At 37.3% G+C, this 72,089-nt stretch overlaps 1 protein-coding gene across 1 annotated transcript; it reads right to left on the bottom strand.

The window, feature by feature from the left end:
• Positions 1 to 22,575: 22,575 nt before the first annotated feature.
• LURAP1L (leucine rich adaptor protein 1 like) lies at positions 22,576 to 67,543 on the bottom strand. Its single transcript, XM_060155073.1, has 2 exons — positions 66,528 to 67,543; positions 22,576 to 23,332 (listed from the first exon to the last, which is right to left on the bottom strand). Exons 1-2 carry the CDS (start codon positions 66,831 to 66,833, stop codon positions 22,958 to 22,960), a joined length of 681 nt encoding a protein of 226 aa, XP_060011056.1. The 5' UTR covers positions 66,834 to 67,543; the 3' UTR covers positions 22,576 to 22,957.
• Positions 67,544 to 72,089: the final 4,546 nt, after the last annotated feature.

Here is a 72,089-nt window from a genome sequence, read left to right as displayed (position 1 = left end):
TAGGTATTTTATTCTTTTTGTTGCAGTGGTGAATGGGACTGTTTCCTTAATTTCTATCTCTGATCTTTCATTGTTAGTGTATAAGAATGCAAGAGTTTTCCATGCATTAATTTTGTATCCTGCAACATTACCAAATTCATTGATTAGCTCTAGTAATTTTCTGGTGGTGTCTTTAGGATTATCTATGTATAGTATCATGTCATCTGCAAACAGTGACAGTTTTACTTCTTTTCCAATTTGTGTTCATTTTATTTCTATTTCTTCTCTGATTGCTGTAGCTAGGACTTCCAAAACTATGTTGAATAATAGTGGTGAGAGTGGACATCCTTGTCTTGTTCCTGATCTTAGAGGAAATTCTTTCAGTTTTTCACCATTGAGAATGATGTTTGCTGTGGGTTTGTTGTATATGGCCTTTATTATGTTGAGGTAGGTTCCCTCTGGGCCCACTTTCTGGAGAGTTTTTATCATAAGTAGGTGTTGAATTTTGTCAAAAGCTTTTTCTGCATCTATTGAGATGATTATATGGTTTTTATTCTTCAATTTGTTAATATGGTGTGTCACAGTGATTGATTTGCGTATATTGAAGAATCCTTGCATACCTGGGATAAATCCCACTTGATCATGGTGTATGATCCTTTTAATGTGTTGCTGGTTTCTGTTTACTCATATTTTGTGGAGGATTTTTGCATCTATATTCATCAGTGATATAGGTCTGTAATTTTCTTTTTTTTTTTTTTTTTTTTTTTTGCGGTACGTGGGCCTCTCACTGTTGTGGCCTCTCTCGTTGCGGAGCACAGGCTCCAGACGCGCAGGCTCAGCGGCCATGGCTCACGGGCCCAGCCGCTCCGCAGCATGTGGGATCCTCCTGGACCGGGGCACGAACCTGCGTCCCCTGCATCGGCAGGCGGACTCTCAACCACTGCGCCACCAGGGAAGCCCTGTAATTTTCTTTTTTTGTAGTATCTCTGTCTGGTTTTGGTATCAGGGTGATGGTGGCCTTGTAGAATGAGTTTGGGAGTGTTTCTTCCTCTGCAATTTTTTGGAAGAGTTTGAGAAGGATGGTGTTAGCTCTTCTCTAAATGTTTGATAGAATTTGCCTGTGAAGCCACCTGGTCCTGGACTTCTGTTTGCTGGAAGATTTTTAATCACAGTTTCAATTTCATTACTTGTGATTAGTCTGTTCATATTTTCTATTTCGTCCTGTTTCAGTCTTAGAAGGTTATACCTTTCTAAGAATTTGTCCATTTCTTCCAGGTTGTCCATTTTATTGGCAGAGAGTTGCTTGTAGTAGTCTCTATGATGCTTTGTATTTCTGCAGCGTCCATTGTAAGTTCTCCTTTTTCATTTCTGATTTTATTGATTTGAGTTCTTTCCCTACTTTTCTTGATGAGTCTGGCTAAGGGTTTATCAATTTTGTTTATCTTCTCAAAGAACCAGCTTTTAGTTTTATTGATCTTTGCTATTGTTTCTATTTCATTTATTTCTGCTCTGATTTTTATGATTTCTTTCCTTCCATTAACTTTGGGTTTTGTCTGTTCTTCTTTCTCTAGTTCTTTTGGGTGTAAGGTAAGATTGTTTATTTGAGATTTTTTTTATTTCTTGAGGTAGGATTGTATTGCTATAAACTTCTCTCTTAGAACTGCTTTTGCTGCGTCTCATAGGTTTTGGATCATCATGTTTTTGTTGTCATTTGTCTCTAGGTAGTTTTTGATTTCTTCAGTGATCTCTTGGTGATTTAGTAACGTATTGTTTAGCCTCCATGTGTTTGTGTTTTTTACAGTGTTTTTTCCTTGTAATTTATTTCTAATCTCATAGAGTTGTGGTTGGAAAAGATGCTTGATATGATTTCAGTTTTCTTAAATTTACTGAGGCTTGATTTGTGACCCAAGATGTGATCTATCCTGGAGAATGTTCCATGTGCACTTGAGAAGAAAGTATAATCTGCTGTTTTCAGATGGAATGTCCTATAAATATCAATTAAATTTATCTGGTCTGTTGTGTCATTTAAAGCTTGTGTTTCCTTATTAATTTTCTGTCTGGATGAACTGTCCATTGGTATAAGTGAGGTGTTAAAGTCCCCCACTATTATTGTGTTACTGTCGATTTCCTCTTTTATAGCTGTTAGCATTTACCTTATGTATTGCGGTGCTCCTATGTTGGGTGCATAAATATTTACAATTTTTATATCTTCTTGGATTCATCCCTTGATCATTATGTAGTGTCCTTCCTTGTCTCTTGTAACATTATTTATTTAAAAGTCTATTTTATCTAATATGAGTATTGCTACTCCAATTTTCGTTTTATTTCCATTTGCATGAAATATCTTTTTCCATCCCCTCACTTTCAATCTGTATATGTCCCTAGGTTTGAAGTGGGTCTCTTATAGACAGTATATATATGGGTCTTGTTTTTGTATCCATTCAGCGAGCCTGTGTCTTTTGGCTGGAGCATTTAGTCCATTCACCTTTAAGGTAATTATCATTATGTATATTCCTATTACCATTTTCTTAATTGTTTTGGATTTTTTTTGTAGGTCCTTTGCTTCTCTTGTGTTTCCCACTTAGAGTGGTTCCTTTAGCATTTGTTGTAGAGCTGGTTTGCTGGTGCTGAATTCTCTTAGCTTTTACTTGTCTGTAAAGCTTTTTATTTCTCCGTCAAATCTGAATGACATCCTTGCCGAGTAGAGTAATCTTGGTTGTACGTTCTTCCCTTTCAACATTTTAAATATATCGTGCCACTCCCTTCTGGCTTGTAGAGTTTCTGCTAAGAAATCAACTGTTAACCTTATGGGAGTTCCCTTGTGTGTTATTTATCATTTTTCCCTTGTTGCTTTTAATAATTTTTCTTTGTCCTTAATTTTTGTCAGTTTGATTACTATGGGTCTTGGCATGTTTCTCCTCGGGTTTATCCTGCCTGGGACTCCCTGTGCTTCCTGGACTTGGGTGGCTATTTCCTTTCCCATGTTAGGAAAGTTTTCGACTATAATCTCTTCAAGTATTTTCTCGGGTCCTTTCTCTCTCTCTTCTCCTCCTGGGACCTCTATAATGTGAATGTTGTTGCATTTAATGCTGTCCCAGAGGTCTCTTAGGCTGTCTCCATTTCTTTCCATTCTTTTTTCTTTATTCTGTTCCATGGCAGTGAATTCCACCATTCTGTCTTCAAGGTCACTTATCCGTTCTTCTGCTTCAGTTATTCTGCTATTGATTCCTTCTAGTGTAGTTTTTATTTCAGTTATTGTATTGTTCATCTCTGTTTGTTTGTTCTTTAATTCTTATAGGTGTTTGCTCTTTAACGCTTCTAAGTCTTTGTTAAACATTTCTTGCATCTTCTCGATCTTTGCCTCTATTTTTTTCCCCGAGGTCCTGGATCATTTTCACTATCATTATTCTGAATTCTTTTTCTGGAAGGTTGCCTATCTCCACTTCGTTTAGTTGTTTTTCTGGGGTTTTATCTTGTTCCTTCATCTGGTACATAGTCCTCTGCCTTTTCATTTTGTCTATCTTTCTGTGAATGTGGATTTTGTTCCATAGGCTGCAGGATTGTAGTTCTTCTTGCTTCTGCTCTTCCCCTCTGGTGGATGAGGTTCTCTAAGAGGCTTGTGCAAGCTTCCTGGTGGGAAAGACTCCTTTTAATATTCTTATAATCATACTACTTATATATCATACTACTTATAATCATACTACTTGACTTCAGCCTTAAGTAATCGTGTGTGTGTGCATATGTGAGTGTGCATGTGCGTGTATGTCTATGTGTGTGTAGTATGCCTAGTAAAGCTCCAAGCAAATCCAACTCTCCCATGGATAACAGCAATCAATGAATACATTTTTTTTTTTTTTTTTGCGGTACGCGGGCCTCACTGTTGTGGCCTCTCCCGTTGCGGAGCACAGGCTCCGGACACGCAGGCTCAGCGGCCATGGCTCATGGGCCTAGCCACTCTGTGGCATGTGGGATCCTCCCAGAGCGGGGCATGAACCCTTGTCCCCTGCATCGGCAGGTGGACTCTCAACCACTGCGCCACCAGGGAAGCCCATACATTTTTTTTTTTAAATGATGGGAAGCCCTGGACAGAAAATAAAAATAGGTAGATTTTAGAGGTAATTTGACCTTTAGAAGAAGGGAATGTCAACAAAGAGGTATTTTTGCCATTTTAATGACTTTTAGCCTGAATACTGGCTGAAATTGATTATTTGTGAGGTGACTAATACTCTAATAAGAACCGTGAAGGCTTTGAGTACTGAAAAACCAGAATACAGAGTTCAGTGCAACCAAAGTCACTAGAATTTGAGGGAGGATCCTATAAAGGAGAGAGTTGGAGAGGAGGATTCCCAAGTACCATGTAAAACTATGCCCATGTTTTTGTCTGGCACAGGACAAAATCCAGCTAATGATAAAAGGCTGACATAAGATATGAGCAACTCAGAAAACAAAATTTACTTTTTGAATCCAAATAAATTGTGGTTACTAAAATTAACAAATGGATTATTCAGAAGACTATAACAGAATCTAGAATCTCTACAATTTAATGTTGACAAAGCCTAACATAAGATTCAAAATTATCTGACATACAAAGAATTAGAAAATGTGACCCATTCTCAAGAGAAGTAAACCAAAATGGTGGAGACCAATCAACAGATAACCCAGATGTGGCACCTGTCAAACAAGAATTTTAAATCAGCAATTCCGTTGGTATTCAAAGATATAAAGGATCATATGTTCATAGTGAATGTGATGGTGCAAAATATTAGCAGAGAAATACAAAATATAAAAAAAAAAAGAGGAAGTTCTGGAACTGTGATTCTAGAGAGTTAAAAAAGAGCAGAGAAACCTTTCTTCTACTACATTTACTTTATTTTTTACTTATTATGAAAAATTTGAAAACTATATAAAAGGTAAAGAGTATTTAATGAGCATCCATGTACCCATCACCTAATTTCAAAATTAGATCACATTATCTAATTTTTAATCTATTTCTGCCTTCTACATTTTTTCTCCCAGTTTTATTGAGATATAATTGACATCAGCACTATATAACTTTAAGATATACAGCATAATGATTTGATGTACATGTATCACGAAGTAGTTAGCCTCCTACACTTTTAACTATTGTAAATGTAGTCACCATGCCATTTCATTCGTAAGTACTTCTGATGAAGAATTTTTAAAATATATTTGTTTACATCTAAAAGAATTATCATTAATTTTTCATATCCTCTCACATGCAAATTTCCTTAATTTTCTCAAATAAAACTTTTTTCCCGTTGGTTTGTGTCAACTTAGCTTTAACAAGGTCCATATATTGTATTTGGCTCTTATTTTTCTTAAATCTTTTTTTTTTTCTTTGACAGTTCTCCCTCTTTCTTTCTTTTGTTTTAGAGAAGCCTGGCCTTTTGTTTTATAGACTGTCCATATCCTGGTTTTGGGTGACTTCACTTTCATGTGCCTTAACGTGCTCTTCATAGATTTCCTTTAATCTGGCTATTAAATCTAGAGATTCTTATCAGAATACAGTGGTTCCTGCTTTTTTAGGTACTGAAATTTAGATGATGTTATTTACTGCCTATTGCATGCCATCATTAGTCTTGTCATGTCTGATTTCCCAAATTTCACCCATTACATTTAAACTGGAAATTCATCAGCCTTCCTTTACACATGTTCTCCTTTTTTGACATCTTTAAGTTTTTGTTCAAAGACTACATTTATGAAGTCTTTTCCATACATCACTCATCTATTTTCAGAGTAAGGCGGCTTTTTCTTCTCTTATCCCATAACACTTCAAACATAACTTCCAAGCAAATGCTGTAGGCCATCTTGAACTACTCAGCTAACCTTAAGTCCAATCTCAAATGTAGGTGCTCCTGGAGAAGCACTCAAATCCTTCTAAAAAATCCTTCTAAAAAAGGATTGAAGAGTAACCTTCATTGTTATGGAAAAGAGTTTTGATATCACAGAGGAGGAATTGTGTTACTGACAGAATGATAATTTCCTTGGTTCTTGCCCTCTCAAGGGAAAGAATTCAGTTGAGAGGCAGAGAGTTTTAAGTAGCAAGAGTTTTATTAAGCAGAAGTATAACTACACTCTGGAGAAAGGATGAGAGCAGGCTGTCTGGAAACCAGAAGCAGCCCTGCAATGGGGTAGGGTTGGGTTTTTTAGAGTGGCGGTCCCTCCCTGTGTCTTGCATCATTTGACTGACAAGTTGATGGACAGCTTAGGTTATGTAACGTTTCTCCTAGTGCACAGGTGCTAACACATAAACAGCCAAGTGAAACCTGTAGGGATGAGTGTGGGGAAAGCAAAAGCCACAATGCTGATTTATTGCAAGTATGGCATAATGAACCCCAGGTTACCTTGAGTCACCTTGTAGGTCTTGGTGTGCCTGCATCAACCTGTGCTGGCAGTTTTGTCTTGCTTGGTCCTCATATGGCTGGAAATCTAGGGGTGGTCCTTGACCACAAGAGGGAGGATCTCTGGGTGTGTTCTGATCACGTGTCCAAGTGGGGGATAACCCATCCAGGATGGGGCAGGACCTGCTCATGTCTGACTAGCTACGTAACAGCTGCACCACATAGAACCCAGTAGTACTTCCTAAAATAGATTTCCTCTTTCTTTACCAATTAATGATCTACCCTTTATGACAGCTTCTTCCTTTCTTAGTTTTTCTCTACTTCTCTGTTGCATCGCAAGTTGACTGTTGTTCTCTAGTGTCTCCCTTCCATCATTGTCACCAGTCCTCCAGTCTTCTCACCAATTCTTAAATTTTTTTTCCCAGATACTTGTATCTTAACCTCAAAGCTAGTCAGTGCCTCCTTGGGCTCACCAGTGTTGCCGCTCCAGCCATGACTCTCCTTAGAAAAACAATAGCCATGTAATCAGGCCTTGCTTACAAATGATAATCCTTAGAAGGTGGAGAGAAAGACAGATACCTGTGTTTTTTATTATTGTGATTTCTGTCACATTCTTACAGCACTCATCATGCTTTATCATTGTTATGTGACTGTGAACTGTTCAAAATCAAATTATGCCTTTTCCTTGTTAGCTTAACCTCCAACATAGCACCCACCTCAGTTAGAGCACATCGTAAATGTGTTTGTTGAGTGAATGACCGCTTGAAAGATTAGATTCGTTTTCACAAAAACTGTTTCTCATCTTCCCACATTCCCTTGCTGTTCTTCCAAAGGTGTGAGTGTTGACCCAGTATAGTTTAGTTATATATCGTATGTTTTGTCAGAAATCTTAAAATAGGATAATATTTTAATTCATAAAACCACACAGAAATCATCTTCCTATCGTTTCTTTTATTTGTATATAAGCATATTTTTCTCTTCACAAGTTCAAGAAATTCAAGAAATTCTACTAGACTCTTGGGGTTAAAAGGAGGTTTTCAGTTCTTTTGTGAGAATTTGATTTAGACTAAAATGGCAGTTAACTTGGTAAGTTAAGAGAAGAAAAAAAGAAAGCAAGCATAAACAGCTGGACGTACACATTCTCTCCTGAGTGCAGTTTCAGTGAGAGCCACTTAACTTAGAGTTTAATTCTGAAACCAAGCAGAGCCACACGTGAATAATGTACAAATCGAAATGCTAATTGTGCCAATCTAAGGAGTAAAAAAGCATTATTATTACAAATTACAAAGTCATATTATACAAAATCAAATTATAAACTTGTTTTTAAACTAACCAAACAACTTCAAAAGGCTTTCTGGAAAATGATTTGTAAGTGGGATATTTTTATGGTATAAATCATATAATATGTACTTATTGAGTATCTACAGTGTGTTTGGCACTAAGGTAAAAAGATTCAATCATTCTTAGTGCAGATAGAAAAATAATTCTTAGTGCTGATAGCTTTTGACTAGTGTTTTTAAAAGTCTTTTCACGGCTAGAGATAAGATATTCTTTTGTGACAATCTCAGAGCATGAAAGAAAGCATAAATCTTATGTTTCAATAATAACTGGTTATCTTATCTAGTTTTTCTGGAACTATGGAATTTTCAATTAGTCTTGCTTTATAGAATAATTTCATTTGAAATAATTTCAAATGAATCATAAATAAAGATCACAAGCACCAGACAATAATAAATAATTGATAAGAGCTTCCCGATAGAGCTACTTTCTGTAGTTATATTCTTTTTATTCTATTTGCTGCAATTAGTTTTCTCAGTCTATTTTTTTTCTAAATTTCAGAGTTGTAGCCTTTTACATGTACATTTAAAATTTTTTTAATATCTGATTTTTATCCAATATGTTTGAAATTTAAAATGTTTTATTCTCTAGCTGTCTTATGGTTATTTTAAAAACTGACACTCTAATGCACATGGGATTAATTTGGTTTATACTATAAGTTGTAGCTCTAAAAGAGATTTTTGTCTTCAAATTCCTAACATGTTATCTCAGTGTTACTGACTAAATAAACTGTTTTCCCATTATTTTCAGATGCTTCTTTTTGTAAATATTAAATCTTTATGTGTAATTTTATCTATTTTCTTCCAGAATATATATATATATTTTTGGTACCAGCAATACACTGTTTTAATTATTATAGATCCAAAGAGGTTTATTATCTGATAGGGAATTTCTTCCTGGCTGAATATATTCTCTCATATTTTTGCCCATTCTTCCCTACTTGATTTAATTCTTATCCTGTTTGTTGTTTTCTTCTACAGCAGTCTATATCACCTGCTTATTTAGTTCCATAAACACAAATTAATTGGAAAAAATTTACACATTTATAATATCTTTCCATTCTTTCAACTTTTATATTGTCTTTCTGAAAGGTTCATAGTTTTTTCAGTAAGTCAAATAATTTCTCATTAGAATTACTGTTAATTACTTTATATATTTTTATTGTGAAGGATATCTCCTTGCACATCTCTCAAATGACTCTGGCATATAACAAAATGATATATTTAAAAATTACTGATCTAGTCATTCATTTTATTAACTTATTTATTAATTAAACATTTTATTTGATAGTTTTGGCTTTTCTAATCACAATATTATATAACTTCCCATTGTTTCTTTCTTTTATACCTTTTATTTCTGTTTTCATAGTTCTTTCTTCCAGTTTTTTTTGGATATAATTGACATAAATCACTGTATAAGTTTAACATGTACAGCATAATGACATACCAACATCATGAAATGGTTATCACAGTAACTTTAGTGAACATCCATCATCTCATATAGATACAAAATAAAAGAAATAGAAAAAATTTTTTTCTTGTGATGAGAACTCTTAGGATTTACTCTTTTAACAGCTTTCATATATAACATAAACCACATTTAATTATATTTGTCATATGGTACATTACACCCCAGTACTTGACTTATAACTGAAAGTTTGTACCTTTTGACTGCCTTCATCTGATTCCCCCTCCCCCAGCCCCTGACCCCTGGTAACCACAAATCTGATCTCTTTATCTGTTAGTTTATTTGTTTTTGAAATATAATTGACCTACAATACTGTGTTAGTTCCTGTTACAAAACAATGTGATTTTATATTTCTGTACATTTCAAAATGATCACTATGAAAAGTCTAGTTACTATATGTCACCATACAAAGATATGACATAGTTATTGACTATATTCTCCACACTGTACATTTCATACCCATGACTCATTTATTTTGCAACTTGGAAGTTTGTATTTCTTAATCTCCTTGACCTATTTCTTCCCTCCCCCTACCCCCTTCCCCTTTGGAACCACCTATTTGTTCTCTGTATCTATAACTGTTTCTGGTTTGTTACGTTTGTTCATTTGTTTTGTTTTTTAGATTCCATGTATAAGTAAAATCATACAGTATTTGTCTTTCTCTCACTTATTCACTTACCATAATGCCCTCTAGGTCTGTCCATGTTGTCATAAGTGGTAAGATTTCATTCTTTTTATGGCTAATATTCCATCGTATAAATATATGACATCTTCTTTATCCATTCATCTATTGATGGGCACTTGGGCTGCTTCCGTATCTTGGCTATTGTAAATAATGATGCAGTGAACATAGGGTGCGTATATCTTTTCTAGTTAGTGTTTTTGTTTTCTTCAATTAAATACCCAGGAGTAGAATTGCTAGACCATATGGTAGTTCTATTTTTAATTGTTTGAAGAATCTCCATATTATTTTCCATAGTGGCTGCACCAATTTACATTTCTAACAGTAGTTCAAGAGGCTGCTCTTTTCTCCACATCCTCACCAACACTTGTTATTTGCTGTCTTTTTGATAATAGTCATTCTGACAGATGTGAGGTGATATCTCATTGTGGTTTTGATTTGCATTTCCCTGATGATTAGTGATGTTGAATATCTTTTCATGTGCCTGTTGTCCATCTGTATGTCTTCTTTGGGAACATTTCTCTTCAGATCCTCTTCCATTTTTGCTTTTTTTTTTTTTTTTTTTGTGGTACGCGGACCTCTCACTGTTGTGGCCTCTCCCGTTGTGGAGCACAGGCTCCGGACGCGCAGGCCCAGTGGCCATTGCTCACGGGCCTAGCTGCTCCGCGGCATGTGGGATCCTCCCGGAGCAGGGCACGAACCCATGTCCCCTGCATTGGCAGGCGGACTCTCAACCACTGTGCCACCAGGGAAGCCCCCTCTTCCACTTTTTAATAGCGTTTTTTTGATGTTGAGTTGTATGCATTCTTTGTGTATTTTGGATACTAACCCCTTAGCAGATATATAGTTTGCAAATATCTTCTCCCATCAGTAGGTGGCCATTTGATTTTGCTGATAGTTTTCTTTGCTGTGGAAAAGCTTTTTAGTTTGATATAGTCCAATATTTTTGCTTTTGTTTCCCTTGCCTGGTGAGATATAGGCAAAAAAGTATTACTAAGACAGATGTTAAAGAACTCACTCCCTATGTTTTCTTCTAGAAGTTTTATGGTTTCAGGTCTTAAATTTAAGTCTTTAATCCATTTTGATTTTGAATCTGTTCTGAATTTAAATTTAGTGTTTATAAAACTTACCATTGTTTCTTTCTTTGATACCTTTTATTTCTCTTCTCACGTTTTTTTTTACCATTTATTGAAGAAAATTTAAATAACGGTAATATGTTGATGGTATGAATAATTTTTCTACTGATTATAATGACTGAAATTTTATTTATTTGGTAGGGCTTACAAATAAAAATTCAACTAATTCTAGAAATATCTGTTGAACATATACTGAGAATGAATATTATGAAATATGTAACATAGGCAATGAGGAGCTAAAAATTTATGGTTCTACCATCAAATTACATATACATATATACGCTCATATACACATATACTCACATCATACTATAGCAAATTCTTAAGTTCCAAAGCATGTGGTACAGTCAGTAAATACTGCAGTAAAGCTGACTGCTACCTGGAGAAGGTAGATCTGCAAAGATGAATGGATTTGGATGGACAGAGAACAAAGAGAAAGGCATTCTTGAGCATGGGGAAGGAAAAGCAAAGACATGGATATAGTATTCTCAAGGTATACTCAGAGAATAGGCAGACCAGTGTTCAAGGTGAGAATAGTGGGTGTGGCCTTTCCCTGCTTCATTTATCTAGTTTGACTCACTCATGAGCCATGCTTTTACTGGTCTTTAGAACTGCCCAGTGTTTTGCATAGCGAATGAGAGTTTACTCCTTTTCCCCGTTTGAACTCTAACCTCTTTCCCTGGTTTCCTTTACCAAGATTTAACACTTTTAGCTTTGTATCCTGACTTGCTCTCTAACGTGGTTTTTTTGTGATTAACTCTCTGGTCCTTTGACTTTGGCTGTTGAGCATGATTTGTGGTTTTACAGATTTTTATTACTGGCTTTGATTATTAAGAAAATCTTCAGTGATGATGCTATTATCTGGTTTATCCCTTAGATCTTTATGATAGTTCTCGTCTTTTTACTCCTCCCATTGGGAAGGAAGAGTGCTCTTACATTGCAAAGCTAACATGGGCAGATAAAACTGTAGGTATGAATGCTAAGGTAAGGGAATTATTCTGCAATAGAAAGCTCTTAGATGGAATATGTTAAGAGTATATAACTATAGAATAACTATGACTAAAGGGAAGTTATACATAAAAAGTGTTTTATAGTTACTTCTTCAAAGGGAATCTAAGTATAATGTGAAATAGGATAGACTTTCCTTCTTAGGAACACAAGCCTCCACAAAAATGTGAAAATCCACAAGAATTTTAATGTTCCAAAGTTCTATACATAGTAAACATGTGGAAGAATGTAGATTCATGATAGATTTTTAAAAAATAAATCATTGAACTCCCACTGAATTAAAATGTACTCTATGATAAGTAGTACATGTGACTCTAAATGGTATCACTAGCCATCATTTTGCCAACGATTGTTTTCTCATTGATTGATAGGACAAACCTAGTAGGAAAAGTGGGTCAGGTATAGTTACATTTTAAACTCTATTCGTATTTATATTGGCTTTGTTTTTCATTCTATAATAAATCTACCAAAGTAAATCATGAGTTTTCTGTTACTAAATCTGTAAGGGAGCTAAAAGAAAAAAAGTGACATATAAATATTCCTTTTCCAGTTTTTTAAACATAGCTCCAAGTGAAATTTGAGACAGCAAATTAACAATGTTTCAGAAAATATTGATGTCTAAATAATTCTCTGTGTACCTTGATTGGTTTCCAAAAACTAAATTTAAAAAAAAGCAGAATCTGAATTTAGCACCTTTCCATCATTCTGAAGACTTGACTCTTACTCTAAAGCGTGTATTATAAAGGCAAAAGCTTGTTTTGCTTTAAAAAAAAAAAACAATTATTAGCTGTATTACTGTGACCCTGAGGACAAAAGAAAAACAACTGTGTTCAGTTTGTCTAATTCACTGCTGGCATTTTGTGTTAACAGTCCTAACATGCAAGTTGCACTTTTAGTGCATTTTCTTGCAAGAGTTTTACAGTTGCCATAGGAAATAAGGATATGAGAAGCTCAAAATGTTCTGAGTTCAGGAATGGTTTATATAAACAACTGAAAGTCAGCAAAAGGGTTTCCAGAAACACTTGTCAGATTTCTGCTCACAACTTATTGGCCAAAATTTTGTCCCATGGCCATGCCTAGCTACAAGGGTGGTTATTTAACTTCTGCAGGAGGGGTCGTCATTAGAGAAGTTAGTTGGGAATGATTATTGGATTGGTCATACAACAGTATATGTACCTATATTATATGCCCATTAATAGGTCATCCTTAATTTCTTCTTTCTTCATTATAAACATATTCCTTTTCTTAACTAGTTATTGTAATGGTAATAACATAATTTATCAAGCATTTCTGTGCGCTAGGTCATATTTCAAGCCCTTTCCAAACAATTCTGAGGCAGATTTCATTATGCCCATTTTACAAATGAGAAAACTGAAGCACAGAGAAGTAAAGTTAGTTATTTCAAAGTTCATACATCTAGTAATTGGCAGAAGGAAAACACTCTGAAACCAGAGTCTTTACACTTTATACCACTCCTTAATTGTAGGTTAGTGACTGTGCCATTTTGCTTCTTAAATGTCTTTCTTTTCCCCTTTTGTATTACATTATTCATGTTTTAAGTAGAATTCATTATTTTTATTTGTTTTGCCTCAAAAAACCTTAAGCCATTCATTCTTTGCAGCAAGTGTAGATCAGATCATTTTCTAAAACATAATTCAGAAAGACAACTTGGCCACACTGTCTGTCATGTGGTACAAGCTACCCAAGAATGCTTCATTTTTCTTATTTGCAAAATGATAGATTATTCTTCATGCCCTCTAGCAGCCCTTCAAGATCCATCATCATATAATCTCTGAATTAAAAAAAATATCAGATCTTTGAGGGTCCAGAAGAATATAGTCACCTCAGTTCGTTTTTTGTGAGGGACAAAATTTTCAGATGGTTTGAGAGTCATCACTAGTAAATTTGCAAAGAATCTTCAATTAAAAAAACACAAAGATAATGCTTTGAGGGGAGGGAAAGTGATAAGGAGCTGGAATGCATCAGCTATTAAGGAGTAGGAGGTCTCCTGACTTCTCACGTATATTCCTTTGCATGAGAGGGGAAAAATGCAGAGTTAATAGCTAAAACTATGTTTGATTTATAGGTGGATTTGGCTGATGTAAAAATAATTGTAGTAAATTACTCTGAGAATAATCTAAAAACATCAAGAATGAAGCATTTCTCTATTGGTACACGATCCCTCATTAGTAAAGAGTGAAATAACACAGGCTTTGACAATTCTTTCTCCCACGTCGGACAAACAGGCATGATGTTAATGACTTGAAGGAATGCCAACTTGAGGCAATGTTTGGAATTTAACTAGCACTCATAAATACAGGTGGATGTCATATGATCCCAGCACTGGCTCTGGTTTGGCTTGGCCAGGCCTTAGGTTAAGCATGCTACACAATAATCCAGAATAATAGGTGACAAGATTTGAAGGAGTGTTGTTCAGCATTTATGGGAATGCTCTGCTAAGCATTTAAGCAATGGTAACTGTGGTTGCCTAGAAATAGTGTGAGATGGATGTACCAGTCAACCAAATCCAAACAGAAACTATATCCTGCTGTGCAAGGAATTAAAACCCTGTGCAAATCTAATTCTAATTCCTTTTCTCTCCTTGCTTCATACCACTATTATATTTCCATATTTACTCTGAGAAATCCTTCTTCTGCTTTGGAAAACATAGATAGCATGATATTGGACCATAACAATACATGTTAGCTATAAATATAACTGTATGCAGACAAATCTTATTTTGGTACATCTCAGGCCAAGAAGAGGTACTTTGAGTTAAGCATAATATTTTTGTGCTATAATCTGCACGCTGTAAGTTTTGGAGTCTGTAATGCTTAAGTTAGAATCTTAGATCTGACCATTACTATTTGAATGAACTTCAGTAATTTATTTAGAGATTTAGCTGGGTTCGAAATAGCATGTATTTGCTACTGTACCCATGGTCATTAGACAGCCCTCAGCAGAAGAATATTCTCAATTCCATGAGATGCAGTTTCTGGTATTCAGCATCTGGTAGTAATCATGGAAATAGGTATTCTCATTCTCTTTAGTTTTTATTCTGATTCTGTTAAATAAACCTATCCCCTTGGAACAAGTAACAAATAGATGCTGTGTTAGCAAGGAATCTATTGACAAACTCCAAACCACCAATTTATTAGCATTATCTTAAATAGTTGTCTTGGAAAATGGTCCAAGATTAAACACAATTTAATAGTGGAAAGATTTATGCACAGATAATTGAATTATACTATGTCTCCCTTCGTAATGAGAACGAATAAAATAAATCTCCCTAAAATAATACTTTTGATATTTCCCAAGGATATATTTTACAGATTTTACATTAATTCAACAATACCACTTTCCACGTTAGAGCATGCTTCTTATTCAGCAACTGTCATACTGTATTGTAATTGTCTTCATTCCTCCTTAGATTATAAGCTCTTATATGAGCAAGACAAAAAGCTAAAAATATTTTAGAGATTTTTAAAATTTATTGGCTGTGGTTCAGGTGGTATTTAAAATATGGAGAAACGGAGGCAATATTATTGGCTACAAATGCATTCTATTGAAACTAATAATTATAAGTATTGTTATAATATCCATTTTGACAGTACAGAAAATGTATTTGAAACTCAACCACTCTTCAAACAAATGGCCATCTAATGACAAACACTTCAAGATGAAGGGTAGCTCTGAATGAGTCATAAGAGTCACTGAGGAAATAAGCAAATGGAAATTATCTTGTTGAAATTAAAAACCCAGTTTTAAAAGATGGCTGATTTTCCGTTTACCAGTGTGGTAGGGAGATTACAGAGCACATGCTGACCGGTTCATGTAATATGGTTCAAGTCACCCCCCGCCAAAGTGTCCTAAGTGCTTCTTAGGAAGATCTGACATTTAGGGCTTCTTCCCAGAGTGGAGGTTTCAAGTGGTGTCACTTTAGCTGTTAGGAGCCCAAGCATATTTATTAGCACTCATCATATTTATTCATGAAGTCAAAAGGAATGGGAGTTTGGTCCCACATGAATTGTCTTAAGACATGGTTTGTGAAAATTCTGGGTAGCTGGCCAAATCCAATTGTACCCTCTCTTATAATTTAGCTGAGAACTTTCTTGTTGAGGTATCTACTTTCTTCTTGGGTAATAAAAACAAGCACAGAACTACAGCAGAGAAAGACTTAGGTAGAGGCATTGTATTAGTTAAGTAACATATTCACAGGTTTTGAAGATGAGGAGGTAGACAGCTTTGTTGGGGGTCATCACACTGCATAACAAAGTTTGCTCTCTGGCCGCCTGCAGTGTGTGTCCATCTCATATGTAAATTACATTCACTCCATCTCAACATTCCCAAATGCCTCAACTCAACACAGCATCTCGTCACCTCAAAAGTCCCACATTTCTTCAGCTAAATCATCTAAATCAGGTATGGGTGTGGCTTGGGTATAATCCATTCCCAAGGCACAATTCTCCATGTGCAAACCTGTGAAACTCAAGAAACAAATTATTTGCTCCCAAAATACAGTGGTGGGGCAGGTATAGAATAACAGTCAGAGACATTTCAATTCAAAAGGGGGGAAAAAGAAGGGAAAGAAAAATAGGGGTCACCATTCTCAAGCAATTTTAAAATGCAGCTGAAACATGAGTGTTAGGTGTCAAGGCCTGAGAATATCCTCTGTGGTCGTCAGCTCTGTCCTCTGGGCTTGTGACTCCTCCCTCTGAGGTTGAGGTTCCGCCCTTGGAGCCATCCTCCCCTTTCCACCAAGGGTAACATGTATTTGCAGCTGAATAGCTTTATCAGCCTGTCTCCCCCCTATGGAATTTTGGGGTTCCTATAGCTCTTTCATTTTGACTTCTCTATCCCTTTCAGTCCAAGATGGCAATGGTTTTGCTGGTATAAAATTATCAAGGACGTTTTGATAATTTTATGTATGTCATAAAATACATATGTGTATTTCACAGGAATTCAGTACCTTAGATAAGAAGCCCCTCCACAGGCCTTTCTTAGAGAATTCCATCTCTGTTTTTGGCTTCTGCTGGCATGGTTGAGGGGATCCATGAGTCACATGCCTGATCTCTTCAAAGAGTCCTCACTGTGACTGAATACTCTGACCTTTGGATTCTTCTGAGGCATTAGAAAAAGGTTGTCCAGACACACTCTTGGTTTTCCCACCAGAACACTCTTTCTCAACAGTGAATCTCCTAATTGTAGTGTCTTTTGCAATCTAGATAGCTAAGAATTTCCTATTTCATCAAGTCCCAGTTCCCTTTTGATTAAGCTCTTCCCCTCTTCCTTATCTAGGGACATCTTCCCATCTCAAGATCCTTACCTTAATCACATCTGTAAAGTCACTTTTGCCATGTAAGGCATTCACAGGTTACAGGAATTAGGATATGACATCTTTGGGAGATGGAGGGGGTGGGCCATTATTTTTTCCTACCAAAGAACGTGCTACACAAATGAGTTCCTGGAGAGCATGGTTGGTACCTTCCTCCATTTTTTATCACCTGATCCTAGCACAGTTATTGCCTGTACCTAGAAGGCATTCAGAAAACTAATAATTGCTTTAGTCAAAAAAAATTTATTTTGTGTCTACTATAAGACACTTTAGAGGAGAATTAGAGGGTGTGGCTCTGTCATGGAGCGCTCAGTAGGAAAGTCCCAAATGACTTTCTTTGGAAGCATTCAGCATCCTGGATTAGGAAGCAGTCTCTAAGGATATGTCTGCCTGTTCATGCAGCCACTCAGTCACCCATTCCCTCATTCATTCATTCATTTGACAAATACTTGTTGAGTCCTCACTTTATCCAGGTGATTCATAGGACTGGTCATACATACTGCAGCCCCAGAGCTGACTGGTGTGTGTGTGTGTGTGTGTGCGTGCACGCGTGTGTGTGTGCGTGCACGCACGTGTCTCGGGGAGTACTAGGAGTCTGGAAGCATATGGTGGTGGACAAAACACAGGTCTTGTTCTCAAAGACCTTATATTCTAGTGTGGGGAAGCAGAGAGTACATGCAAAAATTATGTATCAAGTGATGATATGAGGAGAAATAAACCAGGGTAAGGGCAGCATGTTCCAGGTGTGCTATGTAAGGAGTCCGCTTGCCATTTGGTTGGAGACCAAAAAGAACTGGGGAATCAAAACTTAAGAACATTCAGGAGATGACCATTTCAGAAAGAGGAAATGGGAAGTGCAAAGATTCTGAGGTAAGGACTTGCATAGACTTTGAGATCGGACGCGCAGGCTCAGCGACCATGGCTCACGGGCCCAGCCGCTCCGCGGCATGTGGGATCCTCCCGGACCGGGGCACGAACCTGTGTCCCCTGCATCGGCAGGTGGACTCTCAACCACTGTGCCACCAGGGAAGCGCAGACTTTGAGATTTTTAAAGAATAGTAAAGATGTAAATGAGGCTCACAATGAGAGAGGGTGGAGAATGGTATGAGATGAAGTCAGACAGGTTAGAAGGATTACAGATTGCATAGGATTTTGTAGTCTGTGCTAAAGAGTTAGTTTATGCTTAGAGATGGAAGTACATTAAAGGGTTGGTACAGAGGCTGGCAAAAAATCTGACTTGTTTCTTAAAAGATTACTGTTTGCTATGTTGAATATTAACTGTGGGAAAGTAAGGGTGGAAGCCAGGAAACAAGACAGGGCTATTGAAATAGTCCCAGGAAGAAGTGACACTGACTCGATTAGAGTGGTAACAGGGGTACTATGAAAATCTATAGCTCATTCTGGATATATTTCTAAGGTAGAACACATATGATTTACATGACAGATTGGATATGGTAGATATGGTGTGAGAGAGAGCACTTAAGAAATGACTTCAAGGATTTGGGCTGGGCATTTGATAATTAGAGCCATCCTTCACCGAACTGGGGAAGATTACAGAACAAGAGCAAAATTTCAATTTTGGTTATGTTTAGATTGAGATGCTTATCAGACATCAAGTAGAGATGCCGTGGGGTCAGATAGATGCAGGAGGCTAGAGTGCAGGGGAGAGACTGAGCCTAGAGATATACTTTGAGGAATCTCAGCATGTAGATGACATTTAAAGCTGTGGAACTGGATGAAATCCCCAGGGGAATAATTTCAGAAAAGAAGTGGTACCAGAATTGAAGCAAGAGACACTCTTGTGTGTGGAGGTCAGGAGTATGAAGAGAATCCGCAACAGAGTTATGCTAACAAGCAGGCAGTGGGGAATGAGGGAATCCAAGAGAGAGGGATGCCTTGGAAGCCAAATGAGACAGTCTTTCAAGAAAGCAGTGATCGGGGCTTCCCTGGTGGCGTAGTGGTTAAGAATCCGCCTGCCAGTGCAGGGGACACGGGTTCGAGCCCTGGTCCGGGAGGATCCCACATGCCCGCGGAGCAACCAAGCCCATGCGCCACAACTACTGAACCTGTGCTCTAGAGCCCGCGAGCCACAACTACTGAAGCCTGTGCACCTAGAGCCCGTGCTCAGCAATAAGAGAAGCCACTGCAATGAGAAGCCCGCGCACTGCAACAAAGAGTAGCCGTCTCTCGCCACAGCTAGAGAAAGCCCGCGTGCAGCAACAGAGACCCAACGCAGCCAAAAATTAAAGAAATAAAATAAGAAAAAAAAAAAAGCAGTGATCAAATGTGTCAACCGTCCAAAATAAGCTGCTGAGATATCAATGAGATGAGGACCTCAAAATAACCATTTATTTGGGCATCATGGTGGTGATTGTATTTTGATGGGATTGGGGATCAAAATGCCTGATTGACATTATTCGTGGAGCTCCAAGTGTCTTTACAATTCACCCGGCAGCAAAGGATCATACTGCATTTCTAAAGGTTGGCAAATACCTAGAACTTGATGCTATGCAATTTGGGGCTGACATAGTATAAATACTGAAGTTTCTTTGAAGTTAAGACTTCTAAGTTGGTTATTTTGAGTTCCTTTATTTTCAAAACTCCAAAAATGTAATAGCTTTAAATTGTCTAAATTCCTTACCTCCAATTATCTTATCTTCTCCCCAGTATAAAACAGACAAGTCCATAAAACGGAGAGGTTACTGCAGCTGAGGAAAATTCCATTTTTCTGGGAGAACACAACTCAGTGCAGGCAGAATAGTTTGAAGGCATTTCAACTTTTTACCCCATTTCCTCGTTGTACTGACAGAGATCAAATATCAAACGCTCCAGGTCATAGATTTGTTATGGGAATTTTTTAGTTGAAAATGCATTCATTCTCTTGAGACCAATGAATATGTCAATAATTAGTGTTGTTTAGTTGCATATTCCCCTCCTCTTAGTAAAATCAACTATCAAAACATTGTTGGCTTGTATGTTACTCCATATGTCTAAATTATAGACTATATTTGGTATCTTTTACAAAAAAAATAGGAATAGCTGTAAAGCACATACAACAGTGAAATTTATAGAGCCAGAAAACAGTTCTCAAGTGTTCTTCCAATGTTCATTATAGGTCCCTTAAAATAAGATGCATAAATGAAAACTGTTCTACACATTTCACTCATGCTTGTTCATTTCCTTTGTATAGGGAAGACTTTTTTTTTTTTTTTTTTTTTTTTTTTTTTTTTTTTGTGGTACGCGGGCCTCTCACTGCTGTGGCCTCTCCCATTGCGGAGCACAGGCTCCAGACGCGCAGGCTCAGCGGCCATGGCTCACGGCGCAGCCGGTCCGCGGCATGTGGGATCTTCCCAGACTGGGGCACGAACCCGTGTCCCCTGCATCGGCAGGCGGACTCTCAACCACTTGCGCCACCAGGGAAGCCCTATAGGGAAGAAACTTATAGCGGGTGTAGGATGGACAGATAGCAGGGGAAACCGATTGGTAAAAGGAGGGTGTGAAAGAAATTGGCCGGATTGAATTTACAATCTGAAACAGTGATCTGAGGACAGAAATCATCTTTCCTGTGCCTGGCTTGTTCTAGACAAATCTCAGGGTTTGAAGAGGTTAGAATTTAGCCTCAAAGCCTCGTATAGTCTTGCTGTCTGCTCACTTCTCTCTTGTTGGAAATGTTCTCCTTGCAGTGCTATAGACATACAGTTACATATGTCATTACCCTCTGTTTGAAATTCTTCAGTCTTGGTTCTAATGATGTTTTATCTACTAGATCATAATGCATGCTCTTGGATTTTAATATGGTAAAAAAAAAAAAACTGTGCTACAAATTGCTTGGCTTAATTCCAGATTAAAACCAAACAAATAAAATAGCCAACCCACCAGCCTTTACTAAGTTTAAAATGAAAGAAAGTAGAAAGGGGGAAATAGATGAGGAATAGCTGGCATGTGGCCAACTCCCTGATTTACCTATAAGCACATCACTGACTGGACATGTGATTTCAAGAAAGGGCTCAAAAAGCTCATATTCAAAAATGTAGGTCCTACTGATTTGGAAGAAAAATGATTGCTCACTTTATTTTTGTCAGGGGTTAAATTTGCATTCTCATCCATACGTTATTATTTTACTACTATAGGTACCAAGTTTTACTGTTAGAATAAGACAGGCTCATGTTTAAGTGCCAGCTTTGACACTTACTGGGAGATTTGACCCAGTTACCTACTTTCTACGTGTTTCATTTTCCTCAAACACAGAACGGAGACAATCCTGACATCATGAGGTTGTTGTTGATGAGGATTTTATCAGCAATTTATGAAAAAAGGACTACTGTAAAAAACCTACAACGTCTATATTAATTGGAAATTGAATAATATATAACCTGGAAAGAACAAATTTGACAAGTATGCAATATGTATAATAAAGGAAATCTGGGGGAAATCATTTCTTGAGTATAGGCATTTTAAAGTTACAAGTAGAAAGACTTTTTGATTCATATTGTCAAGTGTTTAGTGCAGAAACCTATATCATTACAAAGAACAGCTTGAAATCTCAATAAGATTAACTCACTAGGAATCATCAAGGTAAAAGAAATGTAGAGGATTAATAATATTACATCAAAACTAAATGTTCAGTACGAGTGATATTTTCAGATGTCATTTCAGAAAATTAAGAGATTATTTACCCATCCCAGGATGAAAGGATCTATTAGACTATTAGACTTCTTAAGGGAATAGTGATTCTACTTCCCACTCTATCCATCCATCCATCCATCCATCCATCCATCCATCCATCCATCCATTCATCCATCCATCCATCCATTCATCCATTCATCCATTGTGTGCATCTACGTCTTTATATATCCTAGAATTGTAAAATGCATGCAGTAAGCATCAACAAAATCTAAAATACAATTAAATTTAGGGCACCTTAACCTCTAATCACCTCCATACCTAATCTCAATTATTCTTTGAAATTTGGGAGAATCATATATATAATTACACGACTTAGTCTACAGCTTGAGTTAGAATCACTGATGACAAAATGCTGATCTATGAACAGCAAATTTAACTGAACAGATTGCACAGAGTTGGGGCTTCCAAGTGATTGTCATGAGAAGTGTGTGACTAACAGTATTGTTGACTTCACGCTAGGACATTGTGGCCTAGAAATAATGCCTAGCTTTGTCCCGAGCATTTTGTTCAACCTAACATACAAACAGTAATAAACCTCAGTGTCTTCTGGAAAATGAATCTCTGAAACATTTAAGAATACAAGCAACAAAATTAGTTACTATCAGACTTTGGTTTATTGTAAAATTTAGCAAAGTTTATCTTGTAATCCCTGACCCCTTGCCCTGAAAACAGAAGCAAAAACATAATTATTGCTTATTCTTTTCCCCCTACCTTATTTGTGCCACTGTGAAAGAAGGGAGAAAAATCACTGTAATAAATAAAAATAGAGACGTAAGAGAGACAAAGATTAATCAGTCCAGGTGAGAAATACTAGGAGCAACAGAAATACCATCAAGCCGTCCAAAATAAGCTTCTTTTTAAAAGGTTGTCATATTTTTAAAAAATCACACCAAAAATATAGCAGCGGAGAAGAAGGATAAATACAAGTTAATTGCACACCAATCCCATGCAAAAAACTGGGTCATTAGCCAAAGCAGTAGTATTCAGAATCCAATTTGGGACGCTTGTGCAGTGCGTGTGAGTCCCCTATGACTGAGTTGTCACTGAACTGGTCCAAGTCTGAGGGGGTCTGATGGCCTGGGACATCGTCTGCCAAAGTGTCCAGGTAGCTCCCCACGGAGATGCCATCGAGCCCGTCGCTGCCATCATGGAGGCTGTTGTAGCTGCCATATAAGGAGGTGCTCTGACTCTCCAGTAAGCTGCACAGGCTGCCACTGAGACTGCTGCCTCGGCTGGTGATGGTGGCTTTCTCTTCAATCATCCACTTGATGGACTCAATGCTCTCGTTAATGAGGAGCAACTGGCGCATGAGCCTGCCGTCTGTGGCTCTGAGGTTAACCTACGGAGGACAAGGAGAGAGGAGAGACCTGCCAGTTACTCTGTGTTCTTGAAAGACCCAAAAGGCATTTAAATTCTGTCTTCTGCAGTCCATGATTTTAAATCCATAGAATAAAATACAAATTCACTTGAGTGCAGGATCTTTTTGAAAACTGCTGACAAATGGTAGACGTCTTAATCAAAGAACTCACTTCCTGTCAGCCCCATCAGGCGCCAAAAGCACGTAAAACTCCAACTGCATCCCTGACCCTGACCAAGCTGCCTGGAAGTAACCTATTGAATGGCAGATTCTGTCAAGAATCTTGTTCTCTCTCTGGCCAGATTAATAGTTTATCCATGTTAATTGAGAACATGTGTGTGGACATTGAGAGGTGGGGAGAAGAGGAATGTATAAATTAAGGAATCGTCATCGTCATTGCAGCAGCTCCTATTTTTTGAGTGATGATGTGGCAAGCACCATTACAAAACCTAACACTCATTACATTATAACAGTAACCCTGTGCCGTAGGTATTATTATTTTTATCCCCATTTTTTAGATGAAGAAACTGAAATCTAGAAAAAAGAAGTTCAGAGTACAGAAAAGGTCTGCACTTTTTATTTATTTATTTATTTTTGCGGTACGCGGGCCTCTCACTGTTGTGGCCTCTCCCGTTGCGGAGCACAGGCTCTGGACGCGCAGGCTCAGTGGCCATGGCTCACGGGCCCAGCCGCTCCACAGCATGTGGGATCTTCCCGGACTGGTGCACGAACCCGTGTCCCCTGCACCGGCAGGCGGACTCTCAACCACTGTGCCACCAGGGAAGCCCCAAGGTCTGCACTTTTTATGATTACATTGACAAATATATAATGCTGAATAATGCTTTTATTTTTAAGAAGAACCAAAATGTTTTAATATTCCCTGAATCCAGAAGTGTGCTGATAAACGAGGCCAATCCACTCTACACAATGAATGTACAGATGTTTTCTGTAGATCTGATTATTTCCTTCAAATTTGTCTAGGGAAGTCCCAATCAAAATTGGATATGAGACTCTGGGGAGGTCCTAGAACTCCCCATAGTGCTTTCTAGGTGTATAGTGTTTTTGATGGTCTTAAGTTACTTCAGAGAAATCTGTCTTCTCAGCCACAAAGCAGAATTTCTTTGTAGGCCCTACAGTTCAATGGGAATATATGTTAACATCAAGGGTGTGGTTGTTCTGGGGAAGGTGGGGAAAGGGAGGCTGCAAGAAGTCTCATGATAGCCCTTGTTCTTGTTGGAACTGCAGAAATAAGGCTCCTACAAAAATACCAGGGCCTGGACAGGGAGGCAGAGACAAATTTGGCCACCAGAGGTCCTAGTCACACTCATTATGGTTTGAAAGGGATTCCAGTTTCTTCTGTTGGGGTCTTTAACCCAAGAGGCTGGACTTTGCTAATTCTCTGTTTAAGACCCAGGACTAATTCAGATTTGTGGGTTTCTAGAATTCTCAAAGGCACTCAGTCGTGAGTGACTCAAGCCATAAGGGAGAAAGAAGCCTATTGTCTTCAGATGTATGCATTCATATTGTAAAAATATTTCCTGGGTAGGAGTTAATCTGTAACTGAAGGGGAACTTTGGATTGAGTGAATATGATAAACAGATATTGGGACAGATGGAATTTCTACAGTGACTTCAAAGATGTAAGATTATAGGTTGAAATGTGTGTGCATGTATATGCACACACATACGTATGTATAAATATAAAAAGCATGAAGTACAATTTAAGAACCCTTAATTTTGCTAGGATATTAAATAAAGTAACTTGGGTGACTGCCTTATCTTCTCTGAGAAATGCACCAAAAATGCATAGGGGGTCAGCAATGACAATCATTTCTCTCTGAGGTATTCATGAGCAGAACTTAGTAAGTCTTGAGATGCTTTTCTATTTGTGGTGTTGTCTCAATGACCTTGCAGTAATGTTGTGTGGGGGAAGGATGTTTTTTTGGCAATCTTTATATTCAAATGCTCCCCATATTCCATGAGTCACCAAGATACTGTTCAAATTACAAGCAATACAACCAATATGTACAAATCATCCACAATTTGCTTACATCCACTAAGGAGCCTAGAAAATAAATTGGAGCCGTAGTCTTACAAAATTCTTCAGTTAGTCATCTGTAGCTGATAAAACTTGCTGTGCCCATTGTAGGCGTGGTGCAACAGAGGTGTGACCATTTCCCGACAGCTCCGCAAACGAAACACAGCTGCATTTGTTCACATCCCCACCCTGTCCTGTGAAATTGTTCCCACACGTGCCCAGCTCTGGGCGTGTTCCTTGTTACTCCCCTCACTTGAAATACTTGACTCTCTTGCTGTCCAGATCCTCCCCTTTCTTGAGGTCCTACTTCTCCCATCAAGCACCACTTGCTGATTCTAGCCTCTTCTGCTGGCCCGCTTAACCTCTCGGTCCTTTTAGTTTGTATCTAACAGTATACCTTAATTTTGTACACTTAGTTGCTACCTATTATTGTGTCTTCTCACTGGTTCTTCAGGTAAGCTTTCAGTTCCTTAAAGAAGCTGTGTCTTACATTTCGTACATCTCTTAAGGTCTGTCTTAAGCATGGATTGCTTTTTTTTTTGGAAATAGTCATAATTTTAGGATCTGAGAAAGTTCAGCTCTTGAGACAACAATAATACACATTCCCAGCAACTGTATCAACTGGGGGTTAAAACATACTTAGGATAGTTTTTTTCCAGCAGTTTTTGTCTGAGCTACACAGTGGCTGCATCACATAAAAATTGTTCAGTTTTGTTGAGCAATATGAATGAGAGGGGAGTAGACGCTGAAGTAACAAAAGCTTCCTTTGACCATGAATGATTTATTGAAATTAAAAAAATTCTTTTCTTCTGAAAGCAAACATTCACAGGCCATTGAACCACTGTTAGGGGAAAAATGACAAAAGCAAGTCACTTAGAACGTGTTGATCTGGCTGATAATGATTACAGACTTAACTGTTTCTAACCCTGTGTCCTCCTGGGGAGAGAGTAAACAGCTTCCCACCGTGGGAGCCCACGGCTTCCTGCCCATTACCTGGCGCTCCAGGCCACTTCACACTGCTTTCTCCTGGAACTAACGTGCGATTATGCTACTGCAGAAGAACCTTCAAAGTAGGAACAATTCACCACAGGACTAAATCACAGTGTGGCTTCTGTCTCCAGTAGCTGCCCTGCCTTTCCTCACTGTTACTATGTCAGTCCTTAGGAAGTCTGGCCATCCATTAAAAAGACGGTAGACTTGCCCCTTGGGCAGAAATGTGTGTGGTTTTCTCACTTGAGGTCATATAAGATCCCAGGGCTTTACTCTGAAGATATTGGGAGTTGGGAGGCCCTCCTCATTGTCTGAGGTTAAGTGACTCCTCCTTGGAGAGCCCCTTTCTGATCAATCATGGTATCCAGTCCCCATGCTTAGTTGTACACAACATTTCTATGTTTTTATGTTCTCTCATAATACTTATGACTAGTGGAAATCATCTTGCTTATTATTGTTTACTTATTATTTTCTGTATCCCACATGAGCTTGTAAGCATCACAGTGAAGGGGACTTGGTCTGTCCTGTTCACCACTCTGTGCCCAAGACCTACAAGAGTGCTTGACACACAGTAGGTATACAATTAGTATTTGTCCAAGGGCTGAATGATTGCTTCAGTTGAACCATCTGTCAGGAACGCCCCTCCCTTGGGTTTTGCTGTGATATGATACTTGAAGGGAAAGAATAAGGTAACTTCAGGAAAGAGCTTTGCAGTATTGAAGCAAATCCAGCATGAAATCCCATTCCCATTCATTCACAGAATTCAAACACTGAATAACTGGGGCAAGGTTATTCCTAGCTTAAATGTACAGGTCACAAGATAGTATCTCTGAAAGGAAGTGGACTTCATGGGGTGAATCACACTCCAAACATTACTCTGTTTGTTCCGAGGTAATAACTGATACTAGCACAGCACAGTTGTTCTGTGAACACTTGGTGAAAAAAGTTAAAGGGAACAAACAAATAGGACATTACCAAAAAAATTTGTTTGTAAGGTTTTCTTTCATTGATCCAAAGAGATGTCAATGTCCTTTCCTCTTTTCCTCTTCACTTGTCCACTTTGGCCATTACAGTTATTGCAGTGCAATCCATCTTTGTACTTCATAAGTCTCTCATGCTTTAGGATTGTATCCTAACAGGTGTCTCAACTCTAGACTGAATGAAGCCTGAAGTTTCATACCATTTTTGAACAAGCAATGAACTGGGTCTAGGGTAGAAATTGAAATGGGGGGTCTTGAAAGAGCAAATATTCTTTTTTTTTTTAATTGGAGTAAAATCACCTTACAATGTTGTTAGTCTCTGCTGTACAGTGAAATGAATCAGCTATATGCATACCGATGTCCCCGTCCTCTTGGACCTCCCTCCCGAGCTGAGCTCCCTGTGCTATATAGCAGGTTCCCACTGCTATCTATATTACACATGGTAGTGTACTTATGTCAAACCTAATCTCCCAGTTCGTCCCACCCTCCCCTTACCCCTCTGTGTCCACATGTCCGTTCTCTACATGTGCATCTCTATTCCTACCCTACAGATAGGTTCATCTGTACCATTTTTCTAGATTCCACATATATGCGTTAGTATACGATATTTGTTTTTCTCTTTCTGGCTTACTTCACTTTGTATGACAGACGCAGGGTCCATCCACATCTCTACAAATGACCCAATTTCATTCCTTTTTATGGCTGAGTAATATTCCATTGTATATATGTACCACCTCTTCTTTATCCATTCATCTATCATTGGACATTTAGGTTGTTTCCATGTCCTGGCTATTGTAAATAGTGCTGCAATGAACATGGGGTTACATATGTCCTTTTGAGTTATGGTTTTCTCAGGGTAGATGCCCAGTACTTTGGGATTGCTGGGTCATATGGTAGTTCTATTTTTAGTTTTTTAAGGAACCTCCATACTGTTCTCCATAGTGGCTGCATCAATTTACATTCCCACCAACAGTGCAAGAGGGTTCCCTTTTCTCCACACCCTCTCCGGCATTTATTGTTTGTAGATTTTGTGATGATGGCCATTCTAACTGGTGTAAGGTGATACCTCATTGTAGTTTTGATTTGCATTTCTCTAATAATTAGTGATGTTGAGCATCTTTTCATGGGCCTCTTGGCCATCTGTATGTCTTCTTTGGTGAAATGTCTATTTAGGTCTTCTGCCCAGTTTTTAATTGGATTGTTTTTTTTGATATTGAGCTCCGTGAGCTGTTTGTATATTTTGGAGATTAATCCTTTGCTGCTTTGTTTGCAAATATTTTCTCCCATTCTGATGGTTGTCTTTTGGTCTTGTTTATGGTTTCCTTTGCTGTGCAAAAGCTTTGAAGTTTCATTAGGACCCGTTTGTTTATTTTTATTTTCATTACTCTAGGAGGTGGGTCAGAAAAGATCTTGCAAATATTCTTAATAATAAACTTTTCCAGATCTGTGTTTTTGTCCAGACTGTCATTTTAATACTGCAAGAATACAAAGGTTATGAATTGGCTCAGTGGAATCCAAGAAAGAGAGAAGGTGGTCACATTTTCATTTAATCAGAGAGTTGCCAACTAAGTTGACTTCTTTGGTGATGGTGTGAGGAACACAGCACAGGCCTCTGGCCTGCCACTGCCACCGTCTACCTGTTGACCTTTGGGCAAGGTGGCTTGGTATATACAACTTTCGTATACATGAAGAAGAATCCTGGGGGTTTATTCTGAGCTCCAGTGAGCCACAGGATCCAGTGAACGTAGGAAAGCAGTCTGTGAACAAAGACTAATTTCTGCCCAATAATGAAGATTTAATTCAACTGAGGAATCCACCTGTCACTTTTGTTTGCTTTTTATATTGAGGTTTCATTGAAAATGTTATTTGCTAAGAAGATTCTGTAGATCAGATTGTCTCAGGATTACTCTTCATTCTAACATAGTCTCTGATTGTCATTCCTGTGTCCATTTGATTACAAAATTGTTTCTACGACTAGAGAACCATGCAAGCTCTACAGGAGACAGACCAGTCAATTTGCTGCTCCATCTCCGGCAAATTATTTAGCTAATAAAACACTCATGGCTAAAGTTTGAGCTCTCCATGTGAATTTTAATCACCTTATCAGAAATTGTGTGGTAACAGTAATTTTAGCTTTTGCCATTTGAGTTTCACTAAAAATCGTATTTGTGTCTGCTCCAAGATAAACATACATATCATCTTTAATAGGTCTGTATATTAACTGAAATGTGCACATGGGCTGCTGGATGTATCTGCCAAATAGGGACGTTGCTCCCTCTACCTTGTCATCGTGCAGGCTTGCACAGCGCCGTGTGTTCATCTCTCTCACAAAGCTCTCCTGCGCCATTTTTATCCTTTTATTTATGGGAATTGACTAATCAGATGAAAGCAAGCCATCTCCCAGTTATAAATCCCTACTCTAAAATCCACAGTATCCATGACCCAAATCCCAAATGTCCAGAAAGCTGTTATATGAATTAGAAGAAAGACTACTTTGCAAGCAAGTTCATAATCATGCACATGAAGAAAGGAAAATAAATAAGATTTACCTTTTAACGTGATGCTCTAATCCTAGTGTGCAAGTAGAAGAAACCAATCGGCATTTTTTTTCAAATTTGTAGTTAGGGAGAGGCCTCTTTTCTAGCCATATTTATTTCTAAATATACAAAAAAAAAATTCAAAAGCATCTATGTGTACTCATTTAAAGAGCTTTTGTAAAGGTGCTTAGAATATTGTTTTTCCAGCAGATTATCCCAGTTTATCTGGATATTCCCTTTATATAACCTCCTCATGTCTAAATTTGCTCCCTCTTCAAATTTGCCAAATTCTCATCCTCAGTTTGATGAATACAGAAGATTTTCTGCCTACTCATCCTTAAAATTTCCAGCAGTTTTATTAATAGCTGTAATTCTAAAGCACTCCTCTAACTGTTCTCTCAGAGGACCCATAAGGATATCACTGTCTCTTTACAGTCTGAGAAGACACTCTACAGTATTTGCACCCACTGCTTTTGGTTTAGAATGCTTTAGGAGAAGAGCCTGTAGCATTTACAAGTCAGTGTTACTCTGCCAAAGCTTTCCTCTGCCTTCTTAGCCAGTTCAAAATTTACAACAGAATTTGTTTTGAACTGGGCAACAAAGGATTCCATTTTTATATCAGTCGGCTTCGTCTTCCTCCATTTGAGTTGTTTTTATGTGGAGTTGAACATTAACTAAAACAGTTCACTTTTTTCTTAAAACCTCACAGAAGAGTAATTTCCCCAAAGACTAAATTACTACATAAAAACACTATCATCAGCACAGCTGACCGATTGATGTTGTTTTGATAAATTAGAAAGTTGCATCTGGTTTATTTGAAAGGGGCACGTGTGACTCCCCTGAATCTTGAACATAAATTCCTGCCACCAGGCCTGCTCATGAGATCTGTATAGTGTCTGCTGGCGAGTCCTCTGATTACCAAAGTAAGACAGAGAGCTTTTCAGCCTTATTCGGTCAGGTTTTAGGTCCAGTTGATACTTAGATGCCTATGACGTCATTTCCTTTTCCACATCCTAGTACAGTGAGAATTGTTTTCCTGAGAGCTTTTAATATGTATATGCAAAGTGTAATTTTGGCTAATGTAAGAGACTGTAAATCACCTGAGCTGAAATGCATTTGGAATGATGTCACTAAAACATGGACTCCCCACATTTGTAGCAGAACACAGACCATCCAAGAAGTGTTTCCACTAACTTATAATAAATGTTCTCTCTGCATGTGCATTTTTTTAATTTAGAACTTAAAATGATATTTTTACATGGAAGACTAGGATATGGTAATGTACCCCTCTGTGATTTGTAGCGGCCATGTTTCCCTTGGAAGGGAAGGAGACAGGGTGGTGTGCTGGTAGATGTTGAATAATTGGCTCCCTGGCAAAACTATGCACACACGTACACACACACAAACATGCATACATGCATGTAGTAGAAACTGTTCTGATACAAAAGATGTGTAGCACACTTTTCACAAATAACACTAAAATATACAGTACCTTTTATTATAAATTCCATATACTGTAACTAATTGATTCTCAGAGACTGCTTTTGTTCATTTTTGTTGAATTCTTGTATGTACAGCAACTTGTGGTTTCAGTTTCAACCATAATTTAACAAATAGAATTGATCCCAATCCACCTACTCTTTTCTAAATAGTTTTTCATCCTTAAATCTGATACGTGATCTGTTGTTAAAGTATTTTTCACCCTAGTACAAATAATATTCATTAAACTGAAGCCTGTTTCAGCCTTAGCACGAGTTACGTCTGAACTTTACTGGTTTGTCAGTGATGGGAGCAATTTTGCTGAACCGGATAATAGTTTTTGACTGCATGAAGAGTATTTACCAATTTTTTGTGTGTTATTGATAATGTAATAGCTAAGGACATGACACACTTTTAAGCTGAATCTGTAGTATTAACATTTCCCTGTCTTGAGGACAATCAACAAAATTAAGTCAAGTTCTGATTTATAGCATTTTCCAATTTCTGTGCTGTAAATACTCCTACCATGGCCAGTTTCAAGCTACCAATGTGATGTCACCAAACAGGGTTCGTAAGAGATGCTCGGTAGTACAGCATTATGTAGTGTGAAAACCCTGTAGGTACAACAGATGTTTTAAATAACCTAAAAAAAAGATTAAACGTAAAGTGTAGAAAATAATTACAAAGTGATGATTTTGAGTATCTGTTACCTTTGTTTTTTCATATAAATTATTAATTTGTAGGTTTATATACATACTTTAAGTTTTAATTGTGACTGTGGTTAAAAACTAGTATGTAAAACTACTAAAAATTTAACAAACATCTCCCACACCCAAGTAGGAGTCGGCTCCAGTCTACCAGTGAAGGTATAGAATAGAGGCTTTCCCTAATCTACTATGTTTGTGATAAGTAGATTTAGAGATTTTCATTTTTCCCCTTAGGCCATTTTTTAATGGAGGATTACAAGCTCAATGGAATTTTATCTTTTCCCCTAAGAAGAATTTGAGGGAGATATAAAATATTTATACCAAAGTTATTAGTGTTTTTTTATGGAAAGGTTTCAAATACTGAATGTAGATTATTCTTTAAGCATCATTGAGATATAAAATGTATTTGGAAAGGGAATAATCAAGATGCCTAAAACTCACTTAAGTATTTGCATTTCTATATTATAATTTTTGATAGTTTATTTCTAAAATATGCTGTGAACTTCTCTATCTGGTAAACAGAAGGAAGTAGACCCAAGCAGAATCAAGTAGTAAGAGGCCACCACCATGAACAGAGTATTTCTAATTCAGAATTATTCAGCAGTGCACTTAAGGGCTGTTGAGGGAATAGGACATTAGTCCTTTTTTCCCATGGTCCTGAACATCCCTACGCGTACAAATGCTCAATCTTCTCTTCCAGTAATTACTGGATATTGATATTAGATCTGTTTGTCACAGTCCTTTTGCTCCCTTTTTCTTCCTCAGTTCCTCACCTCTTTCTGATCTGCTATCTGCAGCCCAATAGTCCTTCAGGAACCCTACATTTTTTCCTTTTTCTTGAGTATGAGAGAACTGAGTTGCAAGGAAAATTAATCTTTGCAATTGTTAGAAAGTAACATTCACCAGTGAGTAAAATTAAGTGAGGAAGCAGCCTCTGCAACAGAATAAAGCACCTGGCCCTTGCTCCTTAGAGCAGCGCTTCTTGACATATGGATCACCTTGGAATCCTGTTAAAATTCAGATTCTCTTCACTAGTTCTGTGATCCTGCATTTCTAACAAGTTCCCAGTGGATGCCAGTACAGGTGGGCAGCCTCTAAGATATCTCCCAATAAACCCCCTCTCTCCTGGGGTCTACATCCTTGTGTAGTTCCCTGCCCTTGAGTGCAGACTGGACCTACTGACTAGTTTCTCAGGAATAGAATATGGCAAAGATGATGGGATGTCACTTCTGAGAAAAGGTTACAAAAAGACTGTGCTTTCTGTCTTGAGTATACTCTCCCACTTGCTCTGAGGAGAGCCATCTGCCAGGCTGTGAACTGTCCTATTGTGAGATCTCCATGATAAGGAACTGATATCGCAGGACAACAGCTAGCAAGGCGCTAGGGCTGCCATGTGCTACTGGCTATGTGAGTGAGCTAGGAAGCAGATGCTCCCTGAATAGGGCCTTGATGTGACAGCAGCCCCAACTGACGTGCTGATTGCAGACTTGGAAGAGACCCTAATCCAGAGTCACTCAGTTTATCTGTGCCCAGACTTCTGACTCATAGAAACTGTGAGTTAACACGTTTGTTGTTTACCTTGTTAAGTTTTGGAGTATTTGTTATGCAGTGGGGATAACTAATACACCAATGCTGTTGGTATATGGGTTACACTATGAGTAGCAAGGATCTAGATATCTTTCTACTTGTGGATAATTTTGAATGATAGATGCTGGACCACCATGTCTGTGGAATGCTACACTATTGATACATTGTTTTATATTTTGAAAAAGGTAAAAAATTGAGTAAGTAGTTAAATGTTTATTGATGAAGACAAGAAATGTTCAAGGGACTCAAGGTCTTCATTGAGGCACCATCTGTATCTCCCATAGGACCACCTTTCTTCTCCCTAAGAAAAGATGGCTTATTACCCTCAAGGAGAAATGACAAATGATATCTCTGGTATTTAGTGACACAGATGATGCTTTCAATAGATATCACTTATAAATAATACTCCTTATAACTTGATGGTCATAAAATGGAGGGTATAAGATAATAAATGTAAATAATAACATTCAGATATAGTTTAAGAAATTAGAATACACTAAGATTAACTATACTAATATCTTTGAATTTCCAATATTGACAAATTCACTAAATTACACTCTTGCTTTTCAAAATTCTTCATTTAATTCGAAGAATTCACTTTAATTTGGCCTCACTAGGGGAAAGGAAGGAGGAGATTAGGTTAAGGATAAAACCTGTATTTACTGAGTGCCTCCTATGAGCCAGACTTTGTATTTCCTATATTAACCCATTTTCTTTAGAAAGGGCCTTCTGTAGAATGGTCCTTTTGCATAGGAAATGTAACTGAGGCACTGGCATTTTTTTAGAACCATTCATTTTTTTACGTAATGTTGATAATTTGGTAATATTTGGAATATTTCACTTTATGATGAAGATTAGTTTTCTTTTCTTTTTCATATGATGCCTAAACACTGACTAAATATTTTCATTTGGGAAAATTTGAGTGGGGCTCTCCAGATGACACAAGTTGGAGCAGTGATCTCACACCCTGAAGAGCGGCCAGTGAGAAACACCTGCCATATTCCAACATCCGTTGATCATACACTGACTTTTTTTTATCGAGTGATTTTGTCTCATTTAAAAAAAAAAAGGAACAGCTTTAGGGATATTAGTAAACATATCTGTCATTGATTAACTGCTACTTGTATGCCATGCCTTAAATATTAACTTATCTAATGCATTTAATGTCATTATCACAACAAATCTGTGAAGCTGATGATTATTCTCATTGTGGTTCCAATCTGATACATAAAGAGCTTGGAAGTCACCACTCCTATCTTCCCAACAAGAAAGAAACTTAAACTGAAAATCAACAACTTTTCTTAGATCCCTCAGAGACTTGATGTCACAGGGTAAGCTGCTGTCCCCAGGAGACAAAGAGGTGGCTACAGGGGATCATAGCTGACCGAAAACAGATGCCCAGAAGCCGGAGGCCCATCTGGAGCCAGTTATCAGTAGGAAGACTTAAAGTTGTTCATTGACGAGTGCTGGAGATTCAGTGTGGACTACCTTGAGAGTTAAAAACTTCAGGGGGAGCCCCACACTTTCATGAGTTTTTCCTCCTGCAACCCCACCAGGTTCTCACTATCCCCGATGCTGCTGGCGCAGACAGGGGGAAAGTGAGCCCTCTCACATCTGCCCAGAGCTCTCCGTTCTCCTGCACAAGGCCTGCTGTCAAGGGAAACGGTTTTACCAGAGCCTCACTGATTGGGGTTTTACCAAAGCCTAACTAACCTGGGGGAAGGGAAATGCCCAGCTCAGGCTCCAGGAAAGACTGAGACCTAATCATGGACTACAGAATGCCTCTCCTTCCCTACACCTAACATCACATCGATAGGGCTTCTGCATAAGAAAAGGGATTACAGCTAAAAGTACTACAGGCCTCGGGCTCTATTTGAGGAGTCTCTAGGAAAACCCAAAGACAACAGAATAGACATAAAAAAGATCCTAGAGGAAATATTATTCTCTGATAACTACAGCTACAGCATACAGTAAACACAATCTAACTCTTAGATAAATATAAAACCTCACATCAAAGACCTATTTATCCCAGTTCCTTTTATATCATATACAGCTTTCAGCCAGGAATTATAAGACATGCTAAAAAGCAAAAAAGTCTGAAGAGACAGAGCAAGCATCAGAACCAGACTCAGATATGGCACACATTTTGGAATTCTTAGACTGGGAATTTAAAATAACTATGATTAATATGCTAAGGGATCTAATGAAGAAAGGCAACGTGCAAGGACAGGTGGGTAATGTGAGCAGAGAGATAATTTGCAGAAAGGATCAAAAGGAAATGATATAAGTCAAAAACACTAAAATATAAATGAAGAATGCTTTTGATGAATGTATCAGTAGACTGGACACAGCCAAGGAAAGGATCAGTGAGCTCAAGTTTAAATGTCTCTTCAGTGATGTGCTGGGGCATAACCTAAGAGGCCTCCCAAAGCATAATTTAACTATCTGTGGGGAGATACCTTTGTGTGACCCATAATTTACTAACTTGGCCCAGATTTATGAAGTTGTAAGTTGACTTGTAGATTTGTGTCTGGAAGACATGAAAATGATTTCTGTCCAGTGAAAAAATATAAATCTCAAAGTTACGGTTTTACTGTCCCACTCCACATTAAACAGTTTTGTCTCTAACCAAATAATTTCATATGTCTTTCCTGAGAAAATATATAAACTATTCCTCTCTTTCGGACCAGCTATATCATCTTGATGCTTCTCTCATTAAATGAGCTAAATAAATCTTCAACACGTGCTCCCTCTGTTTGTACGAGAGCCATATTTCCAACTACTTAATAATTACACTTTGATAGGGTTGGAGGTTGCCGTCAAGATGCCTAGTGTGCTCACCTGCTGGAACTAGTTAAACAGAGTTGCCCAGGAAGTGGCCTCTGGAGTGAAATCACAAATAGCAATTGAACTTTATCTTCTCTGACTCAGTTTTCTTCTGACTTGGTGCTTTTTATTCTGGTTTGTTTGCTTTGTTGTTGTTGTTCTGGATTTTTGGCTAATCGTTTAGCTTAACTTACTGTTTAGGTAATATCCACTTCCACAACTGGGTACTGAACTCTCCTGTATAAAAAATATGTGTGAAATAGCCAATTCCAAGGGCTTGGGTACTGAACCCCTAGGTCACTCAAGGTCATATAATCTATAAATTATTCCCTATTTGGGGTAGCTCTAATTGGCAATCTGGTTTCATGATGTGTTCACTTGGGGATCTCTATTAGGATGATGGGAATCTATTCTCTGTTGGGTGAGAGCTGACAAGGAATATGGTTAGTCGTTCTATACTGTTTGTCTTTTGGTGTGCTCAAATCCATGTATAAAATATTATTTCCATTGATTAGTAGAGTAACTCTTTGAGAATGTGTGCTTTGCATTTTCTAGTGCCCTGTGTCTGGGGTGGTAGAACTAAAGTTTCAAGTCCTGTTGGTGGCTATTTAATTGAGAAAAACCTTTTACTGCTCACCGATAAGAAAACGAAATATTTCCCTACTTCTAGAGTATACTAATAAATTATAAAGTCTCTTAGGCAAAAAGAGAATTTTCTAATTAGAGACATAATAAATACTTGCAAAATTTTAATATTCCCAGAATTTCAAGAAAATAAAAAAATCGAACTCTAATATATTGAATGCACTGACATTTTAAGGAAAAAAAAATTCCTCACAGTGTTATCGCAGAAGCATCGAAGTGAATCTTTAGACATGAATTGGTTTGGTAATTTTAGGTTACAATCACAGAATACCTTTTCCTTTTTTCAGCTTTTTTCAGTATGGAGACTAAACATACAATTTTATTTTATTTTTTAAGATTTGGATTTATTTTCTAATGAAGAGACCAGTTAATACTAAATTCTTAAATTTCTTACACTGGTTTACTGTGAGATAAGCTAATGTTTCTTCCATATACTGAGATTAAGAAAACATGCAATTACGTATTCAACTATATTGCATTATAACTCTTAATCTTTTTGATTCAACTGTAATTATGTCCTGTACTGTGTCAGTTTAAACATAATTTGCAAGATATTTATTAATTTTAGAACTTTAATATAAATCAAGTTAATAACTAAAAATCTATGGATATCTAATTTCTAAGGAAAATAGAATATTGAAACATGGGACACCAATTTGTTATGTATATCTTTGCTTTTAATTTTAACAGTAATAACGTGACTATATCTTTGGGTCATTTTAATGAACATATTTTTCCATCTACAAAAGTGTTAAAGGTATGCCTTTGGCTGTGGAGATCTTACAGTGTAGTGGTGTAAGCTTTGCTGGTCTCCTAAAACGCTTATGTATGACAGACAGTGATTACTTTCCAGTTTTTCTCCGAACGAATAGTAAGTTTGATTAAAAATTATGGCTTATATGTGTTGTTGAGATTAAACTAGAAATAAACATGACAAAGAACTATAACTAAATGTTTTTGCTTATCAAAGAGGAGAGTATTTTTGTTCTCAGTTAATACGATTTGTTCCAGAATGTGAAAGGAGATAGTAAAGAACAGAGCTTGAATTGAAATAGAAACTGAGTAAATATGCCAACAAATCCAAACTATATTTGCCTTGAATTATCATATCTGCAAAGAATGATTCTGGAAAAAAAGCAATAAAATGTGTCAAAATGTTGGTAAAATTTGCTCAGTTTTGATGGATTAATTAGGAGATAAATTTTTTAAAATTTAAATCTTTATTAGAAGAAAAAAACAAATAGGTTTAAAACAATGAATAACAACAAATTTCATTAAATGTTAAACAGTTTAGTTATCAAAGATATTTAGACAATATGTTAGGAGACAGTTTTATAAAGGAGTTTGTGGATAAATTACTACTATTATTAATGCAAAGTTAGAACTTGTTTTTTTTTTTCTCTCTGTTGGAATGAAAAACTGGTGTAGAAGAATTTAGTTTGCTCTTAACAAGAGGAAGTAAAAGGTTATTCTTCTGTGTAATCTGCCCAGATAGCAGAGATTCCTTATCTAACCTGAAAAGTTTCCATTCTTTGTGTTGACTTTGGCATGACCTTGATTAAAAAAAAAAAAAAAATAGTTGCTTAAAGAGTTATTGAGTGACTTAAAAATTGTGTTGTATTCTTAACTCCAAACTATGACCATTCATTATTTCCAGGCACATATGCTTGTGTTTTAATCAAACAACTAAATCTATTCTAATAATACTTTAACCCTTTTAATTTTACCTTCTCAAGATAAGACCCCAAATTCAGGGGTGAATTTTTTATATATCTTTTACACCCAAGCTAGTCTTTAGGGTCTCTGCAAAGGCACCCATTTGCTAGACAGCAGCCACAGCAAATGACTGGACACGCCTGTGTTCTTTATTTCCAATGTCTTTCTCTCTCTGATTATCTGTGATTCAGCATATATCTAGTACTGTGATGATCCAGTGCTCATAATCTTATTGAGCCCTTTCCATTTTCTGCAGATAGCTTAATGATGCCTCTGGCACTGAAGATTATCAATAACTAAACTTATATGCTTCTATCTTTAGTCTTTTAGAAATTAAAGTGTTTAAACTGCCCCTTTGCATGATACCATCTTAAAAAATTACTGTGTTTGATGTATTTTAAATGAACTTATTTAGCCCTTTAAATGACATTGCCTCAAAAACTATATTTATTTTTCCAATTTAGTATTCTCCTAGAATTTTACTCTAATTAGATGATTTCACCTGGATGTGTAAGAGTTTGCTCTTCTTTGATTGTGATATAGTTTGTCATGTTTATATCTACACTAATCTATTTCTGTGTAGATATATTCTCTATTTCTATTTCTGTATGTTTAAAAACATACAATACTTTTAAAACAGAGGTGATGGCTGACTTATTATTTATTTATATCAATGATGTCCTGTGACTCAATTACCCACTGATGGGGTAGTTTGTTGAGAACAACAAGGAAACCTAAAACCTTGATTCTAGTTTTGGTTCCATTAGTAACTTAACCTATGACTTGTAATAAGTCACCTAATCTTCCAATGCCTACATTTTCCTGTTGTTAGGTAAGAATATTGGAGATTATCTTTAAGATTCCTTCCAGGCCTAAAATGTCTTGATTCTCCAAAATATCACATTAATAGTATATGATCAATATACAGTTTGCAAAGAAAAGTGAAATTTCCCCCATGTGTCCAATAGAACACTGTTGGAATGATCCCAGAGTTTGATTCTGGGACATGACTGCATTGGTAGAAAGAGTTTGCACATGATTAAGGGATCTTATAAGGCAGAGAATTTTTCAAGACATGGCAGAAACAGATATAGTGATAACAATCAAAGGCAAAGACGAATGACAAAGAAGTGGTAAGCAGGGACTCCTCCAGTGCAATGGGTCTATCCTATCCATTAATCCTAGTTTCTGACTGGGATTATTAGTATTCAGTCCATGGCAAATCAACAAAGGTATGTTGAATGAAGAAACGGGTGAGGGAGAAAAAGAACTGGTCCATATGTATATGGTAATGTAGCAGAGAATAAGTATGGATTAATTTTCTTTGGGAAAAGAAGACCTATGTCAGTTGCATAATGACGAACAAGATGGATTTGGATAGAGAGAGATGAATATGGGTGGCTTATGTCAAGAAGGACATTATAATTTGAGCCTGTAATGGAGAAAATAGGCAAAGACTAGAGATGTAAAAGTTCACTTCCTGATCAGGGAAGTGGCAAGCCAACCAGAGGTGCCGAGGATCAAGACTGTTTTTGGAGGTGAAGGTGAGAATGTAATTTGGAGGCATGTCATGGAGAGTGTGGAGTGCTGAGCAAGGGTAAGAAATGCTGTGAGAGTCCATGCTGTAGAAAAGCTCACCATATTGTCTTAAACAGAAGCTCTTGATTAGGATATCACCACACTGCTATGCTGCGGGTTACTGACTCTAAGCTGCCCTCAGAAGAGCTTCACGGGGCTTCATTAGTATCTCAGGCCTATTTTCAGTGTGGACAAAATTTTGCTAATTGCAACAACAAAAGATATTAAAGAAAACAATTTGGCTGTGTAGAGAAGTTAGCTAAGGACTAGAGCTTAGACTGACACTAGGCCACCTTTATCTTGTGCATCTTTTTCTAGAGTTTTGCCAAACTGTAAATAACCTACTACTTCACGCTCCTGAATCCAAAGTGATAGATTCTTTCTTAGGAGGAATCGGGCTGAGCATTCAGAAAACGTCTATTTGTACATGTGAAACAAGGCTGTTTTCCATTTTTTAATCAGGAGCAAAGATGTGGGTAAAATGCTTTTCAAGCGTATGACACAGAAAGGCCCAGAGGTCTTGACTCCAAATTCTTATTCTGATCTCCCATTTCCTCCCCATAAACGCAGTCTTACTGTTCTTAAAATTCTCATGACAAATATGTTCTTCCTCTTGAGTTTTGGCTTCCTATTTAGGGACATACTTAAATTTCTCTGAAGTCTATGTTTATGCTGCCTTTTTTTTTTTTTTTAATGAACACAAAAGAAGTTTGTTACATGCCTTTCAACTTAATTGCTAAACACACTTTATGTTTTAAATGAGTGCATTTTAAAAAGTTCTTAAGGCAAGATTTCCTTTTTTAATTATATCCTTATAGCAGTTTAAGAAGTTAATGTAGTAATAATTTCTTTAAATGAATGATGATTTGAGAATCCCGTTTTCCTTAAGAAGAAAAACAAATAACCTGGTGCTCCATTCTGTGGAACAAGGATATAGATTCCTAAGATATATGGTGATTCCTGATTCATTTCACTCTGAGCAACTTTCTTGACAGCTTTAGCCATCTTTAATATACTTAACCACTTTCAAAATAATATCTCATGCTACTTCAGAGAGATGCAGCTAGACTCAGTTCATTATAGTTTGTGGAGTGGTTAGATGTTCTTGGATAAAAGGTACTATGTGGAATTGCAGTATGATTATCATAATTAGGAGATCTCATTCTCAGCTTTTGCAACTCATGGGAAAATATTTTTGTACCAAGGCTAAGAATTTGATCTGTATAATTATGTAAAAGCCCTAAATATTTTCAGTTGCTTTTGCACCTTAACTTTATGCTTAGTCAAAATTAAGAGGTATCAGTTTCTGTTTAAGCTTGTCAAGAAAAGACTACCATCCAGACACTATTTCTTTTTCACTGTGAAAACTACAAAGTTATTCGACATTCAAATAATCTTAACAGAATCTTGCTCATACATTGGTAATATCACTTTACAGAAACACTTTACCTAACCGTTTTCTCTAAATAAACTAAGGAACAATAGATTTTTTTTTGTTTTATTTTGTTTTTTTCCTTTTTGATTCAGTATATTTGGGCATTTCTTTGCTACATCTTTATGAAGTTCCAGACTTAAACAGTGTAGGAAAATGGTGTCCCAGGCAGACTGGTATCCTAGAAAGAACTTGGGTTTGGATCTTGAAAGATCAGGGATAAAATACAATTATTCCACTAATTAGCTCTTAGATTTTGGTCAATGAGACATGTTACTTAGTATTTTCTCTATACCAATGTTTTCACCCAGAAGATGGCATATGTTACCTACTGGATTACTATATTAGTATGGTTGGAAGAACTGCATGGAATAATGTATACACATAGCATAGAGCCTGGCCCAATGGTGTTCAATAAAACTTAGTTAACTCCTGGACTTTATAGCAGTAAATGCCTACATTGGGAAAAGAAAAAAAAAAAAATCACAAATCAACAATCTGACTTTACACTTAAAGGAACTATAAAAAGGAGAACAAACTAAACTCAAAATTAGCAGAAAGAAGGAAATTAAAAAAAAATTAGAACAGAAGTAAACAGAATAGAAAATAGAAAAGTGATAAAAAATAAATAAGTGAAACTGAGTTGCTTTTTAAAAAGATTAACAAAATTGACAAACCCTTAGCTAAACTAAGGAAAAAAGAGAGCAGGTTTAAATAACAAAAATCAGAAATAAAATAGGAAGCATTAAAACTGATGCCACAGAAGAAATAAAAAGGGTTATAAGAGACTACTGTGAACAGTTATACACCAACAAATTGGATAACCTAGTTGAAATGGATACATTTCTAGAAACATAAAACCTACCAAGACTGAATCATATATAAATAAAACCTAAACAGGCCTATGATGACATTCATGACAGGCTACCTCCAAAAAAGGAACCTTGGTATACTGAATATCTTAAGCTGAAGGAGCTTGAGAAGACAGCAGAAGCAGGAAGGTCACTCTGACCACCTTTCCCCAATCTTCTCCTGAAACAGGTCCTGAAACTCTCAGGTGAGAGGTGCCTTCCCTATCTTCAGAGGAAAGAAGCATCCTTATCTTCAAAGGCCCTTGCCTTTGCTCTTGCCCTCGCTGAAAAGAATCTGAACTAACAGGCCTTGCTAAGTTTCCTCCAGTTTATTATACTGAGCTCATACTCTTCGACCTATGATATTTCTCCATGATTGTCCACTTTTCAGCAAACCTAACATAAAAGTACTCAGTTTTAATCATTTATTCATGTCTTCATTTCCTTATGCAGGCTCCCATGTCACATAAACTTTATATTAAATAAACAAATTTGTATGCTTTTCTCCTGTTACTATGCCTTTGTCAGTTTAATTTTCAGACCCAGCTGCGGGCCTAAGAGGGTCAAGGAAAACTTTTTTCTCCCCTATACCTATAATTAGTAGGAAGGTTGAATCATCAGTCAAAAACCTCCCTACAAGGAAAAGACCAGAAACAGAAAGCTTCACTGGAGAATTCTACCAAACATTTAAAGAAGAATTAAGAACAATCCCTCTCAAACTCTTCCAAAGACTTGAAGAGGAGGGAGTACTTCCTAAGTCATTTTATGAGGCAGCATTACCCTGACACCAAAATCAAAGATACCATACAATAAGAAAACTGTAAACAGATAGCCCTGATTAACACTGATGTAAAAATCCTCAACAAAATACTAGCAGATAGAATTAAAAAAATAAATTTAAAGAATTATATGCTATGACCAAGTAGGACTTATTCTTGGAATGCAAAGATGATTCAACATAAGAAAATCAATCAGATATACCACACTAACAGACTGAAAGACAAAAAAACACATGATCATCTCAATTGATGCAGAAAAAGCATTTGACAAAATTTGGCATCCTTTCCTGATAAGAACACTCAACAAACTAGGAATAGAAGGAAATTACCTCAGCAAAATAAAAGATATGTATTAAAAGCCCACATCTGATATGATACCCAATGGTGAAAAGCTGAAAGCTTTACCTTTCAGGTCAAGGACAAGGCAAGAATGCCCTCTCTCACCACTTCTATTCAACAGTACTGGAAGTACTAGACGGAACAGTTAGGTAAGAGAAATAAATAAAAGGCATTCAAATCAGAAATGAAGAAGTAAAATATCTCTGGTCATAGATGAATTCATCTTATATCTAGAAAATCCTAAATCATACACACACACACACACAGGCAAAACTGTTAGAACAAACAAATTCAGCAAAGTTGCAGGATATAAAATCAGCGTACAAAAACCAGTTGCATTTCTATACAGTAACAATGAACAATCTGAAAATTAAGAAAATAATTCCATTATAAAAGCATCAAAAAGAATAAAATACACTGGAATAAACTTAACCAGAGAGTGAAAGACTTGTATGCTGAAAAGTACAAAATGTTGCTGAAATAAATTAAAGAGGAAACAAATAAATGGGAAGACATTCTGTATTTATGAATTGGAAGGTTTAATAGTGTTAAAATGTTCATACTACCCTAAGTGATCTGCAGATTCAGTGCAATCCCTATAAAAATCCCAGTGGCATTGTTTGCAGAAATAGAAAAAAATCCTAAGATTCATATGGAATCTCAGAGGACCCTAAACAGCCAAAACAATCTTCAGAAAGAAAAAAAAAAAAACTGGAAACCTCACTTTTCCTGAAGTGAAAACATGTTACAAAGCTACAGTAATCAAAATAGTATGGTACTGGCACAAAGACAGGCATAGAGGCAAACGGAACAAAATAGAGAGCCAGAAATAAAACCTTCTGTATGTGGTCACATTATCTTTAACAAGGGTGCCAAGGCTACACAATGCAGGAAGGATAGGCTCTTCAACAAATGGTGTTGGAAAAACTGGATATATGCATACAAAAGAATGAAGTTGAATTCTTACCTTAAACTATTTACAAAAATTAACTCAAAACTGATTAAACACTTAAACATGAGACTCAAAAGTATAAAAATCCTAGAAGAAAACCTAAGGGAAAGGCTTCATGGCATTGGATTGGCAATGTTTTGTTTTTTGGATATGACACCAAAAGATCAGACAACAAAAGCAAAAAATAGACAAATGGGACTACATTGAACTTTAAAACTTCTGTGGAGCAAAGGAAACAATCAACAATGAAAAGGAAACCTATGGAATGGGAGTATATCTGTAAACCACATATCTGAAAAGGGGTTAATATCCAGAGCACACAAAGAACTCCTGCAGCATAAAAACAAAAAAATAAATAATGGGATTTAAAATAGGTAAAGGACTTGAACAGACATTTCTCCAAAGAAGATATACAAATGGCAAATAATCATATGAAAAGATGCCCAGTATCACTAATCCTCAGGGAAATGTTAATCAAAACCACAATAAAGTATCATTTCAGACTTGTTAGGATGGCCACTATCCAAAAAAATCATTCAATAAGAAGTGTGGGTGAGGATGTGGAGAACTGGAACCCTTGGCACTATTGGTAGGAATGTAAAACGGTGGTTATTATGGAAAACAGTACGGCGGGTCCTCAAAAAAATTAAAAACAGGATTACCGTGTGATCCAGCAGTCCCACTTCTGGGTATATATCCAATAGAATTGAAAATAGAATCTCAAAGAATGACTTATGTTCATTGCAGCATTACAGCTTTCCTCAGCTATCCAAAAGTAGAACATTCCTATGAAACCTTTTCTAAGCTGAAATGTCATAAATGGTAGAAGCAATTGCCTTTTTTTGTGGAAGGAAAAACACTTTCCATATGTCTTTGGTTAGCAAAAACAGGTACAGTACTAGTGTAGGTCTTTTGTAAAAGCGAAGTGGCATAAAGCAAACTTTTGAAAAATGTGGGATACCTGTATTCACAATAGCCAAGAGGTGGAATCAACCTAAATGTCCAACAGGAGATGAATGGATAAAAAAAATGTGATGTGTGAAATGTGTGTATGTGATACACATACAGTGTAATATTATTCAGCCATTAAAAAAAAGGAAATTCTGTCATTGGCTACAACATGGATAAATCTTGAGGACATTATGCTAAGTGAAACAAGCAAGGCAGAAAAACACAAGTACAGTTGTCCCTCTATATCCACTGGGGATCGGTTCCATGGCCCACTAAGGATACCAAAATCAGAGGGTGCTCAAGTCCCATAGTTGACCCTCTTTATCCATGGTTCCGTATCTGCAGATTCAACCAACTGCAGATGGCATAGTACTCTGGTATTTATTGAAAAAAACCCATGTATAAGTGGACCTGTGCAGTTCAAACCCCCTGTTGATCAAGGGTCAACCGTACTGCAAAATTTTAACTTACATGAGGTATTTAAAGTAGTCAAACTCTTAGAAGCAAAAAGTAAAATGGTAGTTTCTAGGGGCTGGGGGAAGGGGGAAGAGGGGAGTTGTTCAATGAGTATAGAGTTTCTGTTTTCCAAGTTGAAAATGTTCTAGAGATCTGTAGTACAACAAGGTACATGAACTTAACACCTCTGTACTTTATACTTAAGACGGCAAATTTTATGTTATGTGTTTTTTGCCGTAATAAAAAAATTCAGTTACCTCCTTTACTTTTAACATGACCTGAATTTTTATTTTTATTTTTATTTTTTTTTCGGTACGCGGGCCTCTCACTGCTGTGGCCTCTCCCGTTGCGGAGCACAGGCTCCGGACGCGCAGGCTCAGTGGCCATGGCTCACGGGCCCAGCCGCTCCGCGGCATGTGGGATCTTCCCAGACCGGGGCACAAACCCGTGTCCCCTACGTCGGCAGGCGGACTCCCAACCACTGCGCCACCAGGGTAGCCCAAAATGACCTGAATTTTTAAAATAACGTCTGCCACATTTGAGGATGCTGAAATTCAAGGTAATTAAGCAGGTCAATGAAGCTGACTGAATATGTTTCCAATAAAAATCTGGTTGTTCCCTTGCTCAAAACGATTATTTATACATTGGCTTCAGGATAGAAAATCTGCATAATACACATTATTTAAGACATTTTAATTTTCATTTTTAAAGTCAGTGCTATTTCAATCTAAATATCTAATATCATTGATATCTGTTGTACTTCAGAATTACATGTATACATTGAAAAATTAGATTAATTGATGAATGCATACATGATTAATTCCCTGCAACCAAAAAGTATATACCTTAAAGACAGGCATAAGAATCTCAGATTGCTAGTGGTAAAAGAAACCACAGTTAATAATCAAGTCAGGTCACCATATGCTATGAGACTTATACGTGGACTCAAGATTGATGACTCGCCCGAAATTGTATCACCACTTAGTGGCAGAAATAGTACTGAGACTTCTATCTTCTGGTTCCAATTCATTGATATTTCCACAGTACTAAAAAGTTGAGAAATACTACATTATGTTCTGATCAGAGTAGTATTAGCCTTTAATAGTCCATCAACACTTCCTGATGATAGTTCAGGATTGGATAAAAATGAATCATCTTTTCAAAAAAGAAACAGTTCTACTACTTGGATTAAACTGGCACTCACCTGAATACGCATTCATGAACAGTTCGACCCTGTTACATTTAATGTCGTATTTCCTTTGATCTAAATTCAATAGATATTTTACAAGCAAGAATCACTTCTCACATTTTGCTCTTGAAGAATGGAGCCACGCAGTTATTACAGTTACCTAAAAGTTGTACACCTATTCAAAAAGGTAGCTGAGAATAAAAATACATTGCTGATTTCTATTCTTATCCTCTTATATTCTCTTACACCTGAAAATCACTGCTGCCAGCTTAAATGGTTTGCAAATAGCTGTTCTCCTGCAGTAAAAATTAGCATAAATTCAATGTTAATTCATCATTTTTAGCTTTGAAGGACCACAAATGAGGGTGATAAAAACAGATGCCTGGCATATGGCAACAGATGGGTCACCACATTTAAAAAGAGCTACTGGGAATAGGATGGTTCACTTTTCTTAATTCTTATCACATAAGGTGAGAAGGATGGAAAAGAAAAAAAAAAAATCAAGGCAATGCAGTCTTAATTGGGTCCTAATTTTCCTATAGTTTTAAAATGTCCTATTAACATATAGGACTTTTATGTCATAGTATAAATGTATGTCATAGTATGGAGTATATTTTTCTCCATAACCATGTAGAAAAATCCATAATAGAAAGAGTCAAACAAATACACGTAGAAACCTACAATAGCTACTGGCAAAAAAAAAAATGGTTGCTGGTGGCAAGAAATATTGGAACAGATGGCACATGATGAATTCATCAGGACATGTCCAGGCACCCGGCTTCGTAGTAATACCAAATTGTACTATTTTTACTCAGATGATGCCTTATCCTAACATTACACTGAAAGTTTCATCTATGAAGCATTTATAGTTTTATAATTATATGTGCCGTTTTTTATAAATTTGAAATAAGAATGATGCTTATGATAAAACTTTGACTTAATACCTATAAAACAATACAGAGATACCCCAGGATGGGATGCTTGCTTCTAAACTACTGTTCATTTTTAAGAGATAGTCCATCATCTATGGAGTTGGCTCCATAAATACCATTCGTCAACTCAGATGATAAAAAAACCCAAAGTATTTATATTCACACATGTTATAGTAAATAATAGCTGGATTTTATACAAGTGTTTGCCATATAATTGGCAAAGATGATGCCAAATCATATATTTTACCTTGGGTGTGAATTTTCTAAATAAGGCTCTATTTGGGTTGATTTCATCTCTCTCTATTAAAGAAAATATATAAGTCCAACTGAAATAAAATCCTTGAAGAATTTTCTGAATTTAAAACTTGAAAGCTTATCTTATAATACAGAATAAAAGACAAAACTACCATAATAACAGCTCAGACTTTCACTCAGATATCACTAGAGTTTGAGATTATTGTCTGCTAATTAAAATCCTGGTGGATGCAATTTAAAACATAATCAGTGATGTGCCTAGGTTCCTCTAAAAGTAGAAAAAAGCCTATTTTCTTTTCCCACTGTCTATCTCCTGATTCAGAAATGTAATTCTTGTAATCAACTAAACCTTGACATGGCTCCCTCCTAACAGTCTGTATGTACGACTTTTATAAACTAATCACAGTGATTCTCATTGCCACTCTTCAATAGTAGTAATAGCATCTTTCTAGGCTGGTTTTGCAATGATCAGAATTTACTGCTCAGATAAAGAGCAGCTGGAGGTTGTATATTGAATTCTAGGAAATAAGCATAGGTACCTTAAATAAAGCCCTGTGATTGATGTCAGAAATAGGAGGAATCCTGGTAGCAATGCATTTTAAAGGTAGTGGAGGTTTTTGTTTTGATAAAGTATTCGCTGTTTTGATTTTTGTCTTATTGTTTTTGTAATCCCATACAGAAATTTTTAATTAACTAAAGGTAACTTCCATAGTGACAACAAAGAATTCCAACAATAATAGCATACAAAATAATGGCTACTCTTTAATAAAGCACTAGTTCCAAGTACTATGATGAGTATCACCTAATCTTCACAAAACTTTAAATGATAGATATTACTGTCTTCAAACTGTACCTCAAAAAGGATCTGTAACTTGTCAGCTTCACACAATAAGTGATGGAGTTGGGATTCAGACTGAGATCTATCAGGCTCTGAAGCCCTTGTGCTTACCTGCTTCTTTTCTCCTTTGCAAGAGATAAGAAAACAGGATTCATGCACCCTTTAAAAAAACAAACTACTCAATATTCAGTCTGACAAAAGAAAAAGGAATCAAGAGTTGGAAAATCACGTTACAAAAGGAATGACATTTATTCTCCCTGCCTAGGAATTATTAGGGAAATAATCTGAAATGTTATATCATCAACAAAAATACAAGAAGCAAGTTAACTATCCAATATTAGAGAAATGCACAGAAAATTGAATATTTTTCAGGTAATACAAATTAAGTTTAGAAAAATCATATAGGAAAAGGTTTATGATATGATGTTGAACAAAAAACCAGGATCTACAAAAAGTAAGATATAAGATACATATTATAACTTCAACAACGCAAAGGAAAAATTACAGAAGAAAAATACTTTAATAAGATAAAAATGTTACAACAGTGGCTTCAGGGTAATGTAATCATGTTTTTTTGGTCCCTCCCTCCTTTCCTTATATTTTATGTACTCTCTGAAATATGTATCAGGAAAGTATATTACATTTTAATCAGAAAAACCCTTAATTTCAAAATAAATCAAACAATCCTAAGCATAGAGAATTGTATAAATAGATGTTCATAGGTAAATGTCATTTGGATGATTAAAACATACTTATTTTTTTGTTGTTGTTTAGAAAGTGTCAACATAACTAATAAAGGCAACTTAAATTTATTGAGGACATATAATCAAAATCTGTGTACTTATGAAATTATATCTAGTAGGAAGAAAACAAACAATTTTGACATATTTGTATCTTGAATGAATATAACCTTTTCTCTTTCCTTGTTCCAAAAATATTTTTGTCATTTTTTATTCTGTTGCATACTTTCATTCCTCAGTAATAAACAGTATGCTTTCTTGTTAATGAGTATTTCAAAAGGACAACATACTTTAAGGATCCCATAATATAAAACACATGGAACCATTTAGTTCTCAAGAAGACAACTATAAGAAAAAATAGAGTATTAAAAAATATAACACAGCTTTCATTATATAAATTCTCTAAAATAACAACTACTGTTGGTCCTTATTGCCTATCTGATTGTCTTCAAACTTCTTAGAATAGTATTTTCTATTCATTGGGAATATTTTACCATTCCAATCTTCTTTTCATTAGCTCCAACATAACCTTCCCATCTACTTCAATCACTCTCACAATCATTACTGTTGCCTGGGCAGTGAGTGCTTATAACCCCAAACTTGTTACTGTTACTTCTACCTACTGTTACCCTCCTCTGTAATAACTTTTTAGAGAGCTTTATTCATTTATTCCTCCAATACTGAGCTCTTACAGTCTGCTAAATTCTAGAAATGAAATAATTGAACAAGGTTCTAGCTATGAGAGAACTTATAGTCTCATGAGGGACATAAAAAACAAAACAAAATACAATATTATCAATGGTATGACTTGAAGGATAAAAAGTCAGAGTTAACTGGATGAGGTGTGAGGGATAAGGGTGGGAGAGGAAGAAAGAGCCAGGCAAAAGGAATGGCACGTACAAATGTCCAGAGACAAGAGTATATACATAGCACATTTCAGGAGCTGAGGTGGGGTCGTACATTATGATGTAAAAGACAAGCACAGCATTAAATGGTTACGGTATAATTTGTTTCAAATAAAAATTGCATTTTATTATGGATCATGAACCTTTGGTATTAGATCAGAATTTTCAATACTATGGAAGTTAAATATTGCTATTGTTTTAGTAGTAACCTCATGCCTTACTTACCTGATTGATTTGCAAGTTCCGTGAAATTCATGTCTTCAAATTCATTTGTATTTCTTCTGGGGTTTATACAAGAGTGGGATATAGTTGATGCTTTAAAATATGTTGTATTTACTTGATTTCTATTATAGAAACATTTCTATAAGCAGAGATGGGGAACAGTGTCCAGGGTGGACATTTACATAGTTAAATGGTGTGCAACTGAGAGTTTCCATCTGTCTTTAAGGCCCAACAGAGTGAGGATTTGGAAATATGTTTATTTACTATAGATATGCATCATCAGTGTTTAATTGGAACAACTAAGATTTTTGGCTGGGGCAAAATTAATATCATGTGTAAGGTCAAGAGATGGAAAATAGATTCTTGTTAGACTCATTTCCAAGTGCGTGAATCAATTTGACATTCTTAGTGTGTACTTAACTTACTTTATTTGTTCTCAGAAGTGTTAGTGCCTTTGAGTAGCACCAAATTTTGCTTACAAAAAGGCACTGGTTTTCATGTAGATAAAATTTTCAAGTTATTTGATCCTGTCGACACAAAATCAAATCAAAGATGTAAAAAAAAAAAAGGAACAGTGCATTTCTCCTTAAAGAATATTGGGTGAAATCCAAATAGAATCAGTTTGTCTTAAGACTGAAAGCAAACAAAAATAACGCAACACTTAATGTTAGGAAATTACTGAGCAGTCCCAGTAATGATGTCTGGACTTTTGGAATTAAAGTGTAAATGGAAATGCGTCTCCTCTATTTGTATTGGCTGTTCCACGCATCCTGAACAGTCAGTTTGGAAAATGGGAAATCTGGGCTTGTCTTAATCTACTGTAAATCACTCTGTCTCCGTAATCTCCACGTCCAACTCAGCAATGTGATCATTTGATAGTGCTCCTAGGAGACTTAATTAATGGTTAGTGGTTTTAAATAAAAGTATTACAGACTCTAACAATAATCATTTTAACCCACTTGCTTATTAATGCCAATAAGATAATATGGTTGTGCTGTGATTATTTAAAAGTCTTCAACACAAAAAGTAGTATGCATTTGTGACTTTAGCCTTGTTTTTTTATTTATTGACTGCTAATGACAATATTCTGAACTCATTTCGTTTATTAATTAAATCAAAACGTTTGGGGAATTCCATTTTGTGCTGGCGCCATCCTTCAAATCATGTTGATTTTCCACATCTAGTGCCAAGTAAAGTTATGGTTCACTAAAAAGATTGCTTTGTTTGTGCCTGGGAGGAATACTGTTGAAAGAAATGTTTTCACTGTGTCTTCTTAACTTCCCTTTAAAGTTATAGTACACGTTAATATAATACATGACAACCATTAAGATCTCAAAATTCCTGATCTTATCATGTATGAATCCATACGAGACTTCAACTGCAACAGTGTAGAAGTAGTCAGTTGCTTCGCTGAACAAGTTTCCCATCTTCTATGAAATTGGTCTCTTTTAATCCCACTTACAAATGTAAATCGTTACATGGTTGGAAAGGAGGGCAATTAAAAATTACTGCCGGTGAGTAACTGAACAAGTCCAAAAAATGCTTAGCAGGACACACAGGATGTTCATCAAACTCCACTCCAAAGTACAGATCAAGGTCATGGACAATACTGTGCTGATAAAAATCAAGTCAAATGATAAGCCAAAGAAATCATACCAATATGGACATCGAAGAAAATAGTTTCATTTTACATTAAGCATACTGATAAGGAGAATCCAGACTGCATTTCCCTATGGTACCAGATTATCTTGAAGTAGGATGCATGTTGGTAGACATGGCAGATACTTGTATAATTTCCCAGGCTACTGAAGGATGGTGGTTGGAGGGAGGGGAACTGGACTGAGTGGGGGAAATTTCAAGATCCATTTCTAAGTCCTTATGTAAGTTTGGTCCCCATAAAAACCATGTGGGCTCATCATCATGAGTCCAATATTCACCAAAAGAATCCTTGTCATATTCTAGTTCATTTTTCCCCACTGACAGAAACACACGTAGAGAGAAGACCCTAAATCTCATCTCTTCGTTATCCTGACTTTCTTCTCGCATATTTATTCTGGCGTTCCCAAACTAACTCTTAAAAACTTTCAAATAAGGAATAATTGGAACAAGTATTACTTTATAAAGCAAACACAAAACAAATTTAGAAATTGAACTAATAAACTCAAAATTAAGAAGCACAATATAAAAGTTAAAATTCTGTTTCATTTCATCAGGCTTGTCAGGGCCATAGTTCCTGGCAAACTCTGAACATAGCCAGATTAAAGGAAAAACAAGCGGATAATTTTCAAGAGTTAATTCAACAAATGGATTTTACTATTCAATATAATCCCCAAAAGGAGTTTGTCTGAATTTCAAGAACTAAATTGAATGTAGCACATAGTGACGGTCATAGCATAGCTTGATTTATTACTTCCTTGGCCAAGCAAGTATAATATCAGGCAGAAGCCTATTATTATTGGTCACATTTACTGGGCAAATACTATATTCTAGCAAATACATGCTGTAAACATGGTATAACAGCATATGCTGCAGATGTTATATTCATTGCCTAATTGCTGTAACCTCATAACCCCAGGACTGAGGAAAGAAGGTAGCATATGAGAAAATGCTTTGTAAACTATTGTGTACAGTGCAAAATACTGACTCCTAGGAGAAATCTTTTCTTAGACAAAAATGCTAAAAGATATTTCCTTTTCCTATGTCCTCTTCTCTCTTCTTCCTCACTTAACAAAACTGGCTCCCAGCATCCTTGCCCCCATACAGCTTACATGGTAGAAGGTGATAGTGTTGTTAGTGTAGCCAACGTTCAAAGTGCATTTACTGAATACCACCCACGGTCCAAAATCTTCCAGTTACTCTTTCATTTTTTCATATGGATCACAAGCTCTGGCTCAAAAGATGATTTTGTGAGAACAGGATTTCTGACGTTAAGTCAATAGGAAGGTGGGAAATTGAGGGCATGTTCTTCTAATTGCCCCTTCTATGCTTCAGGTAGGCCCACTTGTATTATTTAACTGAATGCTGGCCTGAGGTAGGCTTCTGATTGATGCAAGGTGGCCACCTGTAGTGCTCTGTTGAAAAATATTCTTAGGACAGGTCTAAACTCAGCAGGAAAAAATGATGTAAGTCATTAATTATGACTGTACTGTATATAGGAGAGAGGAGGGACAACATTTATGACTGTTCTTGTTTTTGAGAAATGCTCACTGAAGTATTTATCTAGAGGTAAAGTAATATCATGTCTGCAGCTTTTAAGTTGAAGAATGTTTAAGGAAAAGTGTGTGTGTTTGCGGGGGGGGGGAGAAAGAAGAGAGAGAGAGAGGAGGGGGAGGGAAGAGAATGAGAAGGTAAAGGTAACATGTGGGAGAGTCTGGGTGGGGTATATAGTGATGTTTGGTACTGTTTTTGTTATGTAAAGTCCAAAATTATTTTAAAATACAGGTTTTAAAAAATATTTCTCCACGTATTTGTAAATTTTTCCTGCAGATAATATAAATAAGAAATATGAAGATTAAAAGCAGCAAAAGTCCATGTAGTATAGCTTCTTGCAAGGTGGTAAAACCAGTGCCTTTGGGAAAGTGAATGGTATGTAAAAGCTCATGTAAGGACAAAAAAATTCAGAAGGAAACCCATGCAGTTGCTGCTTTAGTAGCAATACTAGAGTATTTGATAGCCATTTTTCATCTTTCAAATCTAGTTACTAATTAAAAACAGAAAAATAGGTTGATTCCTTGCAACTGTCTCCACTTCTAGAATGTTATGAATACTCAAGAAGCCTAGCTTTTTTCATTCTGTCAATCTAACTTACCATCTGGTCATCACTGATGAGGTTCACTACAAGTTTGCTAACTGTCTCAAACACGTCAGATACAATGTGCCCAAGTGACGTTGTAGTCCTAAGTTCCGAAGTCTATACTGAGGATGTGCTAAGGATAGTGAGAGAAGGAATGCCCAAACAATCAATGCTATCTGGGTACTAACGTAGGCTGCCAAAATAGACTATTATTTCTTTTCAACCCAAACCACATAGACTGTACCATATATCAATACGTACACAATTATAAATGATGTCTTTTTTCTTGTAAGTTCTTTCTTTTCACTCTGGAACTTCAAAACCTCATTCCTGAGTAGGAAGAGAGGATGGCAAAAACTATCAATAAAATGTGCCTTTTCTTTGTGCACCTAACAGAGTAGCAAAACAACTCTTCCATTTCTATGTGTTGCCAGTACCCCTGACAGCAATGGTTTCTGCAACTGACCATATCTGAGGATAGAGTAGGTCCTGCAACCAAGAAGAAATTCTGTTGTATCACTTCACAGCGGAAGAAAGGTTCCTTTCTCTTCTCCTCTTCTCTTTTCTGTTCTCCTTCCTCCCTTCCTCCCTCACCCCCCACCCCACCCCCTGCTGCTTCTTTTTCTCTCCCTCTCTCTTTCTAAGTCAAATGTCACAGTAACAGGTAATAGGAAGAAACATGTTTTAGTCTTTCTTAACCAAGAACCTAAATTCCAGGTGAGTGGAATTGGCCAGTGGGAAGCAGAGGACGGATTGGGGTTCTGTGTTCCTGTCCAAAAAAGTAATATTGCTAATGCATTCCAAACCCAAAAATTAGAATTAGGACTAAGGTGTACTTTAATTTACACATTAAACAAATGCTGAGTCCCTAAATGATTGGGTGTTAGAGAAACACAAGCATTGATTAATCATAGCTTCTGCCCTCAGGGTGATTATAGGGAGGGAGAAAAAGACAGCAGTTTTATTAACCAAGTTGAAATATACAGCTGAACATTTGGCCCAATAATAAAGTGACAAATGAAGTCAGGTACACAGGATTTTGTCAGACTTTCACCTTGTGGAAATCTGTAGCTCCAGAGACTTATAAATATAACTTAAATAACCATGTGCTTTTACTGCAGAAAGATTGTGTCAATGAACAATATTTAAAATACCATGAAATCATTAAGTTTTATAGTGTGACTATAAAATCACTGATCTAAGTGATTACATTGGTGGCTCTGTGTGTTATTTTTTGCACTACTGTGTTATCATCACCTTGTAAGATGGTAGAAGGCTGGACTATGGTTTCAGATTCTTACCCATGAAATCCAAAAAAGGGCTTTGTCTGTAATCAACTATTTCTTATCCTTTTCTGTATTCTGAGCAGTGACGACTTTTCTCTCTTAAAACCTATGTGAACATCTATCAGAGTCTTCATATTTTCTACCCATCTGTTTCTGGCAGGAGGCATAAGGCCCATAGGAGGAGACTGTGGAATGCTTGGTAAATGTTTCTGAGCGCAGTCGTCCATTCCATTACCTTCTTGTGGTGGTCTTGCCCGTGATTAGCATCAGCCACTCCAAGATCCTGATGGGTCAGTTGGTTTTTGTTTGTTTGTTTTGCGGTACGCGGGCCTCTCACTGTTGTGGCCTCTCCCGTTGCGGAGCACAGGCTCCGGGCCCAGCTGTTCCGTGGCATGTGGGATCCTGCCGGACTGGGACACGAACCCGTGTCCCCTGCATCGGCAGGCGGACTCTCAACCACTGCGCCACCAGGGAAGCCCTGTCAGTTGGTTTTTAATTCACCTTTTTCAACAGAAAGGACTTGCCAGAGTTGAAGTGGTCATTTCTTACTTGGGCACTAATCATTCCTGGTGTTGCTTTTGTGCTCAATGCCAAATTTAGCAACCCAGATGTAGTTTGTGCAGGACAAGAAGTTATTTTACATGTAGCCATGCCCCTCCCCCTTCTTCTATGAAATACAATAAAAGGACAGAAGAGAAAGATAATAGGACAACTTCTAATCTCATCTTTTCCTATAAGTATGAAATAGTTAAGCCATTAATCAAATGAGAAAGACAAAAAAAACTAATGCTTAATGAGTGCTTACTATTTAGTAGGCAGACTCCCAGCTACTTTATGTATATTAAACTCATTATGTGCTTAAAGACACATAGCTGGTAAAAGGCAGGGCTGTGATTCCTTGAATTCACCTTTACCTATTCTAAAGCCCATACTCTTTTATTTTCTAAAATTCTGCCTATTTATACTTTTTCTTATCAAAATACAATGTATACTTAGTGCAGATAAAGTAAATAGAACAATAGAGCACAACAGAAAAAATTTAAAATGTCATTCATAACCCCACCATCCAATGATACCCTATAATGTTAACAGTAGTATTTGATTCCAGCCTTTTGTTCTAAGCATGTAAATATCTATAACCATTTTCTCTCTTCCATAAATAATCTTACAGTATAATTTTAATAGCTACACAAATTTCTATCATATGCAGATAAATAGCCTACCTACCATTATTGGTCATTTAGATTATTCCATTTTTTTTTCAATCATACATAATACCAAAGGTACACACAAACTATATTTTTGTACAAATTCATTATTATTTTCTTAGAGTAAATTTTTATATTTATCTTAAATATTACTGATACCAGAATTGCTGTGTTGAGTATCTTTTTTTCCCTTTTTTATTTTTATTTATATATTTTTGGCCGAGCTGTGGCGTGCAGGATCCTAGTTCCCTGACCAGGGATCGAACCCCATCCCCCTACAGTGGAAGCACGGAGTCTTAACCACTGGGCCGCCAGGGAAGTCCCCCCTCTTTTAAATACAGTGTCAGGTTTACCACTTAAAAAGGTGCTTGGAACATACACTTCCGGCAGCAGTGCAGGAGAGTGCCCAGTTCTCCCCATCCTTGCCAATACCTGACATTGCCGTTCTTTTTTTCATTTTGCAAGGAAGTCAAGAAAGGCTTTTATTTTAGTCATGTACATACCGAACTAGGAGAAGCTCACTGAGCTTTCATTGTATTTTACACCTGATAGAGCATCCATCTTAAGTTATAAACTCATGGCTTGTAGGCAACAGGCTGGAACATTTTTTTTTTTTTTTACCTCTTGATGAACGGTTATAGTTTTGTCTTTTTGATGAACAGCTGGAATTGCCAGTTAACAAGTATAATGAATAGAAGTGTCTGAAAATGGCATGGTCTGCTTTGGGAGCCAGTGAAGTCCCCATCACTGAAGAAATTCATCAAAGGATGGATGATCAATGGGTGAGGATGCCAGTGGGGAATTGGTCTAAAGGCACCAAGGAACCTCTTAAGTTCTTTCCCACCCTAGGGTTCTACAGTGGTCTTTTCTATTTCTAGAGTTTATTGACTCTGTCTTTTTGCCTCACCAACTGCAGTATGTTTTTATACAAATAGACTCTAACTGCTGTCCTTTGCCAGTAACCCATCGAAAGTGGGAGCACTGTAAGTTGTGTTTTGAAGCTATAGATATATATTCAATACCAGAGTATTTACTGAATCTAGAAAACTAGCTGCAACATGAGCTTCTGAGAGTCTCAATTTTAAAATTATACACACACATATGCCTCCACAAATATATGTCTATAATTATAGCTAAAGGTATATAAGAAACTATAGGTATACTTACATATATTCAGAAAATTTCTAGGAGGATACATAGAATATTATTCATAGTAGTTGTCTCTAGGGATTGGAAATTGGGAAGGGGGATGTGGGGAACCTTCATTTTCTACTTTAGATCCTTTTGTACTATTTGCATGTTTTAATAACAGCATGTATCATTTCAATTATAATAATTTAAACATTTTATGAAATTAAGGGAAAACCTGGAAACAAAATTAACATCACACCAATAAAGAGCTAGTAGTAGCTCTTTATGATTAAATTCTCAGCAAAAGAACTACAGGTAGTTCTGTGACTTGCACAGCCGTGAAAGTTGGACTTTATCACCATGAGGAAGGACTTTCCTTCTCAGTTTTGGTCTCAAGCTTCGTTTGGTTGGCACCAAAACAACAAAATCAACGTAAATTTAGTTAAATGTCTTTTGCAAAAACTAAATAAATAAATAATCAGAGAAACTATTATAATCATATCCTGGGCTATCAATCCCTGAGTTGTGACATACATCTCACTGTTTGGGGTGCTGGTGTTAAAACCTTTCTATGTGTTTCCTGAGGTGGGTACTAATATAGCAACAATTTTGTTCTGCTCCCAAATATATGGAAAGTTGAAGACTTACATCTGGCTCACTGCAGGCATCCTAATTTAAAATACAGAGAAAAAAAGAACATTCCGTAATTTTAATTACAAATGGATAATCTGATCATTTTTTACATAAAAATAAGCCATGTTATCCAGAATGTTTTTTAAAAATTAAAAATTATTCTACAACAGCAATGTGATGCTGATAGTAGAGGGGAAATACATGGGAATGTGATGTGCCCCCTAGCACTTAGAAATGAGGGAAATTGATTATCCTCTGAAAATCTGAAATCAATAATAAGACATCAGAGATCAAGATTGAAAACTCACCCTAAAGACGTCCAATATGACCAACTCCTGATTGATGGGATTAACATTTTGAAGAATAAGATGTGTCAGTTAGAATACAGGCTGAACAGCAGTGGACATGCTGGCAGACCCAACCAAGACAATTAAGGGAAATGGCTGTCCTGGAGATGCCAAATGCAGCGCTGGGTCCGGTAGTGCCAGGATACCATCAAATTTCTATCTCACTATTGTGCTGATCCTCTGCTTCACCAGTCTTCCAACTGTCCATAAAATGGGCCTTCAGGGAGAGGGCGAGTTAGTAATATATTATAGTTCCAGTTTTTTGGGTTTTTTAGATAAATTTATTTATTTATTTATTTTGGCCGTGTTGGGTCTTCATTGCTACATGCGGGCTTTCTCTAGTTGCGGTAAGCAGGGGCTACTCTTTGCTGCAGTGCGCGGGCTTCTCTTTGTGGTGGCTTCTCTTGTTGCGGAGCATGGGCTTTAGGCACGCGGGCTTCAGTAGTTGCGGCACTTGGGCTCAGTATTTCTGGCTCGAGGGCTGTAGAGCGCAGGCTCAGTAGTTGTGGCACACGGGCTTAGTTGCTCCGTGGCATGTGGGATCTTCCCGGACCAGGGATCAAACCTGTGTCCCCTGCACTGGCAGGCAGATTCTTAACCACTGCGCCACCAGGGAAGTCCCTAGTTCCAGTGTTATACATCACTTTGTTATGAGTTGATTTGAAGGATATTAATTATATCTTCAACTAAAGAATCCAGTGTTCTGATTATGCCAGATCTCTAGGAGCAGAATCTGTTTGGTCATCATGGGCCTTCTAAAGTCTGAACAAACCTAAGATGGTTTTGAGCCATAGTTTCTTGGTGGCCATTCTGCCTTCTCCATGTGGTAGGGATCATCTTGTGCCATGTTAGCATTCTGATCCAACTTTTAGAGGTTTTACTGATATTATTATTATCAAAAAAGAAAAAAAAAAACTCAACAAAAAGGTTATGTTAAAATGGTATGTGATGGAGGAGAAGTACATTCCAATTTGAAGACTTGGTTATTTCTTCAATAGAGGAATGAAGTGTTCTGATTAAGTCAGATTTCTGTGGATGGAATTTGATTCTAGAAGAACTATTGAATATTTGGATAATCATTTATTATAAAAAGCAAAGTAATGATATTTTCATTTTAATTAGTAACTAGCTGAGGTTCATATAAGAGAATTGACAGAATAAATATTAACTAAACATTTCTTAAATTCTATCAGGAATCTGTTTATATTACCTAACAACCCACAGTGCTTACCTCACAAGTGGGTGAGGAGTGAGAATGAAATGACGTAATACATGAAAACTGTTTACAGTGCCAACTGACATATTGTAATCATCCAATAAATGTCAGGTGACATAATAAAATATTATTATGTAAAATAAGAAAAGTGAAATCCAGACATTTTAAAATTATGTAAATGTGTATGTGCCTATATATGCAGGCAAAGACGTAGAAAAAGACCTGAGAGGATTCACACCAAACTGTCAGCAGTGGTTTCTTTTGGGGTAAAGAGTAATATGGGGAAGATGTATTGGGAGTAGGTAAAAAGGGACTTTTGTTTCTCTTTATATCATATTTCTGGAAGTTTTATAATGAGAGCATATATTTAATTTTGAAAAGGAAACAATAACAGTTTTAAAAGAATACCAGAAGGTCCACTGGTAGTTGTGGGATGAAATCACTGTAGAAATATTCAGTCACAATACATAGGCACACTTCATGGTGCTGAGATATAGTATGGTTTGGGAGTAATTTGGATCCAGCGGATTGCCAGTGGTTCTTGACCTACTCAAATTATTTAACCCCTGTAAGCCATAGTTTCCTTATCTGTAAAATGAACATAATAGCTATATATAAACATCCAGCACGGTGTTTAGCCCCTTCTTAAAAAGGAGAGTTATTCGGGTTTTATTTATTTATTTATTTATTTTCTATTTATCTATTTTATTTTTTTTTTGCGGTACGCGGGCCTCTCACTGTTGTGGCCTCTCCCGTTGCGGAGCACAGGCTCCGGACGCGCAGGCCCAGCGGCCATGGCTCACGGGCCCAGCCGCTCCGTGGCATGTGGGATCTTCCCGGACCGGGGCACGAACCCATGTCCCCTGCATCGGCAGGCGGACTCTCAACCACTGCGCCACCAGGGAAGCCCTATCAGCACTTTTAATTCCTTGTACAAGGCACATTCGCCATGACAGATCTCCTCAGCTTTATCTTTTAATCTCAACACTTATGTCTGATTTCCACTATGGCATCTTGTACATGCTGACGTGCTGGTTTGTAATCTTTCTCTGGCAAAATTATATCCCCATTTTATCTTTTCAGCTATCTTGTGAACTCATCAAGGAAGACGCCTTCCTTAAGGGTTTTTCTTAAAGTTTTGTTCAATTAAAAAAAAAAACCTAAATGATAAAATAGTAAAGATACTATTGGAAGTATTATGGAACAAATGATAGAAAGCTCCTATCCTACTCTGAATCTTTTCCAAAGCAGTTGTGAAGTTAATGTAATGAAATTATGATCTCTTTTTGAGGAAATATAAAGTATATTTTTTATTACAAAATAGGCAAGCCATTTATTATGGGGGTGCGGGGACATGAAAAAGATCAATAAGAGAAAATATTGATAAAAACCAAGTACAATTGTATCCTTCTCAAAAATTTTGACATTTTGATTCATGTTCTTCTGGTATCATTTATGTGTGTTTGTGTCTAGCCCTGTGTATTGCCTAGAAAACTTTATTAAAGCAAGAGTTGAGGAATCAGGTGGGGTATTTGAATGCTTTAATAGTAAGACAAGTAACTAGCTTGAAATTGTTTCTCTCACTGTTACACGGCTGCTGTGCCAATATGTACTTGCTAAAAATATGGGATCAGGACACAATATCTTCAAATTAGTTATTCATAATGGTACCACATTAACCATTCCAGCGTGACACAGAATTGACTAAAATCTGGAATACGGCATCAATAGGTAGTATATACTTCATTTCAAACTATACTTTGATGACTGAACAGTAATTATCTAGGAAGGCAAACTTGGGAGCGTCCATTAGATCCCTTCTAATTCCAGGCTGTGATTCATTAGTGATTGCCTTTATAAACTTATGCATTTCAAATTTTTTCCAGAGTAAATCGATGAAAATAATTTTCACTCTTAAACTAGAGGTATGATATGGACATTATTGAGATAGCACTAAAATCCTTTGAACATCTTGTAAAAGAAAAGTGCAGTATAAAATGTATTACTAAGTGGTAAACATTGACTTTGACAGAGATTATTTACATTTACTGGAAAAATATTTCAGATGTTATGAGGCGTTCTAAAACTTAGGGCAGCAGTTGATAAGTAATGCTTAAAGTCTTAAGAAAATTTTGCAAAAGGAGTCTGCATAGACAGTGGAATGAAAAGTCCAATCATAGGACAGGACCTCTTCCGAAGACTGACTTTTTAAAGTAGCCATTTTGTACTATATTCCCAAGGTCTCCAGGCTGGCCTGGTACATTGTTGGCACTCAATAAATATTTGCTGATTATTGAGTGAACCCATATCTGAAACAGCCCTTGACATGCATCCTGATGGCTTCTGTTTGTTGGTCCCTTAGTACTCTAGGGATTGCTGACTTACCACAGATTTATAAAAACTATTTTGAAGAGAAATTATTGGGATGCAGACGAGAATGGGGGAAAAGCACAGTACATGGAGTCAGATGATATGAGTTCAAATTGTGATTCTGTTGACTAGTTAGCTATGTGACATTGGCCTGATTTCTCAACCATCTCTAAGCCACAGTGATCTCATTTGCAAAATGTGGATGAAAATACTTATTTCCCAGTATGACCTTATGCTCAAATAATATGACAGATCGTAAAACACTGTGAATTGAAAAGTAGTGAACAAATATAATTGGGCAGACTTCGTACCAGAAGTCTGACATCTATTTCTGATTTCATTATAAACTTCCTATGTGTATCCCTGCATTTGCTTATTGTCAAATTTCCTTATCTTTAAATTAAAAATAAAAAAATATTTTACACATTGGGAAAATGTGCTCTCTCTCCAGAACATCTGAATTGGCCTACTGTATCAAATATATGCCTGCAAGTTTTCTTTTCCAATATTTTCCTTCCCACACCCTTTATTATGTATTGTGCTATTTATGTTGTTAATAAGGGTTTCAAGGTGAAGAAGTCTGGCCACAGAAACAGTCCCCCGTCCACCCCCAACTTCCATCTCTTTCATCTTGCTTCCTTTCCACCTGTATCTCACAGACTTCAAGAGCATTGATTGTAATATTTACAGAGAAGAGTTAAGGAAATGATTCATCTCATAAAAGGAGATGAGAGAGACAATGAGAAGATCAGGTGCATGTAAATAAGTTTAAGTTTTGAGACTCCGTCCCTGCAAGTCTAAGGTGCCTTGTGTCAGTGGTAAGTACATCCATCCTAATAGGAAAAGAAGGAAGGCTTAATTCCTGAAAGTCTCTAGAAAATCCTGTACATGGCTAAGGTGTTTCTTACGAAGGAGTTCTGAGGGCAGGACTGAACGAAGCCTGATAATTCCAGACCATCCAGAAGAAAAATCTGTGAACAACTCAAAGTAAGGAGCATGAAATGTGTGGTCAAGCGTTAGACCAAGGAGGCTGACTCAGTGCTCATAGAAGAGAGCAGAAAAGAACATAAAACTCACAGGGGCATCGCCCAACTTCTCGACATGGGGATGCCAGGAGACAGGAAGAACTGCACAACTGCATCTGTTCCATGTTTATAACTAAACTGCCAAGTCTGCATAAAAACAAATCTGTTGCTTTGCAATTATGCTGAAGCTGGGGTTTTTAGTACCCGTAAGAGTTATGTTAAAATGGGGGAAAACTGTCTCATTGGCAGGGGAATATACCTGTTTTCAATCCTTTCCCTCTAAACTCCCATAGCCAATGTTATCATTTGCTCAATAAAGGAGACCTTTATTAGAGTACAGAGTTGAACACAAAACATCTGTTCTGACATAAATTCTCCTAGGTTCATAGATAACTATGCTTCACGTAGAAAACATAATGAATAGTCAGTTTAATAATCTACCCCTCCTGTTGTTGTTGTTTCTGCTTGCTTTTTTAAAATGTATTTATGTATATACCATAATCATTATGCATAACAAGATCTGGCTTGGGGAAACAGATTTTTATTAACTGTGACATTTTCATTAAGAAAAATAGACAAGGCTGGAAAATGTCTTTTGTTGAAAATAACCAGATTTTTTTTACCCTACAAAATTCTTCAGCACACTAGGCTTTATATACTACAAATAATAAATGGCAAATGAGTGCAAGAGATTTGAGAGCCCTAAATAGGCTCCTTGAACTTTTTGTTTTGTATTTTGAGCACCCAGTTAATTACCAGGTATAGTCAATGCTTAGTCAATACTTGTTGAATAACTAACATGTATAACCTGTGGTGTGTGTGTATATTTAGTGAAACATGAATAGAGTAATAAAATCATTTGCATTACACATGTTGTATGAATACACACACACACATATATATACACACACATACATAGACCTATATATGTATGTCTCTATATATTTGCATTCAAACTGGGAAGAAAATGGATTCTTGAGACATAAAAACTAAAGTTCTTAAGTAAACCAGCTTAAAAGATCTTGAGAGAGGTTTTTGGAGCCCTTGTGTTGATAGTGTGGTAAAAATTCTGAGCATAGGACATGATCTCTGAAGAATGGCTTTTTGCACTAGTATATTTGCCAAGATTACTTTATGCTTGGAATTTATTCCCTCCCAGTGTTCCAACTGCAAAAAGAGAGGAGCTAAGGTAACACCACCGGTTACTTCTTTTTCATGCAAAGCCCCAGTAGATCGGTCATTTATGTAGAAGTGGCTGAGGCCCCTGTTGTAACTTTCCTCCTTTCCAAGCTGGTGGAAAATGCTGTTGTTTTGTGGTCATCTTCTTAAAAGGATTAAGGAAGGAATCATTTCCTCCAAGCAGTTCATTGTACGAATAAACCGAGGTCCACAGAGGTTAAGTGACTTGCCTGAGTTCATGGTAAGTAAATAAGTGTCTCCCTCTAAGTACATCCGGAATAACAAGTATTCTCGGACCCTTTCTAGTCCCATTGTCCTATTCTTAGGCTAACATTTGCAAACAGCACGGAAAACAATTGCAGATTGAGGACTGACGGGGGAGGGTAGGAAGTGGTCATTAGCAAATCCCTGGGCCTGGGGATCACCTGCTCTTTTGGATCAACCATGAGACAAGCTATTCATAAGGACATCAAGGACGAGTGGGCCATTGTTTTCAGAACCAGCAGTGAAGAATCAGCTCCACAGTGGCCTAGGAACTGCTCGGCTGCTGCACCAAGGGGCGGGGCGGTGGTGGTGGAAGAGGAGTGAGCCAGGAAGAAGGGCTGCAGGGACCCCGCCGCGCCACCTTTCGGCAAACCAGGAAGTATTTTTACAGTAAGTGCAAGGGACCGAGCCACCTTTTGAACTGAAAGTGTGAACGGCGCACAGCAGGCCCCAGATGCGTGCAATAACTGCAGACCCCCTCGGCGGGCTTATGCCTGGGAGGCTGCAGACTGGCATCTCAATGGTCAGAGCCAGGAAAAGGGAGTTGACGTCAGAAAGTACACAGAGCAGGGCAGGCTCTGCTGTCTTAGCAAACCGTGACCGAGCAAAGTCTCGGGTAAACAAGCTTCCCGGCTGCTGCCTCCAGATGCGCACCCGCTGCGCGCTCCCCTCCCCGTGTTTCCCACGCACCCATGGCTCAGCTCGGCCGCCCCGGCCGCCCTCTCTGCCCCCGACCGCATCTTCCGATCTCCCGGTGCTTCTGCGCGGGCCCCCACTCCCACAGCTGGAGAGCCACACTCACCATGTCTTGCCTGAGGAGGTGAAGCTTGGTTTCCAGCCTCTCCAGGGCGCTACTGGAATGGCTAGGTTGTGGGGAGCCAGAGGTTGGGGAGGGCGAAGAGGAGGATGACAGGGAGAGAGGGAAACTGCAGCTGCTGCTGCTGCTACTGCAGACTCCGCCACCGCCGCTGCTCCCCCCGGCGGGGTCTCTGTCCCTTTCCTGGGGCACCGGCTCCTCCCCACGGAGCGAGCGCACTAGGCTGTCGGGCACTTTGCGCCCTAGCTTCAGCTCGATGTCTCGGAGGTCGGGCAGCGGGCCGTCGTCCATGACTTTTGAAGAACGATGAAAATGGTTATAAAACGCTACGGATGAGAGGCAGCAGGGGCCTGCACGTCTGCCTGAAGATCAGCACACCCCTACCGAGCCCAGGTCTCTATCCTCGGCGGATCAAACGGTCCGCTCCATAACCGCCCGCGCGGTATCAGCCCTGAAATCCGCACAGGATGGGCGGGTCGCCGCCGCGGTTCCCGGGGCGCAGTGACTCCCTCGACACTTGTTAAGATTATAGAGCCCCCTTCATCCTCTTCCTTTTTGGCTACCCCACTGCAAAGTTGAGTTAATTGATATTGCAGAGAGGGGGAAATTCCAAGTACTAGAGACCGAAAGACAAGAGGGAAATGAAGTCTGTCTGAGCTCTATGGGGGAAAAAATTCACATTGTTAAACTGTCCGTTCACATCCCAGCGCCATTCACCACCTGCCCATCTGGTACCATGCGACACAAAATAATGATGTGGCCACACTCCAGGGTAGTTTCATTTTCCAGCCATATGTCTCCAAGCTTTCGGAATATCCTGGATTGTCAGAAATTATTTCTAGTCAGTGATAGAGGAGGTCGGTCGTGTGCATAGATGCATAAAAAAGAGAGTTCGCTTATCAGGAGTTTAACGGCTTCCTCGAGGCAGCACAAATTCCCTTCTTCTCATTTAGGCTGTTAGATCCAAGTCATTGTGTTCCCCCAAGCCTCGGAAACTTTAAGCTCCGCTGGCAGGTGGACCAAACCAGGGCCAACCCCTGTACCGTAAAACACAGGCAAGAAGAGCAACAGAAAATTTCCTACCCCTGCTGCCAGTAGTAGTTTCAACATCCTGTTTTAGTTGGGAGTGCCTAATACGGGGATAAGATTTTCAGTTTTCCCAACGAAATTGCCGGGTAGCTACAACTTTTAGGCCTGGTAACAATAGAGGCAGAAGAATGACTTTAAATGTAGTGTCATCCCCTACCCCCCATCTTCCTAAATGACAAAAATTTAGCTTTAGAAGCCTTTCCTAATAATTTTGTACTAATATACAGTGTAATAAATTCACCAAAAGTTCAGTGAGAATGTGCAACCAAAGCTAATTGTCTTACCAAATGCTACATTGTCACCGCAAGCAGATGTGAAAAATAGCCAGAATAATCCCTATGACTACTGAGGATAGTGGTGGATTTTAAAAGGAGAAGGTTGCTGAGATACTTATACTCAATATTCTTTCTCCGTAATTAAGGTAAAACTAGTCTTTGATAATTTATCTATATTTTTCAACTATTTGAAAGAAACCCAAAGCCTGCCATCTATTGATCTGAGATTCTTCTACCAAGTAAGTTATTATGAGCTATATGGATTATAGGTTTGATTCAACATTGAATTCGTGTTAAGAATCTTCAAGTAGAAGGTACTATTTTCAACCTAGTAAGCTCTATTTGGGGTTCCATTACGATATTTCAAAATAGGGACCCCTCTCTTTCTGGGACAAGTAAGTATTTGTGTTCTTGGTCCTTCCCAGAGACATCACTCAGGTTTTACACTTATAAGCACATGGGCAAATACATCTCAGAGTACTTTCTTAGCTGAGCCTCATCCAGGAAGCCTAAGGATAGATAGGAAACAAGCCTTCTGAGTGAAATATTTCATGTCAGGGAGAAAGTTGCTAAAGTTCTCTTGTCAACATGTCAGAAATTGTATGTTATTTCTTCTCATAAAAAAGAAATGAAGAGGGCTTCCCTGATGGCGCAGTGGTTGAGAATCTGCCTGCTAATGCAGGGGACACGGGTTCGAGCCCTGGTCTGGGAGGATCCCACATGCCGCGGAGCAGCTAGGCCCGTGAGCCACAACTACTGAGCCTGTGCATCTGGAGCCTGTGCTCCGCAACAAGAGAGGCCGCGATAGTGAGAGGCCCGCGCACCGCAATGAAGAGTGGCGCCGGCTTGCCACAACTAGAAAAAGCCCTCGCACAGAAACGAAGACCCAACACAGCAAAAATAAATTAATTGATTTATAAACTCCTACCCCCAACCTCTTCTTAAAAAAAAAAAAAAAAGGCTTATTGTGGGTGGAAAAACCTGTAAAGAAAAAAAAAAGAAATGAAGAAAATAGTTGTAAATTAAGTGGCCCATTTTAGAGTTGGAACAACCATTTATGGAAGCAAAGGAGAACAAAACTAAATCTCAAATCACTGATAAAACTACATGCTCTGTCCTAAATTTGGAAAACCACAAGCTCATTGGATAAGAATTACACTGTAACATGTAATTATGGAAAGCCTGAATTTCAGTAAAGAAGAGGTTTTTACTTTGCTTTTCTTTGTTTGTTTGTTTTGTTTTTTGTCATAAAGCCCTTACAAAGTTCAGCATAGGGCTGGCTGAGGAGAGTAGCGCGTAAACACAGTATCTAACTTGAACTTGGTCCATAGAAGTAGTTTATTGTCAAATTATCATCAGTGTAACTGTACAAAAAAGGAACACCTCCTTTGCTGTGAGTCACAGACAGTAAAATTGTATTTGATACCGAAGATATTCAAAAATAGAAAACTATTTTTTTCATTTTAGATTTCTGCAGAGAAACCATCTCTGAAGGTAAAAACATGATCTGTATGTAAATCAGTATTTTGTGCTGGTGCAATATAAAACAAATGTGAGCTTTTTAAGAAAAGCTTAGTTATGATAAGCCTTTTAAAATTTCTCAACTTAATGCTTTATGACATTTTAGTTTAAAATAGAGATGTTTTGAATGCCAAAATGATAATTTTCAAAACATATTAGAATCACAGTAATCTTATTAGGCCTCTAATTGACTGTGTTAACCCTGTCAATTACTGCTTTATGTTGTCTGATGTGAGAAAATTCCTTGCCCAAAACGTTCAAAAGTAAGGATCTTTTTTACTTTTGGGTCTTGAGAATATTTTGTTTGTCTTCAAGATTTTTCTATGATGAAAAAGAATGTGTGAGAGGTTTAACTAATTGCTAACTGTTAGCCCTATATTATACGTTGATTTGAGGGTTTAGTTGACAAGAACTGCAGTAGCAGGCCTGGGGAGGAAGTGAGGTCATCAGCAAAAAAGAGGGCCCATGGAGAGAACAGAGAAGAAATAGGAGGGAAAAACTCTGCAGAGCAATTCTTTATATTTATCTGGTCCCCCTCTCTCAGCAGTGCTCCCTTCCTGCTCCTGCTTTTCTTGTCCCTCTCCAGCCACCTCTTGTTTCCTTAATTGATAGCATCTTCCAGCAACAACCTAAACTCAGGATGTTTCCCCAAGACTAATATACTGAAAAGTAAAATCATAAAAGTAGTTACTCTGTTATTTGTGTTTGTGATATAATTTTCCAGACCCAGACTACCTTATTATATGCGTCCTTTTCTGACTGCCTTATTGTATGAGCTGGATTTGCCTTTGTTCCATTTAGAATGCCTAAGGAATCTAAGAATGGGTATTAAACTATGGAGAACTTTTAAGAGACTGGGTTTCTTCCCCAGTTGGATTGTGTTCACAAAGAAGGAAAGAGAGACTCTTATTTATCATTAAAAAAAAAAAAATCTGGTAGCTAATGAAGTGGGAACATTGTTGGACTCAGATGACAGGTTTTAAAAGAATGCCTCAGTCACAAAAACAGAGTGATGTGGTGCAAGCTTTACACATTCCACCCTTAGAACACTTCCTGGTATGAGACAGTGTTTAGAGCAAAAGTAGACTCAGCAAGACTTTGTATGGTGTGAGTAATGCCACTCCATAATCTGCTGCTGGCCTTACGGTGAAAAGAAAAAAAAAAGGCCTTCTACCTTCTCTCTTGCACGGATTGAAAGTCTGCAGCATTCCCAACTCTCGCTGGCACAGAGTTCAAGGACTAGGGCAGAGTCTCTAACCTGAGATTCCATTCCCCACAGTGCAGAGTAATTTCAAACAGTTAACAGCCTCAAGTTACCTTTAAGAATTTTAGGAAGTAACTATGTAATGGGTGTCAGGTTCTTTAAATCTTTGTTTTAAATGTGTAGAGGTGCTGTTCCTATAAATATTGTTGTTCAGCTGATGATGTGTTTAACAAGGAAGGTGTCATAGCAAAACTAAAGACTGTTGATCCCATCCATACATAATGGAATTATATATCTGCTAAAGCTATGAAGATTTTACCCTGCCTGTCTATAGAGTCATTTAATTCAATTATAATTTTGTAGCTTGGTTGGGTCTGTTTTACTAAGAAAAATCATCTGGTTTATTACCAACTTGAACAACTTATACATGTGTATGCCATATATATCCCTGTATCATCCATCTATCTATCTATCTGTCTATCTATCTATCTATCTATCTATCTGTCTGAAATACCTTTCCCTAAGGAGCACAGATCCTTTAAATAGTTCTCTGATTGGAGTGTAATTAATATGTATAATCAGAGCTAAACACTTTCCTGAGAGATTTTCTAGACAATACTAAAAATAGGTTACCAGCATCTAAGTCTGTCTTATCCCCTCTTCATAATCCCTGTCAAATCTCTCTGTCTTCATTGTTTGTAATGGACTCCTTTATTTCCTTTTACTTGCTGTCCCGAGCTCTGAATTTCTACTGAGAGGTGCATAGCAGGGCCCAGAAAAGAGATATCTTTAATGAAGCTAACCACGAGCTTTTCTTCTGTAGTCATCCTAGTTTGGCTTACTGAATGGACTTAAAGGTTATTTCGGTGGAGTGCTGGTAAATGTTTACAATTAATTCTTTGAAAATATAAAAATAACTGGCTTGTGGCTTTTGACAGTTTTCATGGTGTAAGTATTCCCACCGTGGCTGATTTCAAGCTACCAATGTAAGCTGGGAAGAAATGAGCAGTAGCACATTTTTCCCCAACTGTTTCCACCAAACAGATAAATTTGACATAAATAACCTCAAGAGCACAGATTATGGTAAAAAGTAGTCAAACAATTAGGAAGTGATGAGTTTTGATATTTATTACATTTGTCTTAATATAATTTACCTAATTTAAAACTTATACAATGTTATTTTAAAAATAATGGCTGTGTTTAGCAACTGGCTTACAAAATTCCTAAAAATTTAACAATTGGCTGCTGTAAACTGGTATGGGCTGGCTCCAGTGTACCTCTGTTTCATAAAATCTTGGGGGATGATCATTAATTCTAGTTAAGAAACGAGATAAAAACTCAAAGCCAGAGAAAGCAGTTCAGCTTTAAGTCTAAGGTTGGGTAAAGTGATAATTGGGGAAGTAAGTCCCAAAGTCAAAGTAGAAAGATGAAGGGTCTCATAAAACTGTTTGTGTTTGT

The sequence above is a fragment of the Lagenorhynchus albirostris genome, chromosome 7 (genome assembly GCF_949774975.1).
Source record: "Lagenorhynchus albirostris chromosome 7, mLagAlb1.1, whole genome shotgun sequence".
Taxonomy (NCBI): Eukaryota; Metazoa; Chordata; class Mammalia; order Artiodactyla; family Delphinidae; genus Lagenorhynchus; species Lagenorhynchus albirostris.
The sequence above is the reverse complement of the archived record's forward strand: the minus strand, read 5'-3'. Positions and strand labels throughout refer to the sequence as shown.

What these genes read in the sequence shown, in the direction of transcription:
- LURAP1L (XM_060155073.1), bottom strand. Translation starts at nt 66,833, where the DNA reads ATGGACGACGGCCCGCTGCCCGACCTCCGAGACATCGAGCTGAAGCTA. An exon ending in ACCTCCTCAGGCAAGACATG is followed by an intron (nt 23,333 to 66,527) that starts GTGAGTGTGGCT and finishes TGTCCTCCGTAG; the next exon opens with GTTAACCTCAGAGCCACAGA.